The following is a 69,213-nucleotide window of genomic DNA, read 5'->3' as shown; positions in this document are numbered from 1 at the left end:
TGCGCTACATGCCGGGCCCCGCCGCCGCCGTCAGCAGCAGCGTGGCCCGCTCCGGCCCAGCCGCCGCGGCCCCCGGCGTCGGCGCGGTGGCGGAGGAGGAGGTGGAGGTGGGGGAGGAGGAGGCGGAGGGGAAGAGGAAGAAGAAGAAGAAGGGTGACGGGGTGGTGCTGTTCAACTTCGGCGACTCGAACAGCGACACGGGTGGGGTGGCGGCGGTGATGGGGATCCGCATCGCGCCGCCGGAGGGGAGGGCCTACTTCCACTACCCCACGGGGAGGCTCTCCGACGGCCGCGTCATCCTCGACTTCATCTGTGAGTGCTTGCTCCCTGCCCCCAATCCAATCCCTCCCGCCCCGTCTTCCTTCCTCCTCCCAATCCCTCCACTCTCCTCTGCTCCCTGCCGATGCGAACATTCCTCTCCCACTACCGGGGGGAAAAAAATGGAAACCCCAACATTCTTCTGGCCGGGCGGCGACTAACCTAGGAATTAGTGCCGGTAATGGAGGATTAGCAGGTTAATTGCCCGGCAGAATGCACCAAGTTTTTGGCGCGGTAATTTTAAGGTGGGGAGAAAAGTGTTGGAGTAAACTGACGGAGGGCCATGTTTGGCCTCTGCCTCTCTGGCGCGAATGAGTTGGAGGAAAATTGAAGCCACAATGTCACAGTGAATTGCTCGAGTCCGTTTAGATCTAGGACAAACAAACCCCCGCACACTCGGGATGAACAAGTGTGCTGTGTGGGGGATGGTATGTACTCCTATGTTTACCAGTTTATAATGCGACGTGGACCATGTGGATAGATTATAGATTATTAGGGGAACATAGGTCACGGCACGGTCGCACGGAACACGAACACTTTGACTCGGGAAGCAGAGGCGGAGCGCGTTCTCGAGGTTGAACCCAATAAAACATTGGCGGCATGGCGCACACAAGCAGGGGCGGGCGGCGGACGCGGCGGCTGCCCCCCCGTGCCTTTGCTGCCTTGCAGGGGCGGGCGGGGCGGCGACAACGGCAGCAGCCCTGGGACGGGCCGGAAGAGGACAGGATCCGATGATGTTCTGATATTCTCCGTTTCGCAAGCATCGCCACGCCACCGTTGGTGATCTCGGTGGCTGGCGCGACCCGGCGGGAGCGGGAGCGGCACTCGAAAAGGGAAATTTGATTGGCTTTGGTGTTAAGCAAAGCAGGGGAGTCGGGTGTGGATGGGTGGTTGTGGCTGCGGAGGGTGGGTGGACGGGGATGGTGATGGATGGAATGGGAACGCGCTGGATCGCACGACGCGGACAGCGCGCCTGCCTGCCTCTCCCCTCGGCTCTGCCCGCTTGGTTACCGTCTGGGCGTCTGGCCTGCGCGTGCGCGTCACTCGGCTCGGGCGTTCGGCACCCCTTCCGTTGGTTGCCGTGTCGCTGCTCCGACGCGGGCGTGTCCGTTTGGCGGCGTTGTCCGCCCGCGTCGTCATCCAATCCAACTCGCTCCCGGCCAAGATCGATCCAGGGTGGTGGGTTTCTAGGATCCCGCGACGAACATTTGCCAGGCTGCTGGCATTGGCAAAGCTTTGGAGCGGGGCGCAGTCGCGTGCGCGCGCAGCAAGTTGCGCAACAAGCCTCGGCGCCCAGCGAGCGAGCGGCTCTCGCGGCCTCACCTGCTCCTCGTCTTGTGGTCACAGCCGGATGAGTCGTTGGTTTTCGTTGGCCGTCCGCTTTGCTTAGCCGTCACTGCTGATGGCGATGGTTTCCCTCTCTCTTTCGCCACGTCCTGCACGTGGGGCGATTTGCGAATACCATATTGCGAAGCCTCCGCGCCCCCAGCCAGGCTGGCTTGGAGGTGCTCGCTGGGCCTGGGCCTGGCCCACACCACGAGCCAGACAGATTTGGTAGGCACAAATGGTGGTACTTCCATTTCAACTCACTCTTCCTCCATGTCAGGTTCTTCATTCATTCAACTCCCCATCATCTTTAAGCACGGGCGGAGGGGAGTCAAAATGTTGGGCGCGTCCGTCCTCCCTCCTGAGTCCTGATGACCACACCACACATTTCTAACGCAACAACCGGAGATACCGGACACGGCCAACCTACTACGGCTCATATCGCGGAGGCAATGACATCACCACAAGCAGCCATCCCCGTTTTCCTTGGGTTCGGATGGCTGGCTCCTTCAATCTTTGGCTTCTGTCTGCGCAATCATTTCTGGGCCACCTCCCGTTCAATGCAACCTGCCTGCTTGCCCCCGCCTGTGCATCTGTTTTGGCTCCAAATCTTATATTAGTTATCTTGCGCATTGGCATTTATGAGTCCACAAACGCAAGGATCTCGCCCAATTTGTAACCACCAACCAGCTAAGTAGCACTAACATGTTCAGTACAGTGTCGTACTTGCACTGTACTCTACTCTTCAGCCAAGAGTCCTCTCCAGCGAAATGCCTTATTGCAGACACCACTGCATGGTCACAGCTCGCAAATGCATCTTACTCAAGTGCAGTTTGTACATATAATCTCTGTGGTCGCTTCTTTTGTTTTTGTTACAAAAGGACGACAGCTTCGTATTTTTAAGCACAAGTGTTAGTGTAAAGCAACTTCGGAATATGATTCAATACAGTTGGGCAACCATGTGCAAGGGGGTGTTGTTGTTCCGTTGTCTAAAAAAAAGCCCCACGCATGTGCTGTCTCGCTTTTCAGTCTTTTACTGGTGCTGCCAAAGCATTGCAAACTAGCCTTTCCGGATGACTGGAAATTTTTTCTGACCCAAGCTTTTTGCTCTGACGTTTTTGACTCAGGTGAAAGCCTGGGCACGCACCATCTCAGCCCGTTCATGAAGCCGCTGGGCTCCGACTTCACCAACGGCGTCAACTTCGCCATCGCAGGGTCCACGGCCATGCCGGGGGTCACCACATTCTCGCTGGACGTGCAGGTGGACCAGTTCATCTTCTTCAAGGAGAGATGCCTCGACTTGATTGAGAGAGGTTTGCTCATCGCTTCTGGTTTCATCAAATACATTTTTTTTTCTTTTATGAACCATACAACTTTTATTTGAATCGGTGAATCAAAATCTGTCCATCTTCACCCAGGTGAGAGTGCCCCGGTTGATGAGCTGGGTTTCCAAACTGCTCTATACACCATGGACATTGGGCACAATGATATCAATGGCATTCTCCACATGCCCTATGATGAAATGCTTGCCAATCTCCCCCCTGTAATTGTTGAAATCAAGAAAGCCATTGAGGTAAAGGTTACTCATAAATCTTATGTACATTACTTCTACATCTGATGATCTGAAAAAACAAAACAGAGAGAACACTGCCTGTAAGATTCGGTAAAATGATTTATTCGGTACTATTTTTGAGAGTCTTCTCAGGCACTACTTATTCGGTAAAATGATTATCAAGTCCTTTCGAAACTGCAGAGGTTGCATAAGAATGGGGCCAGGAAGTTCTGGATACATGGGACGGGCGCGCTGGGTTGCATGCCTCAGAAGCTTGCTATGCCGAGGGATGATGACAGTGGTCTAGATGAGCATGGATGCATCGCAAGCATCAACAATGTTTGCAAGAAGTTCAATTCTTTGCTGAGTGAAGCCTTGGACGAGCTGCGCTTGACCCTTAAAAAGTCGGCAATCGTCTTCGTGGATATGTTTGCTATCAAGTATGATCTTGTTGTCAACCACAAAAAATACGGTAAGTTTATCTGTCAGTTTTTGTTCCTTTTGTCAGTACCTAACAGTAGCTCATTCTGTAACCCGGGAACTATCCACCAAACACAGGAACTCTGTCATGCTACAAAGTTGTTGTTTTTTAACCATGCTGAAAACTACTAGTTGTGAAATCAGAGACAAACTAGATAATGTTGTTCATCGATTTTAGCTCTAAGATCAAACTTGTATGCCATTATCATCGATGCATCCTAACGCTGTTCTCTTATGCTGTTTCCCAGGGATTGAGAAGCCGTTGATGACTTGCTGTGGCCATGGAGGCCCTCCTTACAACTATGACCCCAAGAAGAGCTGCATGACTTCGGATGAAGACCTGTGTAAGCTTGGTGAAAAGTTCATAAGCTGGGATGGTGTTCACTTCACTGATGCTGCAAACGGCATTGTGGCTTCCAAAGTGCTCAGTGGCGAGTACTCCATTCCCAGGGTCAAGCTGGCCAGCCTCGTCAGCACTGCAAAATCCGACGATTAATGGTGACACAGCATCCTAATTGGCCCTTCGTTTGGTTTCTCGCAAGGATGATGGAAGATGGAACCACTAACAAAACTGACACCCCCCCACCAAAAAAATAATTATTTCGAGGTTTTTATGTTACAGCCATCATCAACAAAGATTTTCTTTTCTTTTTCTTCCCCTTTTTGTATAATTGGGTCGAATGTATAGCCTAGGGGTTAATACATGGACATGCTGGTGTCTGTACCATGTATTATTTTTCTTCTTTCTGAATTTTGGATCAATAAATAGAGATGAATATTTAACATGCTTTTGTCAATTTGTTGGATAGATATAAAGATTGATATCTGACATGTTGACATATGTATGTTTTTATCAATGTCACACTAATAGAATATCTAATAGAATATCTGACATGCTTTCACGCTTTGCCAATCTGTCATTGCCTCATCGGCTCGATACATCCAAAAGGGGAAAACAGAAGGACAAAAGGCAAAAAGAAAATGGGAAGCAAATATACATTCAAAGGACTACAAATGCTTAAAGGGCTCTCTTGCTGCTTTGGCAGTTTGTACAGTTTCCTTTTTTAGTTCTTTTGGTTTCAATAAAATCCTACACAGCGGGGGGGCCTCCCTTGCTGTATTTATGTAAAAAAATAACAAATGCTTAAAGGGGAGGTCTTCCCGAACACCAATCCATACAGACAATTACTAGATGTAGTAGTGACCAAAAGTAGGAAGATGCATCAAAATGTGAGGTTTTTGTGCAGGTTGGCAGTACTTTTGGTGAACTTTGTTAGTGGTCAAGTACAGAACTCAACATTTCTCTTAAATTCCTTAAATTTCAGGATTTGTCACTGGTAATAGTGTCTCTTCAGAATTGTCCACCCTGAAGCACCAGTTTTTACGAGTGGTATATTCTAAAACCCTCCCCGCAGTTCGTGGTGTCAAACATTGCTACACTTTTGAACCGAAGGGTTAATTGAACTTCTTCCCACTCGGCTGAAATCTGAATACAGCAGTATGGAATTCCAGATCAGGACATGGTCAGATGACATGAGGTCTGAAGCTTGTAAATCCGTTGAACCTTAACAGCGCTGGCGTCTCACATGCAAATTCAAAGAGGAGCATTTTGCATCACATCAGTTGAGGAGGGTGTTTTGCATCAGCCGAGTCAGGCAGAGGAGAACGTTTTGCATGACAGCATATCAGTTGAGCCGGTCCTCGTTATGAATTTTGGATCAACCAATATGGAGATGAGTATTTAATGTCACAGGATAAATTTCAGCTTTCTAGTTTTTATGCTTTTCCTTTGCAACTCTCACAAGTGTGACTCCCAAAAGGGAAAGACAAAAAAAGGGGACAAAGATAAAAGAGAGCGTACTGAAAATGTACTTAGTACTGTACATTCAAAGAATTAAAGATAGTACCTCTATTAGGGATAGTGAACAACCATAATGGAGACTTGCAATTGCTAAGGTGTAGTGACCAAACAACACAAAGGAAGATGCATCCAAGCATAAGGGTATCATACATTCATACCATCATGTATGCCGTTTTGGGAGTCTGAACCTGGCCTGGCCATGTCTGGCCACGTTTGCTGTGAAGAACTCTCTGGCTCCTCCTCCATGATCATTGATCAGAATAAAGCCAAGTGGGTACCAGCCTACTAGGTACTGAACAAATTGCAACCTTTCCAAGGTACAGAACACATAATCATCAAACCTTTATCTTGGCATGACTTCTTTCTGAACTTTGTTTAGGGTCAAAGCACTCTGCATCTCTCCACCGCGGCCAAATTTCAGCATCTGCCACCAGTAAAAGTGGCGCTGCAGAATTTTCACACCGTGAAGGGCAAATTATTACATGAGTTGGTGTGAAACGTTGCTACGGTTTGGACAAGAAGGGTAAGTTGGGGTTATTAATCTGAACACAGCAACCTGGTACTCACAGAGCAGGACGTGGTCAGATGACACGAGCTCTGAAGCTTCTAAACCTGTTCAAGCTTAACAGCTGGTCTCATATTACATCAGTCACTATCATGCTTGTAGCTGTCGCATACAATGATGCCATACACTTCTTCAATTTGGTTGGCGCACTGCAACTTCACACAATAGACCGACAGTGGAAATTTATGCCTGTCGTTTCTTTAATTTTATTTTTTATTTATTTAAGATAAAAATATATTTGCATTTTCTGTCCCAGCAGGGAAGGGAACCATCATGGTCTAGTTGGAAACACAAACAAATCGCCAAAACCATCACTGAAAATTTGGACCATACAGAAAACGAAAACATGCAAGTTCATATGTCACAGTACATTAAAAAAAAATGAAGTCCAGATGAGTCTATCCATGTTATGTATGTGTGACATGGCAAGGAGAAAATTGGAACCAGATGACATGGCCACTCTGTCTCCTCCTCTGAACAAGTCTAGATCCAAGCCATACCGCCGTCACTCCGGCTTTGTCAACACCATCCCCTCGGCCTCGTCCAATAATTTTGTTTACAGCTAATACACGATCTCAACAACTATTATCACATTATTAACATAACAAAAAATATGGCTAAAATAGTATAGCATAGTTGACATTTAGCTAAGGGCCACAGTCAAATTTCAAAAAAAAAAACTGCAAAATAGGTGAACTTCCGTCCTTACTGAACTTTGCAAAACCTTTGGTACATGGGGAAATTTACCAAAATTTGAGAATTAAACCGTTTCATGTGAAATTCCTATAAATTTCACATTCAAACAGTCTTTAAATTGTTTACTTTATTTTGAATCAAACATACCTTCACACATTCTTTGAAAATACATTTCATCAATCATCTCCATACCATGGCCATATCCCATATCGAACTGTTAAACTCCACATCCACTCGCTAATCACTACCTACACCAACCTCTAACACGCAATTACAACTATGCCCTGAAACAAGACCATCTCTCCAGTTCAAATTAACAATAAAAAATAGCAGGAAGAAATTTGGAATCTTGCAAACTATATATATGTTAACACGTCTACTTTTCCACCGTCGTTGAACTGAATCGTGCGAGAGACAAATATCCACCGAGGAGGCGAGAGCTCGAAGGGGAAGCGAGACGACCGCCATGGTAGGCGCCACCAACGGCGCCAACGGCGGCGGGAAGGTGATCAGCCTGCCGCTGCAGTACTTCTGCGTGCTGGCGGCGGCGGTGGTGGCCGTCATGGTGCTGTCACTGGCCTTCATGTCGCCGGCGGCCATGGTGGCCGTCCGCCAGAACCTCGGCTCAGTGGCCGCCGGCGCCTCCGCCGGGAGCAGCAGCAACAGCAGCAGCGGCGCGGAGCTGGCGGCGCCCGCGCCACCGGCCGCCGCTGTGAAGGGGAAGGAGCAGGAGCGGCAGCGCCCGCCGGTGGTGCTGTTCAACTTCGGCGACTCGAACTCGGACACCGGCGGCGTGGCGGCGGCCGGCGGCATCCGGATCATGCCGCCGGAGGGCCGCACCTACTTCCGCCGCCCCACCGGGCGGCTCTCCGACGGCCGCGTCATCATCGACTTCATCTGTGAGTTCAATTGATTTGACCGCTTCCTCCCGTAAATTAATCATTCCCACCGCTCTGTCACCTTCCTCTTTTCTCAATTTGCCAATAAGGCGAGGACTTAATTGCATAGAAAAGTGGACAGCTTGGCAAGTTCTTGCCATTTGCCAATTTGGAAATGCTTGCATGCTCATTGCGAAGTCCCATTTCCAAGGCGAGGATTTTCATATGGAATTATAGTATGTTTCCACTTTCCTGTGAAATTCTTTCGAAAATTACTCTTCTCCGGGAAATTCATGCGCTCGAAGCACGCTCTATTTTGGTTGGTTAAATGGATTTGTTTAAGTTGCAAGATGGTTGGTAGATCGTGGCTAACAGGTTCCACGAGGTCAAGCCCATGTTGCCGCCGATGTGGAAGAGTGATAAAAAATTGGCACTATTTAGTGGTTGAAGCAGTAGCCTCATGTGATGTGCCTAACAATGCCATTTCAGTCTTTGGTTCTTTCCTCAGCCAATTGCCCAGTTTCCAAGCTTGACTAGCTAGGTGTAGCTGAGCATTGCTGGCTTGTTAAATAGTGTTAGCTTCAGGGTTGAGAGTGAAAAATTGCCCTTGCTTGTCTAACCAAACTTGGTCTATGGGGGGCATTGGGGAGACTGGGTCTTGTGCTTTCCTCCCTCTTTCTGTGTGCAGACAACTTGGTGATGGGAGAAATAAGCAAAGAATGGGAAAGTGCAGGGATTGTCGGACCAGTTTGTTTTGATGCTTTCGTCTACAAAAAAAAGTATGTCTTGGTAAATTCAAGCGTGACATGTCTTGTTTTCCGGCACCCGGATGGGTGCGAATCGTAGTACCAAACACATTACAAACGCAATGTCCTTAGGTTATAGTTGGATTGTACGTCAAAAGAGATTGGACTTGAATAGTAGACCTGACCAAACGAAAAAGATAATGTCAGTGCAGAAGGGGTACTCCAATCGCAGCACGCGGATTGGTGCAGATCGTAGTACCAAACACATTACAAACGCAATGTCCTTAGGTTATAGTTGGATTGTACGTCAAAAGAGATTGGACTTAGAATAGTAGACCTGACCAAACGAAAAAGATAATGTCAGTGCAGAAGGGGTACTCCAATCGCAGCACGAGATGATGATTACCTGTTCAGAGTTTTTTACTCCTGTGCTGTCCGATGAGCTCGTTGCTAATGCTTGGTCAACAGTTAACACCCGAACACCGCAACTAACGCCGTGACCCGAACAACATGGCAATGGCAGGTGGAGCGATAAACCTACCAAATAGATGGTTTTCTTGTCTGATCTGTGAACGACAGTCCTTGTACAAAATATTAGTTCAGGGTGCAGAGAATCACTCAGTGACATATATTAGTATTTTAGTTGTATTTGCCTGGTCAAACTTTGCTTATCTAGAATGTAACAGACATGGATAGTTTTGCAAGCTTATTTTACTCGTTTTTATTGCTTCCTTGCTGTCATAAGAAAAGGTCAATTCTTCATATTGCTGTGATGTTTTAAATTTAAAGAAGTTTTATTTCTTAAAAATTAAACAAGTCACCCACTCACTGACAGTACACAAACTCATTTGATTATTTTGTTTATTTTACTTCAAAAAATAATAGTCTGCATACCATGGGTCCAATCACATATATGCCACCATGTGATAGTTCATGGTTGTCACATTGCATCACGTTTATATTATCCGTGTGCACATGCGACCCATCAATGATGCTCATTTACACAAACTTGTCGTTCTGCAAAAAACAGTTCTTTATTTTGGAAAAAATGGCACAATTTTTATTTACCTCAGTTAGTGTAAACTGGGAGAACAAAGCTGTTTTTATAATGTTCCACAGATGCTTCATCAGGACAGGCTACATCTGTACTTTCAGTATGTAGCCATGAAAGCTTTAATCTTCAACTGGTCTTCTCAAGCACAAACATCGCATCCGCATATATGGTTGAGATCTGGGATGCACATGGTGGGGCACTAGTGCATTATCTGTTCATGATCTGAAATGTAGCTGTGGCACCACTCTGCACACCTATTATTCCTTGTGAAAAGGCTCAAATTAGTGTAGCAGATCATTGTCATGGTTATGTCTCGGCCAAGGTCTGGTCGTTAAGCCGTCTATACAGTACATGGTAAATTAAAAAAAACATTTCTAGTTATGGTATAGATAGAGATAAATATAGTGACTAGTAGATATCTGGGGTCTGAACAGTAGTGTAACATTTTCAAGCAAGAGCATTTGTCAGTGACAGAAGATTAACACATACCAGAGCATTTGTCAGTGGCAGAAGATTAACGCATAGCAATCTACTATTACCAAGTTACCATATTGTTGGAAGTTGAAACTTTTTTAGCATCTCTTAATTTTGCTCATGGCTTAAGGTCATCTTTTCAGGTGAGAGCCTGGGCACCCATGAGCTGAATCCATACCTCAAGGGAATTGGTTCAGACTACAGCAACGGCGCCAACTTCGCCATGGCTGGCTCCACAGTGAGTCACGGTGTCTCTCCCTACTCCCTGAACGTCCAAGTCGACCAGTTCGTCTACTTCAGGCACAGATCCCTTGAGATGTTCGAACGAGGTTCGTCACAGGTTTAACTACTGTTGTTCGCATAACAGGAAGACAAACCTGAATTCTGAACCTGAATGATGATGGAAGGCCTGAATTTTCAATTCTGAACCTGACCGTGCTTTCAGGATTGAAAGGCCCGGTGAGCAAGGAAGGGTTTGAGAACGCTCTGTACATGATGGACATTGGTCACAATGACATGGTTGGTGTGGCGCATACACCATCTGATCAGTGGGACAAGAAGATCACCGAGATCGTCGGCGAGGTCAGGAAGGCGATTTCGGTAAGTCATGTCGTCACTTTCAAAAACCTCAGTTTTACAACTTTCAGTCAGTACACACTGAACGAAGCATTTCTTGGCGAAGTTCAGATTCTGTACGACAATGGTGCGAGGAAGTTCTGGATCCACGGCACCGGCGCCCTGGGATGCCTGCCGGCATTAGTGGTGCAGGAGAAAGGCGAGCACGACGCGCACGGCTGCCTCGCCAGCGTCAACCGGGCCGCCAAGGCGTACAACAAGAAGCTGAGCCAGCTCTGCGACGACATGCGGTTCCACCTCAAGGACGCTACCATCGTGTACACAGACATGTTCGCCATCAAGTACGACTTCGTCGCCAACCACACCAAATACGGTATGAAAACGGGAACAATGGAAAAACTTCAGAACCAGAAATTCTGTTGATTCAGGAAATTCAGAAGAGCCGTTTCATTTCTTGATATTGTGTCAGAGTTCACTTATGCTCCAGTTGTTCTTCAGGGATTGAGTGGCCGTTCATGGTATGCTGCGGCAACGGCGGGCCTCCGTACAACTTCAAGCCGGGGAAGTTCGGCTGCGGTGACCTTTGTCCGCCGGAGGCGAAGGTGGTCAGCTGGGACGGCGTGCACTTCACAGATTTCGGCAGCGGGCTTGCGGCCAAGCTTGCAATGAGTGGCGAGTACTCCAAGCCCAGAGTGAAGCTAGCAAGCTTGATCCATGGCGGTTCCAAGAAAGCGTCAGACTCTTGATGCGGATCAGCTCGTCATGACCTTCGGATTCATCTATGGATAATGGATTATGGGGTGGCGAAGAACTGAAGAGGAAGGCTGTTGTGGATGGAGATATTGCTTTAGAGTTCAGACTGTTTCTTGACGTCGATTGACTCCTTGTACGCAGAAGGCAAAGTAGCAATGGAGATGCTCAGCTACAAGCAAAACTCAGGAGCTTTTTTTTGGATTTTGTGGTACAGTCGTGCAGAGTATAAAGACTTTGTACCTTGATGTATGTGTATAGACTATTTATGATAGTTACTACAAAGGTCCCATAGTTCCCAAAGGAAATCTGACATATTGACATGTTTATCATTTCCTTTTTAATTTGAAAAGAAATAGGAAGCAATGGAGCATGTTTGGCCCCTCATCACTATCTTCAGTGCATGTTGTACATTGATTAGGCCTCTCATCACACTACCTTCATAGGCGCCGCTGACTATGAGAAGAGGAAAAAAAATGCATGATACCATATTATGACAAGTTTGAGCAACAAAGCACTTCTGCGTTGGACACCAGGTTCGGACAAATAGAATGCTCACTACAGTAATAATTTTCGTATCCATTGCAAAAGAAGTAAAGATTGATGCAGAGAATGCTCTTCAGTACAGGAGACAAGTATATGAAAGCTTCATGGACGAATGACCCAAAGAGCTGTAACCAAAGTTGTTTGCTGGTACTCACATCAAAATCGACCTATTTGTTGTATGAGTAAAAAAAAATGTCTGAAAACAGGACAGTACAATGTGCTATCTACGCCGGTGGAGTTGCATCCTTGCAAGGTCGCCCTTTTGAGTTTTGACAAATTGTAGACTCCATATGGGATTTCAGATGACCCCAAATGCTGATTGCAGCGATGATGTGACGCGGGAAGCGAGCGCATTTTGAGCGAAAGCCTGGATGTTCTTCTTGGCATCTGCAAAACAACAATAGCAATGGCGCCTGTTAGATTTTGCTTGGTGCAAGTCATGCTCTGCACCAAGTTGTGGCAAGCTCAATAAAGCAGGGTTCTAAAATCTAAATCTTTTATTAGAAATAACAGGAATAACAGGATACTCCGTAAAACAGAATAGCTATAGTGAAGGTTCAAAGAGGTGATCTAGAACAAGCATAATAGTTGATGAAACTCTGCTCCCGTAACATGCCAGTCTTGCACATTATTGAACAAAATGAAATCATGTAAAGTTGAAAATCATCTTCGGAACTATTATACTTAGTTTTGAAACAAAACACTAACACTGTCCTGAGAGGTCAATCAGTTCAGAGAAAATTAACTCAACCAAGAAATCTTCACTACAAAGTTAACTTCTCAATTAAGAGATACCTTTGTTGCACTTGGTGAAGCCAACAATGTTTGCGATGCTTAAACTCAAGCAAACTCCGACAACAAGAAGGTAATCAGCCTCAAGTCTGATGAGCGAAAAAATACCGAGAACAATCCATGCAGCAGCCTGAAATATGGAGAGGTTTGTTTATATACACTCTTAAGACATATCAATTATTGCAGTAGTTAGTAAACATAGGAAAGGTAATAAAAGTTCTCTGAAGGACCGCCCTCAAGTATGGGGTGAGACATTTCACTGCTATCATCTAAAGTGTTAAGACTTAAGATAAGACTTCCATCTTCTCCAGAGAGCAAACTGATCAGCCAGAACTGTTGAAAGATAAGGGATACTATCACAGAAACCCTAACTAAGTGCACATCATGGTATATTGGTAGCATTGTGTGTGTGTGTGTGTGTGGGGGGGGGGGGGGGGGGGGGGGGGGAGGAACAGTCAAAAGAGGTGATAGCTAGTGCAAAAGCTGTATGCATGCGGACCAAATTTGTCATAGGTCCTAAATATGTGTGGCAACAGACAAGCAGATACTGCTTTAAGTGAGAAGCCAGAATCCACTGTAAGTGCAACTTCTTACCCATGTATGATGGACATACCAAGGTTCAAGTTTCTAGCCAATGAAAAACGTAAGAAGAATAAAGTTTAAGAAGCTGAGAACAATACAGCCTCCACATGTATGACGATCAAACATAAAACGTCACATTTCTATTAAGTTGTTAACCAGAATTATTCAATTCCTCGATGGTTAGGTATTTTTGTTAACCTTTGTCAAATAAAATCTGAAACTAGGACTATCTTAAACATGACTGATTGGATAATGGACATACATAGCTAAAGAACAAAGAAAAATAAAATAACCAAGCACATATATAGCAGAAAAGTAAGTATCATAGCCTTTCAATTTCCTATTTAAGTAATCCTCAAGTCTTAACCGATTGGTTCGCAAAATGATTACAAACAGCAATTTCTAATTAAGAAACAGCAGACATCATGATATCTATCGAATCAAAATGTGGGTAGTCTACCATCTATGCCATGAGAATCTCTATAACAGATAACATCACTTACAGTCAAGTAAAGAGTCCACCAGAATAGCCATGAATCCTTCTTGTTCATCCTAGCGAGAGACTGCAAGGAACACTCAAGTTACAGTTCACAATAATTTCAAACACAAAAAGTAGGAATTCACAGACAAAAGCAAGTACGGACCTCCCCATCGAGGCACTCAAACTTCCAGATGCTGTTTCCCTCATCGTCAATCTCATTCCACCACCGCAGCCCAACCAAAATCCTGCCGCTCACGTTCTTCACCACCCAGAAGTCGAGCGCCGCAAGGAGCACGGTGATCACAAAGATGATAACGAAGCTCTTCACAAAGAGCGAGAACAGGATGTAGAAGGCTAGTGCCGCCGCCTTGGAACCAACATAAGAGTTAACAAGGGTTAAAACCCATGTCATGATTCAGCATACCACAATGTAAGATGTATGAGACGGCAAGCAGGTTACCTTGAAAAGCACATGGAAGAAGCATGTAATGGGATTGGCATAATTCTCGCTAACCACCTGAAACAACGTTCATTTCATTATTTGTTTGGACATATCAGATCTCAACTGGGCAGAAGTTCGAGCACCGACAGACCAATCCGTTCCATCAAACTTGGTTGACTAACTCAGATCCCATGCCGCACCAATCCCCTTGCATAACCTAATTGAGATTCACACACCGTCCCAAGAAGAAAACCTCTAAATGGACCCGAAATTGCGAATCCGAACCAGAACTCGGGAGCCGCAATCCAAGAGCCAACCCAGATCCGAGGCAAAGTTCCCAGGCGAGATCAAATCCCAGAAACAACGGGAGCGCATGAGATAGCTCGGATCCCAAACTCGCAAGCGGATGGAGATAGAGAACACGGGGGGAACGGAATGGGGCTACTACCTGGCGCTGATCCATGGGTGCTTGACGCTCCCCTTCCGCGGCCACCGCCTCGCGCTCCCCACTCCGTCGGAAGCCACGAACGCGCGAGCTTGGGAGAGGATGCTGGTCTCGTGCTCCCGCAGTCGCGCCCTGTCTGGGGCTTGGGATGTCTCTCTCCCGAGATCCAAGCGGCAAGAGAAGAACTCAACTGCAAATGGTCAAAATTGGAAAAAGGCAAAAGCTGGACTGTTTTTCAAGCTTCATAACCTTCAACAAGGAGCCAAGCCAAGAATTATTTGTAGGAAAACCTTTTCTTTTTTGAAGTTATATAAACCATTTCACATATTGATAAGAAAATTTAAGGGTGCATTTTAATTGTGAATTGTGTGTTAATTAAACATGTAATGTAGTTTATTAAATGTGTGCTAGCATGCACTCAAGTGCAAGGGTGATTTAGCCTAACAATTTTAAGGATCAAGCTAAAATACTATATATTTTTGAACTAAAATTAATTAGAAATATGTTGGATTGTGAAGGAGACATAAATCTATTACCACCCCTACCTATAGATATACGTAAGTGCGGTGGCATGAAAAAAAATATTATTTTAAGAGAAATTGATGATCGAAGTACTCACGTGCTAACTATGTGGATTTATAAATTTAAATATAGTATCTGTCTATGATAAGTAAGAATAGTGTTTAGGACTTGTTTTCTTTTCATCATAGGCAACACGCATGTACACTACTGGATCCAACTCCAAGGCTAGTACACTGGTGACGAGTGTAAAGGCATCCTCTGTTTGGGAACACATCAGGCTAACAGAGAGACAGACTAATACAGTTTATATAAAAACCATCATTTTAATTGAAATTATGCCTTTCGTTTTGCTTATCTCTTTGTTGGGGTTGGTAACAATGGACGAATGTGAAAAATTAAAATGCCATCGAGAAGGTAGGAATCCACTCATGCTTCTTTAACGACCAGACTGTAGCCTGAGAAATTCTTTACCAGCCTGACGATCTGCTGCTGCCTAATCCACCGGTGACTAGCACCACCACCACAACGTACGACGCCACGCCTAGCCATACTCACCCATGAGGCCATGAACTTGGCAAGACGAAGCAAAATTTCCTCACGAATAGCACATAATCTAACCGGCTGGAAACTGCTAAATTTTATTAACCATGTATCTTACCAAAAAGGATGCAACCACCCAGCTTTCAGACCATTATTTGCTTGTGTGAATATGTAATTATGACTACTATTAAGTCCGTTCCAATTGATAGGCTTCCTCTGTAATTTGCACAAATTCAATTCTCCGTTCCTATTCCTTCACAACAAATATCATGCAAGGTGTTGTGCTACGGAGAACTGGAGAAGGGGCACGGCTGGATCTTCATAGATGCCGTTTTGTTGCTGGAAAATAGGATTCCCTGCCCAGTTGACTTTACGAACCGACAGGCATACTTTATCCCTACACAAACCGCAGGAGCACTTGTACTGTACCACTGCCACTTGTTACAAACCAGCATGATGGATGGGAGTTTCTGTATAAATACATATGTACATGTTCATGGCTGATCAAACAGCATCTGCCTATTTTGTGTTGGAGCCTAGTTAGCAGCCAGCTACTGCAACCTCCCTCCAGTCATCCACCTCTCCTCCGAGAAACAACTGCCTTTTTTCCTTTTATGGGGCTTCCAATGGGGCCGCTTGGTTGGTGCTTTGGCCCTGGGTACCTTCAAGCTGTTCTCTAGCGACTATCTACACTGCACAATATTGAATCCCAATCTGTGATCAACTAAGATCAAAGCCAGCTTCTGAATTTATTGCGTACAACAGCTTGGTTTGCAACTGCTCCTTGCTGATCAAGAACCAAAGCAGCGATTAGTCACGAGCCACCAAGATGTACTAGTGGGGTTAATGTAAATACTAACGTTTTATAGGGGGGGAGCTTCAGAAGGTTCATGCAAGTAGCCGAAGTAGGCAAGCGGTCAGCATGCTCCTCCATGCCAGGAACACCAGCTCTGCATACAGTGGAAGAAAAAAAATGAAGTTAGGAGAGCATTTTGCACACTGGGAGAAAAAATGAAGTTACATCTGAAAGGATGGAACATAAACAGATAGATGTAACAAACCTATGAATGCAAAATTTTGGTTCGAGGTACTGGAATCCAAGGAGTGGGCCACGAGAACATCCGGTCACAAACCTGTGCATTTATTGGCATCAACCATCAACATTTTTAAGGATGGCACTGATTTTAAATAAATATTTCATTAGTATACTTCCACAAGTCAACTTTCAACAGCTCATGGCATGCAAGTCATAGTGAATGTCTACAGCGTTCAAAGAGATGTCTACAGAAAACAGAGGCACAAGGGAAACAAACAGATGCTAATGCACAAGTGAACATAACAACATAAGTAGAATGCATTAGCATAAAGAACCACAACTAGAACAATCGCTAACATCTCCAGATTCTGATATCTATGCTCCCATTAACTAAATTTAGAAAGGGCACTTTCTTAAAAAAGAGGAAAAGGAAGGATAACCATCACAGGGAGGAAAAATTAAACCAAGTAGAAGAGGCACCAACTTGAGAAACTTTTTCTGGTTGTCTGAACTGAAGCTCTTCATGACCTCCCAAAACATCTCAATAACCTCATGGTCCTGAAAGAATGTCAGACAGGAATAAAAAAACAATCTGACCTTCGTATATGAACCTCAAGAAAAAGGTATGTATGAAAAAAAAAAACTCCACCATGTATTCATGTCCCACCCACCTAGCAGTACAAAGTTAAAAATCACCCTGGACCACGCTATTACAGTCCTGCAGCGGGTAGACCCAACAGGGGGGCCCATTAAGGCCCGCAGTACTGTCCATGCACACTGTAGTACTGCCCACGCACCCTGTAGCCCATTATGTAGAGTCTGGAGTCTTACAATAGGATTTTGCAGTCATATGTTGCCCATAACACATGCTGTCAGCTAGTTTGAAGCTAAACTGGGCTCTGTTTGTGGTGATATTTGCTGAAACTTTGCCATTTATCTAGACGGCCAAAACTTTCTTTTTTTGCTAGCTTTAATTGGAAAGACATCTTGCTAGAAGTTGCTGATAAGATAGCTAGGTTTAGAAACCGAGAATATTCTTCCTTTTTATATTTGAAAGAACTGTGTAGTTCATCAGGGACAGGAGCTTATATTTGCAGCCAGATTTTTGCACTGCTACTATTCACAACATTTTGGTCCTTCCAAAGTTAATAGGGGTAAAACCACGTAACTGAGCCTATTGATATAGCATTACATAAATTATGCAGATTCACATGTCATGTTTTGAATAAGGTTGCTAGGCTACATTTGAGTAACAAAAAGATGGCCCTTGTTACATAAGAAAGCATCACGTACCGGATGATATCCTGCAGAATAGTTGGTGTTTGACCGCAAGTCATCAATATCCAAGCTTTCTAAAGAGCCAGATATGAGAACCTGCAGGAGACAAGACAGTATCATAAATAAGGAAACGAGGTAGGAATGTGCCATGATAATGTCAGAACCATCTATCATTTTCTCAAAGAAAAAAAAAGGAATTTTGAATCCAAAACAATTCAGCAACCACCACCACCCCGGCAGGGAAATGTACTTAGCACATTACACCAAGTATCACCAGAGGAAGTGGTAAGGTTACCGTTGAATTACCTGAATTTCATGTTCATTGAACATATCGATCCAGTCTTTCGGTATAAGCTGTTGAAAACCTCGCAAGAAGTGTGTACTTTGCGCACGGATCTATGATCGAAGTCAAAGCAAGTTATTTAACAAAGGATTCCCATGCAAGCAAATAACATAACAATAATCTTTTTACCTGGTAGTTTAACCGATGATTGGCAACAAGATGGATAAAAGTAATAACATTATCATTAGTAACACGCATGTCCCTTCCACCGGGGAGAAGTTCTTCTTCTGACTGTTCACCATATTCATTATTTACAATAACAAAATACAGTTCCAGTTCTGAGATATCACCGTTGTAATGCTGAGCAGGGAAAAAGGACAAATTAGAAGGGGGGGGGGCAAATTTGAACATTAGATAAGAAATTATGTAAATGGACTTTGTATGCTCTTATACATAACCCAACAACCTACACATAATGGGATGGCAGTATCATGCATCGAGTTTGCTTTTTTTAATGGTAAAGTCCATTTTACTCCCCTCACCCATTTACTTTGTCTACTTAACCCCCTAAGCAAAATTTAGGCTCACTTTGCTCCCTAAACTATTTCGTTTGGTCCAATCTACCCCCTAATTATATTTATCTTTTTTGGTTCTTCGCGCACAAGTTGAGTTTTAATTTCAGATTTTTGCTAGTTGACTTATAACATGACGCCCTACGTTATAAAAATACATTAGCAATTTTTCATGATTACCTTTCATACAGTTTTGTATATCTAAGATCAATTTCATATTAAATATTCCTAACCTATGAAAATAATCATGAAAAATTCTTAGTATAGTTTTTTAACATAAGGCATTATATTTTGTATCTGCTCACAAAATTTGAACTCAAAATTCAACTCATACACGGAGAAACAAAAAAGAAAAATCTAATTAGGGGTAGATTGGACCAAATGAAATAGTTTAGGGGAGTCAAGTGAGCCTAAATTTTGTTCAGGGGGTTAAGCGGACAAAGTGGATAGGTGAGGGGAGTAAAATGGACTTTTCCCTTTTTTAATTAATTGGTAACTAGAAAATTGTAATGCCTCAAGAAGAAAGTTGCTATAGTAGCTACAAAGCTAGATAGGCTCATGATTTGTGCCACGTAACCACGCCCCAATCGCACATCTAGAAAAGATTGCCCTTCCTAACCTCCAGAGAGTTTTCTGCTTTACCAATTAATGGAAATAGGGCCCAAACCTTTAAAAATAGGAGATGCCGATATAATTCTGGATCCAATGAAGGAAGATCATTTAAAAAATTGTACCTGATAGATGAGTAGAAGATCAGACACACAAGCGAACATCAACAAAAGATGTATAACACAAACAGCATAATAGAATAACAACATATGATGAGGGAGGAAGGGAGTACTTTTGTTTCAACTTGCTCAAGAAGAACGTTGCAAATGGCAAATCAACAAGTATGCCCTCATACATTGCCTGGAAAAACATGAATCAGACATAGATCATAGCCCAAAGCCCCAAATCATGAGAACTAATTGAAGAAGATGTGTAACAGTCAAATGTGATGCCATTGGAGAAATTTGGAGCAAATATTGAGAACTATATAATAGATAGCATCATGCAGCACCCAAAAGACTAATAGATACTCCCACTTCATTATACAAAACATATCCTAGACAACTTAGGATATGAGCTCAGAAATTCTGGAGCACCATTGAAGCAATCAAATAATACTTTGGATGCCAACATAAGTCGTAGGGAACACTTGGGATCCCTAGCTCCATGAATTCTATGAGATGGAGCTAGGGATACAATTGGGAAGCTAAGGAATCTCGATTCCACTTTAGACAAAAAATAAATACTCAAACCACTTCTTTTAGCCCACAAACTCAATTCTGCATGAATCTAGGAACTAGGTCTAGCACCAGCTTAGTAATGGGAAAAGGGGGACATGACCAAAATACCTTCCCAAGGAGACTTCCAAGAAAATGGAAATATTGCAGGTGTAGTTCATGAACCAATCCTGATGCAGGGTTTGGGTACAGAAGATGATCAGCGGTCTCCTACAAAAGGAAAATCAAATATTCCAAAAGAAGCTTGTGAGGCCTTGTCCAAACTGTAAACCAACACATGTATATCATAGCTATTCCATCAGAGCAATTGTGTTTGGTGAAGAAAAAATAAATATATTTGTGAACCAGGACTCTACTAACTTAATAACATGCAACAGGTCCCAGCACAGATTATGAGTGTTACTGTAGCAATGATTCCATCACATTAGACAAACGAAACCAACTAAAAGAGCAGATACCTTGAAGAGACCGTATTGTACATCAAAAGCAGCTCGAGTGATATTTTCCATAAAATCTTTGAAAATTCCACCGCCATCAATTCCAGCCTCTTCCTCACCATGCTCATTAATAAATGACACTCGAATCTACATACATCAAGAAGATTGAAGTATCATTGGGAAACCACAACCATTTCATATGTTAAACCATGAGGAAAGATAAGAGAGTATCATCATACCGGTCCTTTGAGATCTTCTTCAGAAAGCAAACTTAGCTGATCAAAAGCATCTTCCAAAAGTCGATTTCTTCTTATTTTGAACCGATGTCTAGTAAATGCAGAATGTGATGCCGATTGTCTAGAACTCGTCAATTGAGACTGCACATAGAAAAAAACAATATTTTAATACATTATCCTAAAAGATGTAGAGTCTTATTCAGCATTGTTTACACAGTAAATTAGCAATAACTCACAGTGAAGATTTTGACTCTACTAGTAAATGGCGCCAAGAAAGGAGCAAGCTTTATAATCTCTGACGCTCGAGTATTGCCAAGTATCGCCTGGGGAAAACATATGTGCACAGTCTTAGTAGAACACTTGAAAGACATTTCAGTTAATCAAACAGCATAGGCGTTCGCTACCTGAGAGACAAAATTTTCACTTGTTGCTTCTTGAGAATAGAAATCACTTGCAGAAGTGAATGGGAGTCGGCTGTTCCAGTCTTGCAACTGCAATTAGGTTGCAATTTAATTAACCTATGAAACTACAGTATCGTTGGCATTTTCTCAAGACTCAAAATAAGAAGTATAATTCATAGTACAACAATAAAAAGAAACACAACCTGCCAAAAAATGAGAGTTCAAAAAATCCTATAAAAAGAAACAAGATGGTATACAGACAAGAGTACCAACCTGTGTGAGTAGTTCAGATAGCCCAACCCTAGCTCTGGTCTTGACATTCTCCACTGACAATTTTTTAAGGCCTGAAGGGTTGGGTGACACTTTCAGAGTAGAAGAGGAAGGAATAACCCACAGAAGTTGCCATAATGCCTGCAGATTGATGTAGAATTCAATTGATGACACCAACAACACAAAAGGTGCAATGTAAGTATGTAACATATGAAGTCAAATGTCACCAATATAACGAAACAGCAAATTACGCACAGTGGAATTAATAGCTTGGATTCACGCATTCTTTTTTGACAGTTCGAAAATGTAATACTATTATTGTTCATATATTGATAAGCTTAGTTAAACAGAACATGCCAGGACTTTAAGGTGGAATCCCTGCCAGCATACTACAGGATTGCATGCTTGAAAATAAGGTGCAGCCAGAAAGATAACGGCCAATAACAGAGCTTCCAAAACCAAGAGTGAGTAATAACCAAACAGAAAGCATGAGAGGACCTCAGTGACTAGTTTGCAACAGCTATGATGTTAAAAAAGATACTGTATTCAACCCAGAAGTGAATGCATCGTGATAACACAATGGTAGCAATAGTATTGCCTTACTATACCTGCTTTAAAATGAGAACAAGGGACTTCAAATCTTTAAGTGAAAGAGGTTTCTCTTGTTCATAGAACTCCCCATTATCAATTATCTTCAACATGTGCCTGGTACAGGGTTCAATGACAAAGCATCATAAGCATATAAGGAAATACAATGCAATTTTACTACATTTCAATAGCTTGACAATATAAGATGGTAGAAAAGAATGAGAGCAAGAGTTTTCAATAAAAGGGAAAACTGCCTTACTTGTATATGGGACAAAATACAGACATGGGCAGGAGCCAACCAGGTGCATCTGCAGGTAATGAAGATGCAAACTTGGAAAAACATGGCCATGTTCGGTTTTCATGGCATCGTTTTATAAAATTCCATAGTGCGGGAACAATTTCAGTCCGGTAGGCCAGTACAGTCATAATCCGCTCTAGCGGGAATGTATTGAATGTGACATGAAGAAAAGCACAAATAGATCCTACAGCATCCACCTCAGCATCTGATGGTCCAGAAAGATCAGAATGGTATGTGCTTAATGTACCTCTGAAGAGTGCATTCACCTATGCATTATACAACCTATGGTCAAACATGATAAAAGAATACAGAGCCCAATGACGATTAAGGGCACGAAAATCCGGGTTGTTTAGGATTCATACCAAATGTTGAAGTAGCTTTGAATCAATTGCTGTAGTTATCTGTCTTTCCAAATCAACATCAAGACCATTTTTGACATCGACATCCATAGGCATCTCGTCATCGTCATCTGCCCCTGTACGTATTTTAAGAGAACACATATTAGAGTTTACTTAGACCCCACTTAACCTATTAATCTGATCGTTTTGCAATAACCATATCCCGCAGGGAGCCTAGTCCTAGTAAATAGCCTAGTAATTGGCTTAACTGGGATGATTTTTTAAAAGTAAAAATACATGTTATATGCAGATGAAAAGGAGTTAGGGCCTGTTTAGAAAAGGATTTTTACTTTTGGGTTTCAATCTAATTCTAAGAATTTGAATCCCAATCCATCATCCAAATAAGCCCCAAGAAACTTTGAATAGTTACCATTTCCTCTCAGACAGTTGAATAGCTGCTCAAACTGAATCCTTGGTATTTGAATTCTAGAGCTGTGGTCATGTGGGATAAGTACTCTCTCACTTCTTCCTTTGCTAGTTTACTAGGTTCAAGCTACGGCTGATTTCTCCTAATCAAGAATTCATATATATATAATTTGGCCAGTAATATGAATGATCCACAAAACGTTCATCACAAAACCTATGTTTCATGTAAAATGAACTGCATTTGCATGTTATTTCCCAACCACAGCTCACAAGGACCTCCAATAAAACTGAATGATACCAAAACAATGTTACATAAACACATAGACTACTAAACTAGTAAACTATGACACCAACAGACCAAAGGTTCTTATAATTCGATGGCATGTAACTTACTTTCAGTAGGTGATGTGACTGCTGGTAACGTGTCCAACAACGATGTAGAAACAGCGATGATGTCAGCTGCCTGGTTTGGAAAGAGTATACATGGAACATATTTATAAACCAAAACATTACAGATGTGGACAACAAACCAGCACCCATGCGTTTACCATCACAAGAATAAGAGTTTTTCTATTAGGAGCCATTAAGAAGGGAGGAAAGTAGACCCTGCTAATTGCTAAAAACAGTATAACTCAAATAACCAACATAGGAAATGAAAAGGTGTCATTGAATATGTAACCAAATTAGATTATATAGTTTCCGATATATTTTTTGCTGCCCTTAGAGCCGTGCATCTGAAACTAAAATTAACTATGTTATGAAAAAAATTTAGAAGCACTCTTCCTCACATCCATAAGAGCTTAGACCAAATACGCAAGAAAATGAATATTATTTAAAAACCATGACAGTGCGACAAGAATGTTGAATGCTAAAGAGATCAGACCTGCAAAGAGGCTAACACGGCAGCCTATACTCTGAATGGGCAAAAGTGAAGCAAGTATTGAACTCAGATTTATAATCTTCTTATATACATAAGAAAAGAACAAAAGAAACATTTACAGTTTGCAAGTAACATAATATGATCATGCAGCCTATGTGGTGAAAACAAAAGCAGCAGTAACAAATAACCTGCTATTTGACTTAGATAATTGATCAATCAAGATAATAAATTAATATAGGGATAGACCAAAAAAATAATTATCTTCAATGAGGCCTTAAAAGCTAAGTTTGGGATAGGGATCTAAATGCTCATTTTCCCCCAAAAAATAGCTGCTTTTGGTGCATTTTCACCTTAAACAAAATGCAGAAGAAAACCCAAAAGGTAAGAAGTAAAACACCTACTGTGTCAGAAGCAAACTTTGCATCGGACAAAATCCAGGTTGCAGCTTCAAGAACATTTGCAAGGACACACGCATATCCTGGATGATTAGCTGATATATCATTTGGAAGAACATCACGAAGACTGGGCAAAAAGCTGGCTATTTGATGGATATAGTATTTGCTGAGTCCATTAACTGAGAAAACCTGGAGTATGAAAGGCAAGCATGTGAGATATATTGCCATTGTAAATGGTCAAGGCACTTAATTCCTCAGACACAAAATTCATAGAGATATAGTTTATATAAGATAATAATACTACAGTATGACTTTAGACTCCATAACAGCACACACACACATATAATATGGGTTCGATGATACTGAGCAAAATGTATTGCAATTTCTATGTTTGTGGGTCATATTGGGAATGTTCCAGTAAGGAATGGCCAAACAAGAAACTAAGGGAAATGCTGACCTTCTTGAGTTGCGGCAAACGATGCCGTAGAAAAGGGATGGACAGAAGCTGAGAGGAGAAACTCCATCTTGGATCCACCACCGGACAACAACAAGGATGGTGGCCAACATGTGAAGCAACAAGCATGAGAACTTGCTCCAGAGCAGACGCACTATCAAAATGTCCAAAACTTCTGTCCTTTTGCTGAATCATGATCATATCCATCAGAAAAAAAATCATAGAACAAATCGTTTAAGTATAGTATGCTCATTACAGCCAACTTCATGTATCTTCCACTAGACAAATGATGTTCTTCCCGCAAACCTACCATACAAATGAATGGCAGAATAAGGTTTGCCTACAAAGGTAAACCTGGTTGGTACGCATGGTTCGATTGGTTTCTCATGGTTACACAAGGGTCACTGTCACATGTCTAAGGTGTTACAGAACAAAACATCACAGCTTCATGTTACAGAAAGGGAGTTGTTTCTTAAAAGGAGTTGAAACCAGCAGTTATATATCAATCAAGTGAAGGAACTCGAGGCATTTACCCTTGAATAAGTGCAATTATCACTTGTTTCTGAATTAATAAATCTTGATCAACTCAGCTAAAATCCAAACAACGGCAGAGGAGAAATAGAAGACTAAGCACAGAAACAGAGACAGAACTTACCGGTATAGATATAATAATGCCCCGGAATAAGCAATAGATCTTTCTGCGCTGAAGATACCCAACTACTTTGCAGTTCCATGGAAGCTTAGGATTTATCAAGCAAGCTACAGTTTCTAATAATGAGACAGAAGGCACTGATGCACTTCCAGGTGTTGTCAAAAGTTGGCTGCCCCAATCATGCCTGCCAAAACATAAAACAAGTCACATGTGATGATGTTAATTTTTGCTGCAGACAAGCTTGCATATGTACAGTGGGGGAGTCTCCCATCAAAGACAAAAGATGATACTTTTAAACATGTGGTCAGAAACAATTGAAGAATAAAGAAGAATGTCCCAAAAACCAGCTTTGCATAACTTACCTCTTTTGATAGACTGCTTGTACACAGATGAGTGCAAGTTTTTTTACTCTGTGAGCAACAAGAGGTTGCAGTGAGGAGTCATTTACACCAGCAAAGAGAGTTACAGTATCTCCTGCATAAAATGGAGAAAATACCGTTACAGCCGATGCTATAGAAACAAGGAAAACAAACACAGAATATCATAATGAGAAGATTATGCACAGATTAAATGGAAATCATAACAAATATTATAATAACTAGAAAGCTCCAGTGTCCAAAGAGTTCAAAAATGCAATAAAATAATCAAATATCAAAGTTTAGAGAGATTAGCTTTGACATGTTACTTAAAAACACAAACAGAAGATCATTTTACTTATGGAACAAAGAGACACTAACCATCCCAGTATCGAATAGGGATAAAAAGAATAAGCAAATGAGATAACTAAAACCAATATATAGAGTCAATACCTAGCTAATGAGGGTATAAGAGGGAAGGGCATAATCTTTTCTGTTAAGTACGAACATTATTAGCTAGTAAAATTTAAACGGAGTGCATATTTGCTGTCATGGCTTGGTAGAAAATTAACCCAGAACAACATAATGGGGCAAATTCATACCATATTACCTAGTTGTCATTCAATGTATCTATTCAAATTAGCTCTTCCAAATTAATATTTGGACTATCCATCATGGAAATCAACACAAATTTTGATGTATCCTCTTCCAAATTAGCATTCATTGTACTATCTCTCGTGATTTGTGACGAGCAGGATTAAGGAGTAAATCGAAATCAGAACAAGAGCACACCTGAATGCCTTAATTCTATTTTCCTTTTGTGGTTCTTAATTAAAACCTTACACCAAAAGTAATTGGCCTACTTAAATTTGTTAGGTTATAGTATAAACCAGATACAACTCAAAAATTTCAATTTTGGCACAGGGCAATCTAGGCTCTAAGAAATAACAATGAGATATCTGCATGCGGTGGCAAAAAGGGGGAACATTGTTAAATAATATTATGATACTTACCACCACGTTTAACATATTGCAGCAGCAAATTGCAGACTTGACAAAGTATAGCAATATCATTGTCTTCATTTGCATTGAAGAAAAACAGCAATTGACGAAGAAAGTCAGAATTAGTGCCAAAGTTTTTCCTGTTTCAGTAGCAAGGTAATCAGAGAGCTTGACAACGAAAGGGATATGATGTATCTTTAGGATTAGACGATGCATACCAGTCTATCCTCTCACAATGCTCCCCGAAAGTAGAGCAAAAGTTCTTCCGAATTTCTGAACGTGCCAATTCCAAAGCCTTCTTACTTCTGAAGAATTTCTGCAGCTTATAATTAGTCAAGTTCCATATTTTGTGAACTCAAGTATGTGTACTTAAGCAGAATGTAATCATCATTTCAAGGGGCATATAAGGAAAATGTAGCAGAGCGGCTCTTCTCTTAAAGACAGTCAATGATGGTTCAACATGATATTGGGATCTGGTATACCATAAGGGCAAGTAAAATGCAAAGATGCTTGCATAGACACTTAAAGAGAGAATACTGGCTACATCATGATGAAGTGCCTACAAAAGAGCCCTAACTTCCAACAGGAGATGTTTAATAGGTGAGCTTAGATGGTTTAACAAAATAAGAGGCTGTTTAAGCATCAGTTGCTTGCACACAATCTTCTCTTATAATTTTCTTTTATGCTGATTAGTAGCACCCAACTCCACAGGACCCTCAAAGTACGAAACACCTTCTCGAGCGGTGATGTCACTCAAGAGCACCCCCCATGCTCTCCCATGACAATGTCCACCATTGTAAACAAAAACAGGTGATTGACGATAATCGCCATGTCAACTCGTGGCGTTGCACATAGCCTAACCTACAAAGGCAAAGAAGAGGAGTTTCCCTCACATTGTAAAGCTCGACAAACCAGAAGGGGGGCATACCATTAACCGACACAAAATGACAAGGCGAACACAGCATGAACCTCCTCCACTCTCCACTTGCCTCATCACACCCAGCAAACCAATAGGAAATTGCCAGAATTTGTCGAGTAGGCACCGCACCCCCTGATTCCCATACTTTCCCGCATAATCATTCAAAAGTAGATAAAATTTCTTCAAACGCAATGTCATCAGCTATCCATATCTTGCGTTGACAGGCAGTATGGACACATTAATTCATTCCCCTCGGGCCATCTCATCAGATAAACAGAAAAGGAGATGAGCCAATGTATATCACATAATCGCTACAACTGCTCAAGCTAGAGGTCCTCCTTAATGCCCAATTGCCCATAAGCCTACAGCTCTATCCTAACACAGAACCTGTATCCACCAAAACTAAACCAGCCGAACCATCACCATTCATCAACGCTGAAAAGGCCATAGCTGGATCTCAATGCCCATCACACTGAGCTAGCTAGCTAAACCCCCGCCCGATCCCTCTGCTGCAACACCTACTCCCCAGGCACCCCACGGGCACAGGCGCGAGTCGTGAACAGACCTGGATCTTCGTGGCGGATGAGTTCTGGAGGCGGAGGCCCTGCCGCCGGCGCCGCTCCTCGCGCGTCTGCTCGAGCAGCACCTTGCGGTCGCGCTCCTTGCTGCTCCGCCCGCCGAGGTCCACCCGCCTCCGCGCCGACGGGTCACCGGAGAAGAACATCGCCGCCTCCCCCGCTGCACCCACGCCCCCACCGAACCACCAAGGGGGGGAAATTTAAGCCAAAAAAATCGCGGAAAATCAAACGAAGTTCGCGGAAAAGAGGAACGCAAGGCCGATCGGATCGTACCGGAATGGGGCTCGGGGCGCGATCGGGGAGGGCGCTAGGGTTTGGGGAGCAGGGAGACTTCGAGAGGGGGGGGCAAAGCGAGGGGTTCGGGCGGCGACGAGACGAGCCGAGCACGGACTCGGGGAGGGGAAAGAGGAGTCGAGAGACTCGAGACGGTGGGGGCGGGTGCGGGTGCGGGTGGACACAGATTCAGCGCTTTGCTTCTTAAAGCACGGCGTACCTTCTCTGCTTATCAAGTCAGTACCGATATATGCCTTCAGTGTTAGGGGGTGTTTGGTTCGTAGGACCTTGTCACATCAAATATTCGGATGTTAATTAGAAGAACTAAATATGAGCTAATTATAAAACTTGTCACATCAAATATTCGAATATTAATTAGAAAAACTAAATATGAGCTAATTATAAAACTAATTACACAGATGGAAGCTAATTTATGAGACGAATCTATTAATTCTAATTAATCCATCATTAGCACATGTTTACTGTAGCATCATATTGTGAAATCATGGACTAATTAGGTTTAATAGATTCGTCTCGCAAATTAATCTCCATCTATGCAATTGGTTTTATAATTAGTCTATGTTTAATACTCCTAATTAGTATCTAAATATTCGATGTGATAGGAATTTTAGAAGGTGCTAAAGAAACAAACACCCCCTTAGTTTCATGACTAAGAGTTTCAATCCAGGTCACATCAAATGTTTATACTAATTAGAAGTATTAAATATAAATTAATTATAAAATTGATTGCATAAATGAAGGCTAACTCACGAGCCGAATATATTACGCCTAATTAATCCATAACTAGCACATATTAAGTCTAATCAACGTCCATGATTGCTCCTTTGTTGTTGCCGTCATTCTCCACTTCCTTTGGAGGCTGTACACCATCATTTTATTTTCGTTTCTGCCAACAAAAGTATCACTAATTAGCTATGAATGGTAACAATATATAGAAATTCTATATTGCAAGTTGAGAACATACCTATGGTTTTTTCTTTTTTCGGCTATGGTTTTTTCTTTTTTCGGTTCAGCAGATTTAGTTAGCTTACTACGGTTACCTAGCTTTACAGTCAATTCTCATATTATTTGTTTTCCTTTTTCTTCGATAACCCTCATTAGAACAAACAAATCTGTATGAAGTTACCTTACCATCATAGCTGCTTATATTTGCATACCTTTTCCTCACATCAAAGTCTCTGCAACCCCATACACAGTCCAAAACTTCCAAACCTCATCCGGATTTCTAAATCTTAAACCAACCTAAAGTGTTCCCTTCTCAAATTTTACTATTGCCTTCACAGCACTCATAGTTACATAAATATGGCCCAAAAAAGCATATGATTTTCCTACCATGAAATTGAGCAAATTAACTTTTTATAGTCACGGGATCTCAGATTGATACAAATGTGAGGTGAATTAGTTGTATTCTGCACATGCTTAGGTCACGAGAAGGAAAATAGCTTACTAATGTAGCTGACAATGGCGTCCTGTCGGTGCTCACATCCCTCTCCTCCACGGCAAACTCGCGGGAACCTCCTATCCAACGGTAGCACACGAGCCCACAGGAGAGCAGCGCGGTGCGTGGGAGGTGGTGTAACGCGCGGGAGAGCAGCACCCCCCATCTGCTGACGAACTCCCCTGGTGAAAAAGCTCGGATGGATAAGATTTGAGGCTGCAGTTCATTTTAGCCTTTGGATGCGTGATTCACAGTAGATTTGGCAGGAGAAGTTACGACGTGCCTTCAAGAAGCGACGATACTGAATCCGCATCCGGTGTGGGTGCGAGTCGAAGAGGCTTGGGATTCGGGAAGACGGGGAGAAGGGTGGAATAAATTGATGGGTTTGCCCTTGTCTTGTGTTTTGCCAGGGCGTATGGGTGCAGGCAGTGACGTCGGCTTTACGTGGGGGATGGTACGCACTGAGTCGCTGATGTGGCTGGGCTTGCGACCATCCCTGTGAGCAAGAATGAGATCTGGAACAGACGGGTCCAGCCCAGGTCAACAGTCAATCGTTGCTATGAGTAGGTTCGGAACGGTCCACCCACCAGCGTGGCTTTGTTTCCCACTTACTTTTTTTTCAATCCACGCTCATAACATATGCTAACTTCTTATTGTAATACCGTGTTGCAACCTTGTACTAATTTGCTTTTGAAAAAATATTGTACTAATTTAAACCTCAGTTCTAACACTTCCCTCAACTGTAATATTAGTTTAGTTAAACCTCTTGTACCGATTATATTTTATCCCTATAGTCTTTTAAGTGTTCAGTATTACTTCCTGTAATTCTTGCATCAAAATTTTTGCATATTTTAAGCAACTTGATCTAACATGATGTGGAAGTACCCTCCATTTTTTTTAATTGATCCTCCCATATACTCTCTCTATCTCAAATCTCTGCTTGAACATTGCTAGCATCTTTGGGTACGAGGTGTACAGCCGCCAAAGAAAACCACCTACATCACTTTCAAAAAAATCACCATCGTCACCATCTCCTGTACTCCGCATGTCTATCTTAGCACCATTACAATTAGGATGCGAAGGTGGAATTAGGGTATGAATAATTGAAAATTGAGTATTGTAACTGTAATTAACATGTGAATGGTGGTAGTTTAGGGTGTGCAGGGCAAGGTGTTAGGACCTCATGTCTGGGCTGTCTGCTGCATGGTCCATGGGCCGTGAAGAGTGAAGTCTTCGTAAGGGTCTTGTTTTTAAATTGATTATGGAAGTTTGCCCCCATATGCCTCATGCAACATGTATTCTTCAAGTCTGAACACTACGCCACCCTGAAACGCTCCACACTGCTATTTTGTAGGTCTTCGATTGCTTGTAGAATGCCTTTGTGCTAATCATGAATTAGACAAACACCCTCCACGTCCTTCACAATTATCTGCTTCACCCTCTCCAGGCACCAATACCAACTATCTCCAGACTCTTTCTCCACAAAGGCGATTGTCAGTGGCAGCACTTGATTGTTACCGTCGGATCCAATAGTTATCAAGATTGTGACTTTATACCTTCTAGTCAAAAATGTACCATCAATGCAAATGACTAGGCGACATCGCTAAAAAGCCTCAATGCAATGACCCAAGGCCAAGAATGACCGCTGTAGGACATGTTTTCCTGGAAACTGAGCACATGGATAGACTTTCAGGTCATAGTAGCTTCCCGGGTTTGTTTGTCATATGGTGTGCAACAGGACAGGGAGATTATCATACGATATTTCATACGTACCCCACTTCATCTCCAATGCCTTCTGCTTGGCTCGGTAAGCTTTGTGGTAGCTAATCTTATACTTGAACTTCTCTATGTCACAAACAATCAACTTGAGCTCGTAGCTAGAATTCTCCACTATCTGAGGATACATGTATTGAGCAACAAAATCAGTAGTGAGGTGTGGTGTTGTCCAACCAATTCATCCAGCAAACATTGGTGCTCCACCACTCTAGTCACCTCCCAGTAATCCTTCCACGTCCCCTTGTATGCGTGCACCCTAAATGGGCAATTGCTTCTGACACAACACACATCATACACTATTGGGTTGCTCTTCACCACCCCTGAACGGCGTTGCAAAGATAAAGTGGACCATCACTTCACAGCTGCCTTCACCTCATCCCTACTAGGGTACAAAGCACCCACACAAACCTCATTCTCCCTGTACTATCAAGGGATATTTTGTCCCTACATTGACCTGTAGGGCGGAATGGTCACAAGTTGACCAGTTCCGCGGAATAGGATTAGCATCATCCTTATCCAACGAGTCATCATCCCATTGGCCTCTTCTCCTTTTCTCTCCACCTGCTCAACTAATCCAGGGATGTCTTCCCCCTCATCAGCCTCGCCATTTAGCTCACAAGTTGCATCTTCATCCTCTGCATCTCCTTCTTCTGTCCCATCTTCATTATCTTCTTCATTTTTCCCATTACTACTCTCCACACCTTCCTCGGCTTTAACTTCAGCACCTCCCACTTCTTCTTACATTTGACTGCTAGATCCAATTTTCTTGAACACTTCAACAAACAATATGAGCGGTAAACTGCGCTTAGTACAACCATTTACATAGACCCTCCAGTTCTGGGTTCCTTCAAGCGGCATCAACTCCCAAAAGTTTATGTCAGGCCGTAAACCCTAACAGACAGCTCCACTTGATCTTTATCAAGATCGAAAGTCTTAAATAACCAGTTACATATTGAAGCCCAAGTCCTCTCTCTTACTCTTGGTAATTACTTGTAGAACGACTGAAATTCAGACAAATCTACCCCTTCTGGACCATATCTAACCTCCCCCCGACTATAGAACACTTGGAAAAATAAACTTTCCGATATGCCTGTCAATATACACGATACGAAGAGATATTATTACTCTCATATACTTAATTTACCTAACCCCAACATCACCTACATTTCAACATACATTACAAACATCTAACTCGAGCATTGTCAATAATAACAATTTTAGAGTTATCTAAATATATAAACAATTCATTTTATTTTACCCGGTCAATATACACAACATTAACTGAGACCATTACTAAATATTACCAAACTTAACTAACCCTAAACACCCCTATGTTCCGAAAGTATATATAAAGATATGCACGGCATGAACAAAAATTATAACTAAATGTAGTAATTTCAACTAACCCCTAAAACACCTACATTCTAAATACCTATACAAAATATAACTCTTGCATTGCGAATAATATTCATCTTAAATTTATCTAAATAAATCAACAAACTAATTTTACTAGAACATAAATACCTAAGCTAAATCCACTATACCGACTAACTTATATTTTTCTATATATCATATGAACACCTAGATTTCATCTACTAATTAACATTACACCCTTTGTATAGCTACTACATCAACTATTGCATCTACCTATTACGAGTTAAGCTAAACTAGGGGATTAGTAAAAATACCTCAAATGAAATGAAGATCTGGGCTTCAATCTCAACCCTACTCCCCTCCCCTCCCTTCCTCTCCTCCCTCCCTCCCTTCCTTTCTTCTTCTCTCCTGGACCTTCTCTCTCTTCCTATTCTATCGTGACCGCTCGCTCTCTCGCTCAGTTCTACGCGTGGGCAGGCGAACTGGCATGGTGCGTGCGCTCAGGGGCGGCCGCCCATGGCTTTTAAAGATGTGGGGGAGCGCCCGCTAGTTGATTTGGCGATATCTTTCCCGCTCCCGCCGTTTGAATTGGCAAGGCCTGTTACCGCCCGCTGATCCAGCGGAAAGCGGATGCCACCGGATGGAACAGCGGTAACAACCTCGTCCCACGCACCACTGCAAACCGTGTGCCGCCCGCTAGATCAGAGGGCGGTAAGCGAATTTGTACGCTGACGTGGCGGACGCGAGAAGCTACTGTTGTTTCACCCGATGGTATCTTCTCCTACCACCGGTTGAGACGGCGGTAGCCCTTTACTGCTGTTTGGTCCGACGGCAGAGGTCTATTTCTGCAATTTTTTGGATCGCCTATTTATTTCTGCAATTTTTTGGATCACCTATTTATTTCTGCAAAATTGTAAAATAAAAATATAAAAATAAAAAATTTGCATGAAGTGCACAGGAGAGGACATCAATGAATTATTCAGAATCATAACCAACTGTTCATTCTGTTCCTCTTCCTCATTCTCTCGGACTCTTCCTCCTCCTCTAGATTATCTTCTACTTTCTTATGTACCTCTGATCCTTCTTCGATCCCTTGTTTTGCTGCCCTATCCCGAACTCTATTCCTCTCATATTTGTATCCTATAAACTCAGCTACCTATTGTATCAAACTACCACCGGTGTTCTATTGGATTAAGGAAGGTGTTGCTAACACAAGGTTCATGAACAAGAATAGCATGCAGCTGAGCAGCTCTAATACCAGGGAATTTGAGATCTATAACGTTTGGATGAATGAGAGATATAAAGATTGATTTGAGTCAACGTTGATCTATTAGTAGCATAGCCAAATCGGCAAAACTGCTGTCGAAGAGAATGGAATTGGAGGAACTAATAGTTAAACAGTTTTCATAAAAAACGAAAGAAATGAGTTTATTTTCGGAGGCAAAAAGCATCAGAGTTTTTAGTAATGTCTAATTATTTGTTTGTAATTAACGGGCCAAAACTCGGAGGGCCGTTGCCCTCAATGTTTGGTTTGGGCTTTTGAGTGAAGGATTCGGCCCAATTCGCACGAGTCGTCGTCATCTTCGGTTCTTCACCATTCCACAGGTTGGCCGGTGGCCGGTGGCCGCATGCGACGGCGGATCTCTCAAAATAAAAAGAAAAGGGAAAAAAAACGACGGCGGAAGCGGCCAGAGAGGAGGTCCGGGTGCTGCTTCGATTGGCGCCATGGGTTTCTGCGGCGGCGGCGTAGTTGGTGAGTTCGTAAAGGTATTGACCTGCAACCAGTTGTTCGCTCGGCGTGGGTTTTGTGCCCCCGCCGGTGGCGTCCTTGCCACTCTGGGACTGGGAGTCTGAGAGTGCGGCGTCTTCAGGAACATCGTCATCCGCATCGTGCGGGCCTGCAGTTGCAAAATGAAGTAAGTACATGGAGTTGCCGCTTTTGTCTTAGTTATGCACGTGCGACGAATTCTTGGGAGCAAACTCTATGTCTCCGGACTCCGGTTTGTGTTCATTTTAGTGGGTCTACTAATTGTTCCCTCAAAGCTTTGACTATTGACTAATATGAGGTTGGGTTAGAATTTATAGAAAATCCTGTTCTTTCAGGTGTAGAATGTTTTGCTGGTTTTCTGATTGATCCCTGGAATGTGGTTTTCTGCGTGCTGTCCGAACTCAGAAGACCAGATTTTTTCTTGATACTGTCAGAAGACCAGATTGCAGTTCAAGTTCAACTATCCATCTGAAGAACGTGATATCCATGTGCTACACAACCATCTGCCCATGTACATATTGTATAGAACACAAGAATGGAGTTGAACAATTTAGGCTCTAGTAGATACTGAAGTGTGTTCTGGTTCAGAAGCTATTTTGGCCAATCAAGTACACATCAAACCGAGCATCGCAAGTACAGTCATACTCTTACTGAATGAGCCGATCATGTAGGCATGCCTTGGTATATTGAATTTCCTGCTTCGATCCTCTTTCAGGGACGCTGTAACATCTATCCTGAAAATGAAATTATTGAGGCTAGAGGACATAACTCAATTATAATAATAGAGCATGAATACTAGTGTTCTGCCCACTTAGTTCTGATAGAGTTTGTATTTACGGGCTTGAGCATAACTGCAAATATTCCGAGCAGTTCTGCTGATATTTTTTATGCTTTATTTTAATAATTACTGGAGCTTGAAATATCCAAGGATTCTTTTAATTGCAGATGCTAAGAACAAATTCTGTTTCTTCTATAGTTTATACTGTGCAGCAGAGATATTGGCTATGCACCACTTAATTGCTAGCACTTCATAACATAAATAATTAAATTGTCATTTTTTTTACCATTTGAAGTAGATTACTCGTTCCTAAAGCATGGTTTAGGAGATATAGTACCAAACTTTTGTTGAGTACTTGAGTGGTGATTGTATTTGTTCTATCCCTTCAGTGGGCTTTTCCACTGCAGCTATGCAGGCAACAGGTGCTGTTAATATTTTTATTTTGAGATCTTTTGTCATCCTTTTGGTAGCTTATGCATACCTTTGTTCCATAGCTATATTTTATCTTCCAAGTATTATGCATTTTCCAAAATTTGCACAGAAGACAGAATATGTCTTTTTCAAACAATAGCTATTTTTTCAATGCAGCATAAACTTGTGTCGTATGGTGGATCTCTCCATTGTTACAGGTGTATGCTGATAAAATAGCTTTCAAGTTTTCTTTCACTAATCACTATACATTATTTTTCTAAATATTTTGCCAGTAAATACCCTGATTGACTGCAATAATGACTTCTGAGTCTAAGACTATGGCACCCTGTGTGGAGAATTAAACAAGAATCTTTACGTATCAGGCATGTGCTCTTTTTTTCTGACCTCCAGGAGACCAATATGCTGTAGGAAAACTCAAGGTTGCCTGCATTCTAGTAGCTTGCAACTTGCAAGTAGGAGCTTGAGGTGCCTGAAGACTGCATACCACCTCTCTTGAAAGAATTTTCAACACATATGCACGCCATGCAGCTAAATTTGACATCTTTGTTAGGTAAAATCACTGAGTTTCTTTTAGTTGCCATCATATATAATGTAGTACAGTATTAATTTATGATTTATCAATCAGAGAGATTCACACTGTAGAAGTGTAAACAACTGTAGGTGCGTGACTATATCGGAGGGGCCAATACACCGAATTTATCAAATCATGCTCATGTTTTGCTGTCATAAAGTAGTACGGGCTGTTGAGGACAGCAAACCAACTTGGATTGAGATATCATTGAGAAAAGCACTTGCTTTTGTAAATTCACCACCGAAATCCCATTTTAGGATGTACTGCGATATATACGCCCATTTCTATTAAGCTCTACACGTTGGCTTATTCTTTTGTCTGAATCTACATTTCGTGATTTGTTTTGATTTCTGATGCCTTGATAGAAATAGAATGCTAAAGATAGAGAATTTTATCTAATTATTTTTATATTTTGTAACGATTGCATATCTTGTAATTATGTCCATTCTGTTAAATAATGTACTCATTATTCATAGCAAATAATAATAGGATTAAGTTTGATAATATTTGCAAGTGGGGACTAATTTGTGATGGCATGGGTTTACGGAATTAATTATAGTCAATATCTACTAGAACATTTTTTGCAGTGCCCCAAACTGAACTTGCTTGTAGTTTGTGGGAACTTTTAAAGTCTTTTCAGCCTGAAAGTTTTTGATCTTGTCACCTGGAGTCTGAGTTAGATCTCACTTTCATGCAAAGAAAAGGTTTCTTTAAGCAAAGGCAACACTAGAAAGGAGGGACGGAGAGTACAATAAAAGTTAAGGGGGACAACAAACTGCCGAAGCAGGCAACGATACATCAGTACCATACAACCCAGGACTTCTGTACAATGCTAACTACTATTACACACTGGCAGACTCTCAACCCTACACCATCATAGCCTGAGATGTCTAGCAATGGAAGCCAGAGAGCCAAAATTTTGGGGACAATTCTACCTACCTAGTCCCCACCACACACCTCCTGCAGTTCAGTAAGTGCTCCCTATTCTTGTTCTCCTTTGCCGACATTGCTGTTATCATCATCGCCGACGTGGAAGAGATCAAGACGGCTGTGGCTCAGGCGGAGCGAGTACATTGTCTTCTTGTACTCGGCCCAGGTGAAGGACCGGTACTGGCGTGGTGAGGCAGCTGTGATAGTCTCTGGGAGGGCCGAAATTTGTGCATGCAGCGGTGGCGCTGCAAAGTAGATCGTGGACAGCCTTGGCCTGCAGGCGCTTGCAATTACCCTGTGCCGGACACTTACCAGCTTCCCATTTGTTAGAGCCTGGGAACAAGAAAGGCAAAGGAGAGGTGAGTTCAAAGCAAGTTTCAGAGGGACAGTATTGTATTGCTGCACCATGGGCTAGTAGTTGTTGTTAGGTTCAGATGTAGTAACAAGATGAAAGCAGAAACTCTTGTCAGCTGGTAAGATGTACTTGATGCAGTCCAATGTGTCCAGAAATATCAGTGTCGGGGCATCTTTTCATAAAAGAGGCAATAGCTGGTGTCTAATCGGAACCCGAACCAAATAAAGGTGGATTTATTTTTCCTGTTTTCAGTAAGTAAAGAATCTATTTTTTGAAACACTGAAATGGAAGGTGCATAGTGCGAATGGTTGGGTGCTGAGTAGTGCTTATCTCTTTGCTTGTTTTAGTGCCTGCTAATTTTATTCCTAAGTAGTTCATAAAAGCAATTTTCTTTAAGTTAATCCATCTAGTACTGTTTGTTTTTAGGTAAGTTCGTGCCTTTACCTGGAGGAGGTCACCAACATTGACGAAGAATGCTGACGGGTCGGCCGGCACCTTAATCCAGACCTCCTTGCCGTCACTGTTCGGCAGAAGCACCTGCAGGCCATTGACGTCGTTTGCTCGGAGCAAGCTAATGATCTGTGGGTCAGAGTGCTCACCGAACCCGATCCGTGCACCTGCCGACGGGTTCACGCCATTGCCATTCTTGGTCCTGACAATGCTCTTCATCTTGCACTGGCCGTCATGGTCAAGCTTGTGAATGGTACACGCTGGAGGGTAGTGGTTAATCCTCAAGAGTGAGTCACTGTCAGTGTCTGTGATAAGCTTGCTGAAGGATCTGGGGTCCTTGAGCCCTAGCCCCTCTCCTAACAAGTCCAGGATCTCACATGCAAGCTGCCTCACTGCTCCCACATACTCGTTTACCACAGTACTGAAACAACAACATCAGCATGTGAGTTAAAATGCGCACATGATTAATTTGATCAAAAGATTGCAGAGATCGATTGAATGTGTGCCATGGCATGACAGAGAAAGGAGACTGAAGAAAGATGAGAAGATTTTGACTGATTGATGTGTGAAGATGCAGCAACTCAAAAGCTGCAGCCTCGAAAAGACGATAGCTTGATGCTATGGATGCATCTGGGCTGTGCAGCAGAACCAGAATCCAGTCACATGCTATACATATTCGGGTCTTGTGATGCATGGATAGCTCTGGATCAGACGTACATGAAACTTTGGACCAATTTTCCAATGGGCAAATGGGTTTTCGACAGGATTGGGCATGCTTTTTTCCACTGCTCCATCGATAGACCCATCAGTGCTTGGTATCACACATCACTGCCCTGACACTACACACCCCCTGGGACATCTCATTCATCTTACCATAAAGAGGACCCTTTGCATGTGTGCCTCCTTTCCTTTGCTTGGCTTTATATGGATAGCATGGATATGCTCTTAGGAGGGGGGGGGGGGGGGGGGGGGGGTCTGGGGATCATTTTTATTCCTATCAGGCTTTTGTACTTCTCTACTATGGGGCCCTACTTGCTATTACCTGTATTCCACGCTAGATGGTTACTGCAAAGATTCTGATGCCATTTCTATTTTATTCTTGCAGCTAGCATTCTTGCTTTAGTTCATGAAGTTAATTCTCATGGAATCAATTCAAATAGCATCCTACAATAATTGTATGTTTCCCAACTGCTTTGCCTAAGCTTAGATTCTGATGTGATAATGCAGTTAAAATCTTACTCCTTTCTAGCTGCCATACTATGAATTTTAGAACATTGACAATATATTAATGACACATGGCTAGCTGATAGAGAACAAAGGGAATTTCATTTCAATATTTATATATGATGTATATCCCGTGGCCATCTAAACACATCATTTTCTACTTGAAACTTAGTGTAGTTTGCTGAATAAGCTGTTTGAGTTATCCAATGGCTGTGGGTGCTTCAAGTACTCATTCTGTTGCTAGCTGCATCAGTTGGTGGTTGGGTATTGCCATTAATTGAAGACCACTGCACTGCATATATTTGAGGACTGATTGACATGCAAATACACATAGTTTGTTGGAGAGGGACCTGACACTGAGAGGGGTCTTCTAACTACCTTAGAGGGAGGGTTTTCTTGTCCCTTTCATCTTATTTGCTCTCAACCAACTCTGATGAATTAGGCCACTGCCTGGCCTGTGTGCTCTCTATCCCCTAGTGTCGTGTAGATGAGATCTTTCTCATTCAGAATGCACAAAAATAGTTAAAGATATCTCATCTGTTATGTTCAGTCAATTGTTAGGCATTTAAGAGTTCTCCCAGCATAGGCAAGGGCTCTCCCTATCACAAGCAAAATGTACAACTGATTTTTCAGCGTTCAATGAAAGCAGTTGATTGTACGCTGTTCTGTTTTCGAATGTTCTTCTGGCAAGACACTTATACCTAACTTTCATCAGAAAATCTTTTAAGCCCATTCTGTGGAGCTGTCAAGTTTGTTATGTCCCATCAATTTGTGCCTTTCCTTTTGCTTTAGAAACTAGCTATGTATGCTCTTGAATTGTTGGAACTAACATATCATTGCTCTGCCTATTGCGGCATCAATTGTGCCATTATTGCGATAATAATTGTTTTGAAAACTATGTAGTCATGCATTTGCACAATTTATTTGATGGGGGCCTTTCTGACAATGACAACATAGGATATTAGTTCTACCATGAACCAGATAGGAACATCCCCTAAGTGCTAACAGTCACATGGATAGAATCATATAACTAAAATTCAGAACAGGTAAAAGTAACATGGAACAGTCTCTTTTGTTAAACGTCTTCCTTTCTTGAACAGCAGTCAGATATTCGAACTAAGTTTTGATTTTGAATGCCCACATTGTTGTGAAACTACTTGTCTGTTGGAGAAGTTTGCACTCTCAACTATCAAATGATGCTTTATAGGGAAACCAAATAGTGTACACATAAATATATATACACTTCAAAATCCAAGGTACACCAATAAACTACACAAACATTTTTTATGATATCTTTTAACATTTGAAAGAATCTATGTTGACATGTAATGCATATATACTATTAGAGATAGGCAAATAAAAAGCATGGCTAGTTGGAAGCTAGAGTAAATAATTGCATACGTGACACCCCCCAAGTTCTCTTGACTCTTGAACGCGAAGTACCAATATTGTAAACGAGCAGAAAGCTCCTTTTTGCTCAAACCAAACCTATTATTTATGCACGGACGCATCATGTCTAGCTCCCTTAACTATAATATGCATCAAAGGTTAACATCAAATACTCCTCGCAAGGCACAAGATTAATTAAAGATAAGAAATTAAACCGTACCAATAAACCTACCCATACTAACTATACTCTGCTGCTGAGAACTTAGCATATCATGTGAGACATTCCGACAGGTGTAGGACTATGATATGCAAACCACATCATACTGTCATCGGAATAGCCTGTTGGTTAAGGAGCACTGCAGTCACAGTGCAGGGGAGCATGTCACTCCAGGTGCCATCAACATTAACACCTCACGACACCTGTTTGTTCCTTATCGTACGCCGTTAACAGCTTAAGCTTTTAATATAAAACCACGAGTCCTAGCATAAATCACCGATGAACCAAGCTGTCATGCATATACGTTATTTTTTTTATAAATGTTTGTATTTATAATAAGAAGAACAAATCGATGAAAATGACAACGTTGTGCGTCTAAAGGTAGCTCTAAATATAACATGCGTAAGTCGAATCAGCTTTGAGATTCGTGTTGGAGCTTAGTAAAGGATTTCACTCTAGCTACCATAGCATGGATCTCTAAATGTGGTTTCGCATTTATTTATTAGCAATAGTTATTTCACGAGTAAGCTCGTCTCTAAACTTTAGAGAATATTGCTCAATATTTTTCACAAATGTGTACGCCACGTGTATGCGCATGCACAGCGGAGGAGAGCATACGTGGGTGGGGTATCGTGTACCTGAAGCGCGAGGGGTCGTCGGCGTCGATGGACCTGGCCCTGTGCGCGACGGCGGCCGGGTTGGCGTGGAGGAGCAGGTACTCGAGCTCGCCAGCGTCTCCGTTGAAGCCGATGCTGCGGCAGCCGTAGCCGAGCGGGCTCGGCGGGCCGGCGCGCTGCTTGTCGCGCGGCGCCAGCGCGAAGAACGCCGCCGTGGCGGCGTCCAGCCGCGCGGCGGCGCCCGGCGCCACGCCGTGGTTCACGGCCCGGAAGAAGCCGTGCTCGGCGCACGCGCGCGCCACCTGCCGCGACAGCGCGCCGCGGCCGCCCGGCGCGGACATGTCCACCGTCGGTATGCCGCCGCCGTGGGACGACAGCGGCGGCGGCTGCGGCGCCACCGTCTCTTGGCGCACCGGCGTCGTCGAAGGCACCACCATGGCGCGGCCTGGGGTTGGTACGGCGTGCTGTCTTGTGAGAGCGTACGTGCAAGCTTGGACGGTGCAATGCGCGAAATGTGACAGGCGAGAGGAGAGGGACGGATGCACACTAGCTATGAGTGAGATGTGTGTAGTGTAGGGGCCTTGGGAGTGAGGGGAGGGTGGTGCTGCTTATATGGACGTCTGGGTAGAGAGAGAGAGAGAGAGAGAGAGAGAGAGAGAGAGAGAGAGAGAGAGAGAGAGAGAGAATCCTATTGAAATGCTGACCCCTGGGCCTGGCCTGTTGATCTTCTTGACTTGAACTGGTGTGTGCCTGACCATAAAGTGTAGGTTAATCTCTCTCAACGTGCGAAAGACCAGCGCCATCTCTGCTGCTCTCTCTACATGTCGCCGTTATTTCTCTCCCTAAGCTGTAACAGGTTCTTAAATAATCGAGGCCATTCAAATGGCTGCAGCGTGCGGGCGCAGGGGAGCACACCATTGACCCGACTGCGGCTGACCGTCGAAATCTTGTTAAACCTTCCAACCCCTTTCACATTTGAGTCTTGGGACTGCTTGCACACATCATCTCATTTGATCTAATGCATTATGCATTTCAGAGTCTAATTCAAAGGTAAATTGGTGTGGGGCTAGAAAAAGATCTTGTGTGGACACGACAGAAAATTAAGGATCGCAGCCGGCCTATCACTATCGGTTCATTTAAAACCATCAGTAATAATGCATTGCCACCGATTCATAAAAGGAAAGACCAAGAACTGGAATTATTAGACGAACCTTGATCTATTCTAAGCCTGATCTCACCCACCCATTCTTATCTCTCCCTCTATCATTTTCGAAATCCTCTCCCTCTCCCCTACCTCCACTGCAAAATAATCCACATGAACATATGATTATTGGAGGCACTCATCGGGGGCATTCATGCCCGTGCTCACCATCATATATGCGAGCTCCTCCATGGCCATGAGATCATCCACAATGGCAAACTCCTTCAAAATGTCAGCGTTTTTGGCTTTCCCATGACCAAATCCGTCGAGACGTAGCACCTCTAAATTGCACCCCTCCATGCCCGTACTCTAGATCCACTTGTTCTTCCATCTCCTCATCATCAGCTATGTTCACTCGGAATGCATCTTCAAAACCAAGTGCAATCCATCTCCTTTGGTGCCAATTCATACCATGCCTCATGTCTCTTGCTTGTTTTCATCCGGGTTCTCAAATGATGAACACGATGAATCCTTTTTAAAAAAAAAATCATCCTCAAGTGGAGATCTTGATTCCTACTTCAAGTGTAAATTGAGCTTGGGACCTTTTTCTTTAAAATTTCAATCATTTATTCCCGGTTGATAACCTTAACCAGCAGTGCTAATTGGATTTATTACCACTTCTAGAACCGGCAGTAATAATTGCCCCACTGCCAGCTGTTCTAAGATCATTAGCACACTGATGGTACAGTTTGGAGCCGACAAGTGATGATCGAGGATGTTTATAGCAGTGTTCTAAGTTGTAACCATTGAAACAAAAGAAATCACCTCCACACATACATCTCGTAGTGCCATAGTTTCACATGCAGACTATCTAATATATATGAATACAATTTTGTATTGCCATACATTTTTTAATTGTAACACACTAATACACCCACGAGTATGCCCCTCCGATTCCACACTTACAAGTAAACCAAAAAGAAAGTGTATCTTCTTATGCACATGACTTTGCTTCCCTTCTTTGAAGGATGTGGGATGTTCTCGTTAAGTAAACCGATTATAAAGTACTCCTCTCCATTTTTTTTTTGAAACGAGCCAGCAGGAAAGCTGCTGCTATATTAAAAGAGAGGAAAAGCCCGACGGGCCGTATACAAACGTACTATACAAGCTGTACACTCGCATCCCCGAAACGGGGAGGCAGAACTCCGCTATGACAACTAGTACAAAACAGGACACTCAACCTGAGAGAAAGTCCCCCAAGTGTTTAGCTCCCGCAGCAACCCACATCACAGCTTGGTTCTTGATGCTGTCGGTTATCTGGGTAACTGTCTTGTGTTTGTGTTGGAAGACCCTCCGATTTCTCTCTAGCCAGATTTCCCAAAGAACGAGTATAATTAGGGTTCGCAACCCTTTCCCCCCGTTCCCCTCGGCCACCGGGCTAGCCAGCGTAGCTATCCACCAATTATGTATGGAGTCGTGCCTATCCCAACAGCTTGGATCAACGTTAGGGCATTGCGTCCATGTGTTAATTTCCGTCCAAATTAGCCGTGTGAAACTGCAGTCGGCGAAAAGGTGATACCCTGTCTCCTGCGCTGTGCTGCAAAGGGCGCAGGTTGGGTTACTGGTCCATCCCCAACGCTGGAGTCTATCCGCTGTCCAAATTCTATCTTGCACGGCTAACCAGCTGAAGAATTTGCACTTTGATGGTGCCCATGTTTTCCAGATTAGGTTCTCGAGATTAGTTGTCATGGATCCTATGAATTGTACTCCGTATGCCGATTGTGTGCTATATTTCCCATTCGGCGTGAATTTCCATGTGATGGTGTCCGGGACACCTGGCGTAAGGTGTAGGTGGTTGGTCTCAACCCATAGTCGGTAGTACTCAGTGAAATATGTGGCAGTAAATCCTTGATGAAGAAGGTTTAAATCTCTTATCCATGTGTGATTTGCGATTGCATCATGTAGTGTCCTGTTCTTCCTTCTGGAGATATGATATAGATTTGGCGCAATGTCCCTTGGCCTTTGTCCATTTACCCAGCCACTGTCCCAGAAGGAAGTCTTGTTGCCGTCTCCCACTGTAATCTTGGTTGCCGCCGCAAAGAGTTTGCGGTCCGTTTGGGAGCAAGGGATGTCCTAGCTTTCCCAGGAAGGACCATCATTCATCCAGTCCTGCCAGAGCCATCGTAACCGCAAGGCCCTGGAGAATTTTCCGAGGTGTAACACACCTAGCCCTCCTCCCCTTTTAGGCCTTGCAGATCAGATCGTGTCCAATTCACTTTGCATTTCCCGCCTGTGAGCGGCTCCGTCCCCGCCCATAGGAATTTCCTTCGCTTAGCATCAATAATCTTCAGTATCTCTTTGGGCGCTTTGAGGGCCGATAGTAAGTAAACCGGCTGAGCAGTTAATACCGATTTGACCAAAGTGAGTCTGCCAGCTGTCGTCATGTTTCTGCCACTCCAACTATTTAACTTGGCCACGATCACTCCTCTCCATTTTAAATATATAATGTTTAGAAAGCTAAACTAATTAACTAGCTTGTCATATATACTTCGTATATTTAAAAACAAATGTAGTAACTAAAAAAATGAGAAAATGTCAGTTTTTATGGCTTAAGAAAATACTACAGGAAAATAAGTTAAGGGCACAAAAACAAGCACTGGGTACAAAGGCAAAAAACATATATACTTCATCGGCACATTATTAATAAGGCTTGACTCAACACCATTTCGATGTCATATTCAATAATCTATTCGCCCACTAAGGAGACCATTTAAATATCCAATTAATTCCCCACTGTCAATGTCTAACCCCATGATCGTTCGGATAGCAGTCACCGTTCACCAGCCCTTTGGGGTCCAACGCAATAGAATGATAGAGCAACCTATGAAACCAACAGGTCATGGCTTGACGAGAATTCAGCATCCTTCACTCCTTTGTCGACGGCAAACAGTCAATTCACAATATCAATGTTGATAGATGACGTGCACTCAAAACAATTAAGTACGGAGTATCACTCACTATGTTATTCACACTAGCTGGTTGGTACAATAATAAACCATACACCCTCACATTCTCTTCCCATTCGGGCGATAGTTGAGGGATGAAAATGACTATTTTGCCTCTATTATCAAGAAAAATACTTGCATAGTATATAATTCTCTTCATTTGAAACAACACATTTTTAAATAATTTGTAGTCAAGTATATCAACCTATAGACATCATGCCAGTGTCCTAATAAATTGGTTAAGATCTGATTGTAAGGAAAGCACTTCCTCTGTTAAAAAACATAATGTGTATTTTGTTTTGGAGAAGTCAAACTGTGTACATATATTTTGACTAACAAATTATGAATATGTTTAGCTGAAATTATCAAAAAAATGTTTAGTGTATAGAAATTACCATACATTATGCTACAATTACTAGATTTATATTCTAAAAAGTAAAAGTGTGTCTTACCATTTTGACACGTTCTATATTAATGTTTAAGCTAGCTATAAATGATATACATTACTGAGAAAACAATGGTTAAAATCTAACTTTGAAGATGGACTGGTGGTGTGAGTTGATATGCATGTGTTGAGTGAGCGTGTGTTTGTTCAAAATGTTCTCCCGGGAAAAAAGTGAGTGTGTGCTTGGTCACATACGTGGCACACCTACACTTGGCCAATTGTGCGCCTACTTGCTTAAAAGCCATTAATACGCACACATAAGTGATAACCAAAGATCTAGCAGAGTTATTTAGTGTTGGTGTTTTCTGAGACACAATAATGCATTGACAGATATTTTGCTTCATTTCCGGCCAGCTATACATGGGCAGATCTGTCGTAGCCTCGTAGCTCAGGTTATTGATCCACACAAACATAGAACATGTTCGAGTGTTTGACGCTTCGAAAAGGATCGATTTGCCAGAGTATGCACGCAAACGGAGAGAGAGCCATAGACGTCGTTGTAGAGGATCCGAGCTTCAGTGGGCGAAAAAATACATGATGGTCTCACAAATTTTCTTTTTCCCACGCCTTAAGAGCAACTCCAGCAGTACTAAAAATCATATAGCGTGCTTGATTTCTGTTCAAATGTATTTGAACTATTTCCTATATATCCGTTATTTTTCAATAAATCGTGTTTGTTTTTTCGACTTACCCGTAAAGTGAACCCTGCATGGACTGGGCGCACTGCCATGTCAACTCGATCACGAATAGGCTTGCAAGGCCTTGTTAACGGATCGAGCATCAAATTGAGAAAATTAATCAAAGTGGATGCACACAGTTCCTCAAAGAAAACTGGATAGAGCAGACAGAAAGGCCGGAAGCATCCGCCTTTTGCTGTAGAAGAGCTACAACGACATCTAGTGTACCCTACATGTTAGAAATATAGAGAAGAACACACACATGCACCAACAGATTCCCAAACAGTCTTTAGTGTGATCAAGTACTCTAATGCAAGCACATCACTAGCTAGGTGACAACATATTATACTCCATCAGCTACTGCCTAATAGCCTAACTAACAAAACAAACTCAATTAGATATATAATTGGGGCTGGTCTTGAGACATTGATGTTGTGCAGGTGCAATGCTCCATGCATGAACAAAGTGAACAACCGTCAATAATGCATCCATGCATGCTTGCTTCATGCTGTACAGTGTCTCTGATTGTACCTACGTGCATGAATCAGTATTAGCATATGGTTTGATCAAGCTTTTGAGCATCTGATGCTGCAGCTTAGTTATACCGTAATGATATTTAACCAGCTGGGCTTATCCTCTTAATTATATCGTCATGATAGGTGCAATGTTTCTCAACATACATAATTTGCCGTCCACTTCATCACTTGCTCACTCGCCACCTGATCTTTATAAACTACCAGTACAGGTGATGGTCAAATGAAATTCAATTCGTCAGTGTACGTAACGTAATAAGAGAGAGTACCGAATTATTGGCAGACAGGACCCAGTTCCGTTCGGCGCCGTGCATGATTGAATCATGTCACAGATTAAGTAGTGTGCTAGCTAGTTTAATTTAATTTAATTTAATCCAAAGACACATAAGATCAAAGTGTTAGCTTAATAGATATAGTAGAACACGTACACACAGTGCTGCATAATTTATCTCTTAGATTCTTGGAACAAATGTCAGATGATAAGAACATCACGGCAGGATGATGCCTTTTTCTGTTGCACGTACGCATGCATGGACGGCGGAGGAGGTTTAGAGAAGCTGATTAATGTAAGGTCAGAGGACACCAACTTTACTAGACAAGAAGGATTTGTGAAATGATATCGTAGTTTAGCCTCTCTTTTTGTCTCTTGTCTCACTGTCTTTATAAAAGCTGTTCCTGATGCTCTTAATTCCTGTGACGTTCCTATGTCATTAACTAACCTTATTAGCTTCCAATCTTTTGTACTCCCTTAGTTCCATATTGTAAGTCGTTTTAGCTTTTTTTAGTTATGCATCTAGATATAATGTATATCTAGGTGCATAATAATATCTATGAACCTAGAAAAATTAAAATGACTTACAATTTGGAACGGAGGGAGTAGCAAATAGGGAATTTGGAACGGAGGAGTAGCAAATAGGGGCAAAGTAAAATAAAACCCTAGACATAGTAGACTTTTCTGAATTCTGAGTGTGTTCGTGCGGTTACTGTGGTCTTGGTTTCTGGTTTCCACGGCAACATATCTATGCATCTAATTAACCTAGCTATCGTTTGGGGATATAATTGGAGTGCACACTAGCTAGTTAGAGCTAGCAAAAAGCTGCCATGGCCCCCATGGCCCTATCACTTGTGCACTTAAGCTCACTAATTTTTATTCAGTTTATTAAGTGATGCATGATCGCTAAACGTGGCACTTACCACATCCATCCAATTTACCTTGATGCAAAACATGAAAAACTCAGTTTTATTTGAACATTTGATGATTAAGTATATTTCTGGCATTAATTGTTGAAACTGCAGGCACAACAAAATGATTTGATAAAAAATATTTTCAATATATCTGAAAATGTTTTTAACCACTATATATATATATATATATATATATATGATATTTGTAGGCACGAAGTCTCTTGTCCCTCTTCAAACAAAATTAAGGAGAGGCCGGCAGGCGGCAGCATTTTCAATTAATTAACAGGCAAAGTTTATAACACTTTTGCTTAAAAGTGTATTGCTGATGTGTAGATGCTCATCAAATTAAGGTGTAAATTAAACATGAATGAGAAGAGATGTTATTGCATAATTGTCCTTGATTTATTTTGTCTATCTTTCCTTCTTTTCTTATCAATTGTCGATATAATACACACTGTGAGAGGAGGAGACCCCGCAGAAAAGAGAAATGAGAACGCATACACACTGCTTTAGTCTACACTTGTAACATGCATACGTGTACCAGCTGCCTCGTCGCCTTTTTGGAACATGGCCATCAAATACGCTTATCCTACGTAGAAGACGCCTTTTTTTAAAAAATCTCTTTCCCCTCTAGAAAGCGAACCGCCGATGAGGAGAGAACGTGAGCGATAGCGACGACATCGCGCAGCGCCGTCTAATTAGGAGAAGAATAAGATTAGATCAAGACAGAGTTGCTCGATTATTCGCTTCGCATGCATGCATTAGGCCGCAAACACGCTCAGTACCTATACGTATGCATGTCGTCGAGGCATAATGTGGTCGTCAGATATAATAGACGCACCGGCGACATGTCAGTTTCATGGTCAGTTTATGATATGATTGCCTCTTTTTTAGGAGGCCCACAATTATTTTAGATGCATGAGCATCCTAACCCAAGAAAGCACAAAGAAATCAATGCTCAAGACCTCGTGTTTTTTCGTTTTGAACACCGTCAGCGAGACAGAGTGGCAACAACACGGGCTGACGGGCATCACCACCTGTGTCATGCACACGAACCTCTTGCGCATATGGGCCTTAATAGCTCCCATGGGCTAATGATTTGGGTCGACCACGCTCAAGCCCACGACAAACAATTACTACTGTGTGAGCCGACGGCGTACGTCTTATCTTCCTCTCTTGCTGCTGCTTGCTTTGACGATGATACTGACAGAGAGACACGACACATAATTGGAGGCTTGTAAGCACGCCACGTCAGTTGGTAAAAAGTTTGAAGTGATGTGGTAGATTAGCATAGTGAAAATTGGAGGCCACGGTGGGTTACGTTTGTCCATCCACTCTACCGTGGACCTCTTTGCACGAAAATAGGCATTATTGTAGACGCAACCATTTTCAAAGGAATAATAAATGTGCCAAGTCTAATTGCGTCTACCTCAGGTTTGTGCTACGGTCAAAGGAGTGATTTCTGATAATGCCGTTCGTTTCAACACGTGACAACGTTGATACGAACAGGCCAAATTGCATGATGAAGAATGTCTCTTTTACATGGACATTTCAGTACCTATTAAAAATGATTATACCGCTTCCTCTCTCTCTGCTTAATTTTCTTGACACATCAGTAGAAAAACTCTACGTGACAGATATTTAACGTGCATGATACTCCTATTGGGTGTAGTCTTAACATCACCCCTTTACGCTCAAGAAAATAAGGTGTCAAGTGACTCAAGTGTAAAAGGATATAATATAACCAAACTTTTTTCAATTTTGACTCGGACGGATTTAAATAAAATTGGAAATTATGAAGCAAGAGAAATTTAGCAAACACCTGAAATTGTCAAGAGAAAGTTGCCAACAATTCATCATTAAACTCTAGCCAGTGTGCCATTTAACAGGCCATAAACTCTGCCTTTTGCAACGGAAGAAGGGTGGGTGTACAAATTGCGGCTGGGCAGAGGAAGACCAAGAGGCCCAACCCCTGACCTGAACTCCAGTTGCGCATTCCGAGGTGCCCAAACCATCTCCTCCCACCAGGCCACCACCCGTGGCGATGGCAGCTGCAGGTCTCGGCCTCCGCCTCGTCTCCGCTCTCGCCTTGCTCGCCTTCTCTTCCTGCTCGCGGGACGCCGACAGGGTGGCGCGCCTCCCCGGCCAGCCGGAGACCCCGAGCGTGTCGCAGTTCGCCGGCTACGTCACGGTGAACGAGCGGCACGGGAGGGCGCTCTTCTACTGGTTCTTCGAGGCGCAGACGGCGCCGGAGGAGAAGCCGCTCCTCCTCTGGCTCAACGGAGGTCTCCCTTGTACTACCTTTAGAAGTTAAAACTTCAACTAGCTTTTCATCTCCATTGGTCGTTGGAAACTAGTGATCTTTTACTACTCCTTGAGATTCTGACTGTACTGCTGCTACCACTGTTCTTGGCTTCTTTAGTTGTTGAGCAGTGATGGCCTGCCAATTGGTTAATGGTACATTTGCTCTTGCTCTGTCCTTCTGTGTGTCGATTCATGTTCTTGGTATTTGCGATCATTTGTATTTATATTTATTACTGACAATTTTGCTGAATTTTTCTTTGTCTCATGTTAGCACTTCTGTTCTTACTCCTTTCGTGCTTTTGTTATCGAGCAGCTTTAACTTTTATTACCACTTAGGACCTGGTTGCTCGTCGATTGGCTATGGAGCTGCATCTGAGCTGGGGCCTCTCAGAGTTGTCAGACAAGGAGCAGGCCTCATGTTCAATGAATACGCATGGAACAAAGGTGCTCTCTTTTCATGCTCAAAGTCAGTTACATTTGTTTGAAGCGCGATGCTAAGTCTTTTTTTGTGATTGCCAGAGGCTAACCTGCTGTTCTTGGAGTCTCCTGTCGGGGTTGGCTTCTCCTACACCAACAAATCCTCTGACCTTGACAAACTGAATGATGACTTTGTAGGTAAATTGATCGTAAAACAATTTTTTGCCTGACCCTTTATTACTATAAAAATAACCCTAAAACAACATTTCTTCTAAAGATTAAATTTTGCGTTTCTATTGAATTTCGGTTGTTATGTGGTTGCTGATCAAGAAATGGATTTTGTGTAACCTTTTTTTTAGCTGAAGATGCTTATAGCTTCCTATTGAACTGGCTAGAGAGGTTTCCGGAGTACAAGGACAGAGGGTTCTACATCGCAGGAGAGAGCTATGCAGGTATTTTATACCTGAAACCATGAAAGGTTTCAGCCTTGGTTTGCTCTTTTGGAATTCTGGACACATGGTTCGCAGGAGAGAGCTATGCAGGTATTTTATGCAGCCTTGCATTGGTTTGGAATTCTGGACTTCTGTTGAGAAATGTAGAAGATGTGCTAGAAGGAATCCAGAACACACAAAATCTGGTGTGAAGCATGTGAGTGTAGCTTTATATGCCTTCTTTTCCACATTCCAAAAGGAAGGCAGCAGCTCAGACTTTCACCAACCTTCTATTCTTCCTTGGATTTCTCAATATGCCAAGTGTTTCTGTTCTTGCTTGGGTTTCTCAATATGCCAAGTATGCCTGAGCCTGACAAGATAGTGTCACCATCTTATCAGAAACTAGAACTTCCACTCAGAAAAACCATCGGTTACTTTCTAGAACGGGTTGACAGCTTGGCTTTCCACTGGGTTGGCGATTGCGACAACCCATAGTTCACCATCTCCTAAGAGAATAATAGATCACACAAGCTAGAGAAAATGCCAGATCAGAAAGCAGCACTTTGAAAGAATCTAGGCATCATTTTCAGCCTTTGCTTTCATGTCGCACAATATGCTGACTGTCATCCAATTCTTCAGAACAGAGAAGACAGGCCAATTTTTATTTTTTATTTTTGCTTGGATTTTTGAATTTGAGAACACAAAGGGTACCCATACTGAATTAGTTTTTCTACTTTTCTTGAAACCAAGTACAAAAATTCATTTTGGTGTATGAGCATATCATTTAGTTTTTTGGTTTTTGAGTGGTTCGTTGGATCTCCAGACATATGTTCCTATAAAGAGTGGTCAAAGAACTAGTGTGGTAGGTTCATGGGTCACATTGGTTGGCAACAGCATGTGTGGAGAAATGCCTGCAAAACGTCGTCTGTACATCACTGAAGAAGAAACCTGGACTTCGGTGTGCTGCAGGTCATTATGTGCCACAACTTGCTGAACTTGTTTATGAGAGGAACATGGACAAGAAGGGCAAAGCATATATCAACCTCAAGGGGTTCATTGTAAGGGTTTAAATTAGATTTTATGATGCATGAAAATTTATTCTAAATAAGTTGTTTCATGATAGAAAAAGATACAGAACTTGAATAGGATGTTTTCTGGTGGTCTGAAATCTGAATGTTTAGTGCATAATATTTCAAAAACATTGCATTTTGATTAGAAGTTTTCTCAATCATGAAAGGAATGAAATATTATGCGAACTAAAACATCCAATGATCCAGAAGAACACACACACACACTTAAAGTTTCTTTGGGATACTAGATAAGTTTTCTACTTGTTGCAGATACATATTTTCAGAATTTAAAATGGGCACGTGAACCATGAAAGAATGGAAACAAGAATTAGATTCACGTTTTGGGCTTAAGAAATCAATTCTTGCACGACCATAACATTCAGAATGGACTCAATGCAGGCTGGCAACCCTATCACTAACGATTACTATGACTCGAAAGGGCTAGCTGAGTATGCCTGGAGCCATGCAGTTGTATCGGATGAAGTGTACGACCGCATCAAAAAGTACTGCAACTTCAAGAACTCCAATTGGTCTGATGATTGCAGTGCCGCCATGGACATCGTCTATAGTCAGTACCGAGAGATCGACATATACAACATCTATGCCCCCAAGTGCCTTCTAAATCAGACTTCACCATCTTCTGCTGCTCAAGCATTCTTCGAGAATGATCAGGTAAAGAAATATAGACATTAATTCTGGCAGTTCCGGGTCAGAGATCCTTCTGAAAGTGATGCTCATCTGTGGAATGCCAGGAGCACTTCAGGAGAAGGATACACATGTTCTCTGGCTATGATCCATGCTACTCATCCTATGCTGAGGACTACTTCAACAAGCAGGAAGTGCAGAAAGCTTTCCATGCAAATATCAGTGGGTTGCTTCCAGGGAAATGGCATGTCTGCAGGTAGATTGCCTTAAAACTGCCCACGATTCTTCCACACAAAATATAACATAAGCTCGTTTCTTATGCAGTGACTCTATCCTGAATTCCTACAATTTCTCGGTATTTTCGGTCCTACCAATATATTCGAAGCTCATCAAAGCAGGGCTCAGAGTTTGGCTCTACAGGTGTGAATGTGTGATCCTTTCTGTACTCACAGAAGGCACAATTGTATACATGCTCTAAAAGACTGAAAATCTGCAATCTTACAGCAAGTATTCACCAAGATGCTTAACACCCATCCATCACTCTCCATCTCCGTAGTCTAAATCTCTGTATTTATCATGCAGTGGTGACGCGGATGGAAGGGTTCCTGTCATTGGCTCCCGGTACTGTGTGGAAGCACTCGGTCTGCCGACCAAGACCCAGTGGCAACCCTGGTACCTTGACAAACAGGTCTGAACTGAACTTCTTGCACACTGAACGTTTCTGCGATCAGTGATAGCTGAAAAGCCTGAAATGAGGAGCGAATCATGGAATGCAGGTTGCCGGGAGGTTCGTGGAGTACCAGGGCATGAGCATGGTGACGGTCAGGGGTGCAGGCCACCTGGTGCCCCTCAACAAGCCTGCCGAAGGGTTGACGCTGATCAACACATTCCTTCGCGGTGAGCAGCTTCCGACACACCGGTGATGGATGGTTCGATAGGATAGTGCAAGATTTTGGGTTAAAGCTGCGAAGCCGATTGACTTGAGACCTATTACAGTTAAACTTTTTGTCGAATTCTTCTACTAGTTAGTAGCAAAATCAGCATATTTGCTAGGCGTTTTGATTTGGCGCTTTGCTGATCTAATTGCCTTCCTAAATGCTACTTTGGGCCATACGGGCCGCTTGCTATTTGAGGCCAGATTGCTGCTCAAGTTGTCCTCATGCGGGATAGGAGTTGTGGTAACTGTTTAGGAGTAATAACAGGGAGGGCCAGCTTGGTGGAGCTCCTAGTTCCAATTTCACCAATATGTTATTGTTCATGCACTGTAGTGATACTGTTCACGAGAGCTGATTTCCTCTCTCCTCCTCCCTCTCACAGACCTTGGAGGAGCCGGTGGAGCCATAAATTGTAGCTCCTCTGACTCCGACTCTTTTAATGCAACAGTGAACGTGTCAGGAGGAGCCAGAACCGGCCGGAGCTCCTCCAAACGCGCCCTGATTGTGGCAAGGAATTGAGCCCCATATATGTGGTGTGTGCAGAGCGCAGGAACGATGCACTATCATGCCATGCCATCATCATGGTTATTGCTGTGTCATTTTCCTGTAGTGCCCTTCATGATTCTTGATCAATCGTATAGTTTGAATCAGAGTCCATCGACTCGTGATGAGATCACGGACTAGTAATTTTAGAAGCATATATCTGCCTTTTCAAGATTTAGGATATGTCAAAAAGTAGGAGAAGCAGGTGGATTGCAGGGGAAGGCCTACTGGGCACTGGCCTAGCCGCCTAGCTGCAGCCGCCGCGACCGAACCACGCGGCGGAGGAGCGAGCACCGTGAGCGGAGCGCCAGGGGAGGCGGAGGCAGCGGCCGGGTAGGCAAGTGGGATCCGAAGGCTAGTGCGGGATTTATTGCCGCGGTGCGGCGGAGGTCGCCGCCGGCAGCGCGGGCTCATCGGCTTTCCTGACGCTGCCCCGGAATATTTACATAACACCCCCTGGTTTGGATCGCGCGATCCAAATCAGGGGTCTTTTTGAAAATTATGGATTGGTTTATTTTCATAAAACCCCCCTATTTGGATCGCGATTATTATTCACGATCCAAATTAGGGGTCCTTTTGCAAAATACCTGAACGTATATTTGCATAAAGCACCCTGTCTGGTCGGCTCCGCCTCCGGCACCGACGGCCGCCGCCGCCGCCCGCCCTAGGTTCCGTTCCAGCCGGAAGCGCAAGGCACGTCCTTGGCTCAGGCGCTGCTCTACCACGAGAGCCCCACTCCACTGCTCTGAGCCGCGCGGGCATCGGACCACAACGGCAGAGGAGATCGGAGTACCCGGCGGGGCGGCGGTTCACGGTGAGAGTCCGAGAGCATGATCTATCGGCGGCGTTGGCCACGATCATCTTCGGCTGCGATTAACCTTGCTGCTCCTACCCGTTTCAAAATTCCGGAATTTCGCAGGAGGATCGCGCAGCCCAGAGGCCACAGCCCACATCAGATTCAGGGAGGACCAAGCGAGGAGGCGAGGAGCCTGCGGCGTGCAAGGACAAGCTCATGGAGTTTGTGTACAGTCTGCTGCGAGCTCGAGTAGAGACTCGCCACTTGAGACATGCGAGCTCCTTCTCTGTGATTACGACGATGAACGAAGACCAGCCCGACATGAACCTCTGGAAGTATGATGTGCCTTGTTATTTCTTTTTAGTTTGAAAAGAAATAGAAAGCAGTGAAGCATGTTTGCCTTCTCATCACTATCTTCAGCACAGACCTGTACAGTAGTTAGGCCTATCGTACTATCTTCATTGGCGAATCAAATCAAACTATGAGAAGAAATAAAAAAATTCATGGTTACAAATGATCACTTCTGCATTTCTGCATCAGGTACCAGTTTCAGACAAGTACAGTGCTCACTACAGTAATAATTTTCATCCTTGCAATCAGAGGAAAGCACCTCCATGGCTCCATGTGGGATTTCAGATGACTCCGAATGCTGATTGCAGCGGTGATGTGACACGGGAAGCGAGCGCATTTTGAGCGAACGCCTGAATGTTCTACTTGGCATCTGCAAAATAATAATAGCAATGGAGTATGTTAGATTTTGCTTGGTGCAAGTCGTGCTCTGCACCAAGTTGTGGCAAACTTTCAAGCTAAAAGTTCTATTTCCACAACAATAGAGACATGTACGAGATGAAAAGTAAAGGAGGGCCTAAACCTTTGATAAGAAATAACAGCAGAATGCTATGTAATACAAGATCGCTACAGTGAAGGTTCAAAGAGATGATCTTGAACAAGCATAATAGCTGGTGAAATTCTGTTCCTGTAACATGCCAAACTTCTAAGGTAACAAACAAAGAAGCTGACTGTCTCGCACATTATCGAACGAAATGAAGTCATGTAAAATTGAAAATCATTGTCTTCAGAAGCTACTATACTTAGTTTTGATAGAAAACACTGACATACTGTCTATCTGAATCAATCATCAGTTTCTGAGAGGTCAATCAGTTCAGAGCAAATTAACTCAACCAAGAAATCTTCACTAGAAAGTGAACTGCTCAATAAAGAGATACCTTTGTTATATTTGGTGAAGCCAGCAATGTTTGCAATGCTTAGACTCAAGCAAACTCCGACAAGAAGTAGGTAATCAGCCTCAAGTCTGATGAGTGCAAATTATATTACAAAAAGGAAAATTTTACAAAGAAAGTAAAGCAACAGAAGACATATTGTACTGATAATATTAGTTCACACGATTTAACCTCGTAATGCAAGTGCAAGACTAATCGACCAGTCTGGATTGCTCTGTAGACATGCTCAAACAAGTGATCGTGCAAATTGGAAGATTTTATGTTTTGTGGGGAAAAGGAATGGAGCTGTTCACACGAGGCCTAGAAATTCAGAACCTTACATGTTGGATGCAAAACAAAGGATAAGATCGACTAGGGCTTTGAAATACCTTGTCTCTGGCTAGAGATTATCTGCATCTGCGGTTTGCTCGGATTTCCTTGCGGCTGCGTCTTGTTTGGCCTTCCTTGCTTTTAGTTCCCTGTAGCACTGTTCTCATCCAAAATGCTAGAAATTACAGAATTATCCAAATAGAAATATGGTGCAGCTGAGTGAAAAATGAACAATAATTAGGGGGTCTGCTAGAGACAAATTGCAAAGAGCAGTGAGGGATCGTAGGAGCTGTTAGCTGCTTCTCAAATGATCAATACAGAAACTAATCGCTAATTGGAAACTGAATGACTCTTTCGCCTACACACATGCTTGAATGTTAGACTGAAGAAAAGGGCATTCTTGTTCATGTAAACAGTAAAACCCAGCAGGACTTCGTTCAACGTTCAGTGCTCCTATGGTGCGGTTGGTACACAGCTACTGCTGCATATATAATGACTAGGAGATGAAAATCAAACTAGTTCCTGCCTGCTTTACAAATGTTCAATTCAGTAACTATCAACACTTGGAAAAATTAAAAGACTACTTCAACAATTCTAAATCAAAATAAGGGAATGACAAGATCTGATTGTCTGCATCCTAAACATGCATGCCATAGGAAAAAAAAATCTGATTGTGGCTACCGGTGCATATTTCTGTTTAAGGAACAACGATACTTGTGCGGATAATTAGGGAAGTATACCTGCTTCACAGCCTCGGTGCACTCCACCTCTTGATGAGCATCTACAGTTCCTGGAACGCCATCTACCCTACCCTCAGCATACATCTTGCTCATTCTACAAAAGTAGGACTCCCAGGGAAAGTCATCCTGACGGCTGCGCAGACGATAGATTTCTTCCTTGGTCAGTCCCCAAGATTGTTAGGTGCATGATGGGCACCATGTGGGACTGACGCGTTAGCCTTGTCGGCGTTGATCGCGTTCTGCTTGAATATTTCATACCTCCTAGCCTTCTCCTCCTCATTCTTGTAGGTCTTGTCATACTCCTTCATCCAGTCCTCGAACCTCGCCTTCATCGCTGCCTCGTCGACCCTCACGTCCTCCTGATGCTCCACGATCTTCATCTCCTGATCAGCCACAGCGTATCTCCTTCGAAGCATCTCGTCGATGACCTCCGGATCAGTCATCTCTGGATTACTTCTTCGGAAGTTGATGTAATCGATGTACTCAAGCCAGGCAAAGCTTCCGTCTTTGTTCATGAACTTTGCCTGATGGCTTCATCATTAATGATGACCCCACCACTGCCAGCCCCCTCGTTCCTGGCCTCCTCGCCGGTCACCTCGCGAGGTACAGCCTACAGGTATATGTGAACAGGTCACACATAAAACAGAGCTAAGTCAGCAAACGCTGAGGAATCTAAGAAAGGAGAGTTAAATTCATACCTGTGATTCTGTGACATCTGTATCTTTCTTGAACACCCACACCCACGGCTAGAGCACCCTGAGCACCATTGTCGCCAACAGCGAGATCTCTCTGTATAAGGAGGAGAGACGTGAGCCGCTAGCTGCTAGTGAAATAAGAAAGTAAATTCGAAACAACATCCTAAGATCAGGTCACCTAAACATCCACCGATATAGCAAATGGTACAGTAAAACAAGAAAAAAGTGGGAGAATACCTTCCCAAGAATGTGGGGATCAATTTCCACACCAAAAATCACCGGATTTGGAGGGTTTCGGGGAGGAGGCGACGGGTTGGAGGTGCTGCTCGGGTCTGGCTGGAGGAGGAAGAGAGGAGGAGGAAGGGTGTCGCGCGGCGGTACGAGAGGTGCTACCGCGCCAGGTGGTCTGACGCGTCAAGCGCGCCACCAAGTCAGCGCCACGCTGGCGCGGCTGACATCTACATAATTCTTGATGACACTCATGACTTGATGAGTAACGTCATCAAGAACTTTTGCATTCTGCACCCTTGCACTGGCTTTTTGGGTTACAGTATTTCTTGCACGAGCTTTCTGAGAAAAAAACAATTGGCACATACATCAGCTCCCCGGGAGTAGTATGAAAAATAATCACATTCTTATACAAGCATAGACTCGCTTTGTTTCTAAAGATCTGAGGAGATGAGTCCATGCTCTCTAAATGGATGCTGTCAGCCGACTTGCTATTCTGAAAATAATGAGGACGGTACTGAAATATGCACATGTTACAGAATTTCTTAACCATACATAAATCTTAGTAACATTACCTTCAGGCTAACACGTGACACTTGGTTAGCCGCACACATCAGATCTGCATCCTTGATATGCATACTCCGTGGAAAATCAGTTCGTGGTGCTTTGTCGTGATATTTCACGTAGTCCGCGCATATAAGCTGCATGCAAAGATATACATGACTTTGAACTTACGTGCAGAAGGTGAAGACATCCAGGAACATCTTTAATTTTTTGCTGTTGGTATGCCCTTATACTGTTAATAAGGTAATCGGCAATGAATGAGTACCAGTCCAACTCCTTTATTTTCTCATGATCCATGAGATCTATTAAAAAACTTGTATCCACTTTTTCACTTCTGGAAGGAGCTAAAAACGTGTTCAGTAATGCCAACATGAAAAGGATACAAAAATCCTCATCAGAAGCCTTTCTCACTCTATCCCATAAGTCGGCAATAGAGGTATTAATTAGGTCTTTGAACTTTGTCGTCCTTACATACGCAAGAGCTTCAAACTTGGGATATCCACCATGATCTAGTTTCTTCCCAGTATTGGACATATTATACAGATCCTTCGTACGGGTCTTATTTCTATGAATGCCCCTTCCTCAATTTCTAGAGCTTCCTTATCACAACGAAAACAACGAATCAGAAAATTCATGAGATAAGAGTTCAATGGCATCTTGGTTCCCATGCTAAACACAAAGCCCGCTCCCAACTCATGCACTAGGTAAGTCTGCCTAGGTGAATATCCACTAACGTACTTTCCAATCATCTGGAGGCGGCAATAGTGTTTCACATTTGATATCTGAGATAGACAATATATAGTTAGTTTGCATGCATGCTACGATTGAAGTGACAACCATACACAGTCATATAGACCTTGTGATGCTCTCCACCAGCCATGCTCATCTCTCCATCACCCATGCTCGGATTCTCTCCATCACCCATGCTCGGATTAGCGTTTTTGCAAAAATTCAGCAGAATTTCCCCTGTTTCAGCACATATTTGACCATTTTCAACACATATTTCATGGCAATTGGCAACAGCAAGTCAGCAAACAGCATAGTATTGATTATTGAAGCAAACAGCATAGCAAACTCTGTCCATACTCCATACTCAAAGACCATAGTACTGATTATTGAAGTATTGGCTGCAAAGGTCTAGAAGACTAGAATCAATGAATCATCCATACGAGCAAGCCATTTATACTACAACAGTACAACTCCTTGAATCATGCATACAGCAGCAATGCAGTCTGCACTCTGCAGCACATAGCCACATACTCAATAATCCTTGAAATTGAAATATTGAATCAATGAATCCTTAATTCCTTAAGACCTTAATCCTTATCCTTGATACCTTCACGAAGTTGCAGAGGAGGGGCACTGCTGGTCTAGGAAGGAGGGGCGCCGCCGGTCTGGGGAGGGCCCACGCCGCCGGTCTTGCTAGGAGGCGCGCCGCCGGTCTGGGGAGGAGCAGCGCCGCTGTAGGAACCGTCGGAAAGGAATGTCGAATGGAACCGCTAGGGTACTGCACTACCGCAGGACCTATTGGAGTGCTTGTTCTTTTTTCTCAAAATTTCGTATTTTTTCTGAACTGCTCAAACTTTATGGCCAAAACGGATTTTTGCCATTACTTGCCGCCGATTTAGGGTTTCATTAAGAGCAGAAAAAATTAATACATGTACGCCAAGCAGAGTAGTTATTCACTGAACGTTTGACTCTACTAGGCTCCGTTTAGATGTTTGTAGTGGCAGCCTAGGCATTGCATTTGGAGAAGATGGTTCAGAACTCATCTATAAGCCACGATACGCTGGCCACACTCACTTCAGCTGTCTGGATAAGATGGTTCAGAACTCATCTTCCCAATTTCGTCTGAGTTCTCCATTAGGGACGACCCTTGTTTGGGAAAGAATTTTGCTTATTTATTACTCCAAAATTTACGAGATCATATACCCAGAGTTGATTGTTCATTGGTAAGCGTGGCTTCCCACACTGCTTCCCACATAAAATACGATCTGGCTTAGGTGCTGACGATCGTACGGTTTCCATTCAACCTTCAAAAAATTGTACACAATACTTATTTCATATGTCATTATACATAATAGAGCTTAAAAACTCTGGTGAGCAAATTACCTGGTGCTGCGTGACAACATCCAACTCGTTTGTGTAGGCCCTGTAGCGCCTATCCGGATTGCCACAAACGGGCCGCACATGCTTCCACACATGATAGATGTGGGATGAGCATCGTTTCGATGCCATGGCTGCAATGATACAACATTTTTGATAACATTAAAGCAGAAAAGGGAATTCGCCATTATAACTTACATCGACGCGGAGACGGCAAGATCGACCCACGAGCATTCGCTCCCAAATCCAGATCTGCAGCATATAGGTGCACCCTCCAACATTTGAATCCCTCGCAGTGTGCCTGCAAGCCTCACATAGCTGCCTGTACAGCCAGGCGAGAACCACTGAGCCCCAACTGTACAGTGCTATGTTGTCCCAATCCTGACCCAAAATTAGGAGAACCATCCAATACACCGTGTTCCCGGCTGTATCAAGAAGGAGGAATGTGCTCACAAAGTGCCATAGCCAAACATGAGCGTATCGCTGCACAACCTCGTCATTTCTCCCTGCGGGCAAACGTTGAAGTGCTCCCTCAACCATGCAGAGCTCACACCAAAAGTCTTCTTGGAGTTGGCTCCGTCCTCTGGCTCTGGCGGCCTAATCCCAATATGCATTGCTACCATGTCACGCCAATTCTCGTTCTGTATGATTCCTGTCACTGGATGCCCCTCCAGTGGAAGACCAAGTATCATAGCAATGTCCTGCATCGTGATGGTATCTCTTCGAACGGGAGATGGAAGGTGTGAGTCTCCAGACGCCACCTGTCGACCATAGCGGTCAACAACGGTCCGTCCATTGGAGGGACACCCGCGACAACCTGAACCGCAATATCCAAAAATCCTGCTCTTTGCAGGTACTGCGCGTACCGCTCATTCCACCTAAATGGTGAGTGCACGCTAGCCCTTAGTGGTTTCAAATCCTGCAAAACATTATAAGATTATTACTTACCAACAAGCAAATAGACATTGATGAAAAAGGTGGTTTCAAACAAAAATGAGAAGTCAATGCATTTGAGAATAAAGGGCTCATCAACTATACGAATAAAGGGCTACTAAAGTGCTAAGTAACACAAATATGATATAAATGACATTTTCAGTATGAAATTATTCACATTGTACACAACAAACTGCAATGGTGTTTGTCATCACCGTTTTGAAGTTGAAACTTCATGTCAGTTGAGAATTACACAAGCAAATATTAAGGGACAATCTTAGCATCGATTTACAAGAATTTCGTAACGACAATTTTCAAAATGCAAGTGAAAAGGCATGTTAAGCACTATTGCGACAAATTAGCAAGCATTAATAAGAACAGTTCATATAAAAATCTCGCAATTCTCATCCTAAGGTACACATTCATCAGCATAAATTTTCACATGGAGGCCTATTGAAATGGTACGAACTTGTAATGTGCATGCTTACAAATATTGTTTAACATGTCCAAATATTGTTTAATCAACAAGAATCTATTAACTTTCGTTATAACTGCAGAACTGATGTAGTACCTCCTGTAGGTCGGCGAGGTGGTGGACGCGGTACTGCAAGTCGTACGTGGACTCAAGAAGCGGGTACGCTGGGGCCACCATCCTAAATAAACAACAAACAAAATTCGTTAGTAAAAAGCTGCATTATATGATTAGTACAGTAACAGTGATAATTTACTATCAATAAATGATATAATGATAACCATGCAAAATACGAGCAACGTGTCTACCCTCATGTTGGAAGAACGTAGCCTATTACTGTTCGTCCTAGATTTCGTGGCATTAGAATTTCTATTGAGGCGTGTGGAATTCCTAATGATCTTGTGGCACTTCGAGTAACGATTTTTCGACTTGTCCACATCAAAACCATCAGTCCACAAAGTAGGCGTTGCATTTTTCGAATGAGTATTCAATAATTCCAGAGATGGACCTACTTTGAATGCCTTTGAAAACAACGTTCAGTGATTCCAAGTAGTTCGTGGTCATAATACCCCAACGCATCCCTCCCTCATCGAACACCTGCGCCCATTTATCCTTATCCTCCATTTCACCCTTCAACCATTCTTTTGCGTCATCTTTCAAGTCCTTCACTAGATCTTCTAACTTCTCACTAAATTCTCTCTCCGTATGAACCTTGCATAAAGTCTTCAATTTTCCAATCACGCGGTCGGTCTTCTGCCGACGCGACATGTTGGCAGCAAAGTGCCTCGTGCACCACCTATACACAAGCGGTGGAAAACCATCCATGTGGTCCTTCGCACAATTTAGGAGCCCATTATGCCTATCAAATATCATACACACTTGCCGTGAAGGTATAAGTACATGTCACCGAACAAGTTTCATCAACCATGACCAACTCTCATTATTCTCACTCTCAGTCAAGGCAAAAGCAAGAGGCACAAGCTGCTGTTCTGGATCTACACCAACTGCCATCATTAGTGTACCCTTATACTTTTCAGTCAAGAATGTACCGTCCACAAGTATCACAGGATGACAATGTTAAAATGCCTCACTACATTGAGGGAAGCACCAAAATACCCTTTGCAATATATCCTTCAAAACTCCATTGTCAGGATGCATCATGCCACATGAGTCAATGAACCAATTAACCTCGGGATTGTAGTAGGCTATAGCTGTGAGTACCCTATGAACCATGCCATACGACTCCTTCCAGTCCCCCCAAAGCAAATACCCTTTGGAATATATCCTTCAAAACTTCATTGTCAGGATACATCATGCCACATGAGTCAATGAACCATTTAACCCCGGGATTGTAGTAGGATATAGTTGTGAGTATCCTAGGAACCATGCCATACGACTCCTTCCAGTCCCCCCAAAGCAGGGCAACGGCGTATTGCTTCGCCGGCCAAGCCTTTAAATACTTGAACACGGTACCCACTAAAGGCGAAAATGGGACTCCACAAGGGATGGGCACTGATGTCTCGCTGTCTTTACGGATAATGCCTAGGATACGCTACCCAAGGTACTTTGCTGTACACTGAACGTGCACTCGCTTCGGCTGTGACGAACGACAAGTATTCGGTTGCACAACATTTGAAAGTTTTCATTATCCGGTGCTTGATATTAGCCAAGACCATACACGCCAATGGCATCCTTGCTTGCACATCACATTGTATTTTAAGTTTTTGTTAGAGTGAACTACGCTAAAAGGTCTATACAACATTTGGACCACACATACGAACAATTTCAACAATAACCTCCAAACATGCAACATTTTCTTCGTGAACTACATACTTATAGTGCTTCCAATTTGAATCGGATGCCAAGTTCATGAGAACATAATGAGCTCTAGCTTTCCCACAATCAAAATAACCTCAAACTCATCTCATTTACTCTACATCCATCCTTCCCCATTGCACGGCCAACTAAATCAGTAAAACTTGGAGGAACCTCGAAGAATTCAATTGACTCATTCATATTCTCTAACTCACTATTTTGTTTCACAATACCACCATCGAAAAATCAAACTAAACGATCCATCTAAAAAATACAAACATTTCACCATGTCATATACACTACACATTGCACATATTCAACATATCAATTCGACATATTCCACATATTGGACATATTGCAAATAAAAAATACACATGTCATTTACACTACACAATTGGATGAATATATATACCTAAATCGAAACATTCAATAAGTTCTACACGTCAATATCGCGAGCAAAGGCTCAATTGCATCTGAACTACGCATCATCTAACACAAAACACCATTGCATTTCATTCAAAATTGAAATCATCAACCTAACCCTAAGTCACCTAAACATCCTCCGATCTACCAAATGCAACGGTAAAACACGAGAAAAACTAGGGGGACACCTTCCACAAGAAGCAGGGATCGATATCCTCAACTTTCCTCCACCGAAATCGCCGGATTTTGGGTGGATTTGGGGGTGGGGCGGCGGGCGCCGACGGCAAGAAGCTCAGGTGCAGGTGTGCTGGAGGAAGAAGAAAGGAGGGAGGGAGGAAGGAATGAGCCGTTGCGCGTGTCTAGGTAAGGCGCTTCCGCGCCAGGCGAGCTGGCGCGTCAGCACTGTTGCGTCAGGAGGGCTCGCGTGTCAAGCGCCCGCCCACGTCAGCGCTCACCTGACTCGGCGTCGTGCCGCGCCAGCGTGGCAGGAGTCCGCCGCGCCAGTGCATGTGGCGCGGCAGAGACTCCTTGCCGCACTTGGCGGTCTGGCGTAGGCAAAAGGGTTACCTACCGCAAATAAACTTCGACTGAGATTATTTTTAAAAATAAATTTAAAAAAGGGTAAAAATAAAAAAAATTCACCATATCTAACCTTCCCGACCCATAGAACACTTGAAAATTTAAACTATCCGACATGCCTGCCAACATGCATGAAACGGGCAGTCCAAATTAATCTCAGCAATATATATCAGTTAACTACAATGACGACTTCAATTCAATAAAAAAACAACTATGTAACACTAAACCAAGCTTCCTAACTAAATTTGAATTTTTTTTATTTTTAACTTTTTTTAATTTATTTTTAAAAATAACCTCAGTGGAACTATATTTGCGGCAGATAGCCCTTTTGGCCACGCCAGACCGCCTGGCGCGGCAGGCAGCCTCTGCCGCGCTGCATGCACTGGCGCGGCGGGCCCCTACCACGCTGGCACGACGACTCGCCGCGCCAGGTGGGCACTGACGTGGGCGTGCGCTAGCCGCGCCAGCCCGTCTGGCGCGACAGAGCCTCCACCACATCCGCGTCCCGGCTCCTTCCTCCTCCCTCCCTCCTTTCTTCCTCCTGACTAGCGCCCTTGGCTTCTTGCGCCGCCCCCCGCCACCCCACCCCCAAATCCACCCAAAATCCAGCGATTTCGGTGGGGGAAAGTTGTGGAAATTGATCCCTGCTTTGTGTGGAAGGTATCCCCATACTTTTTCTCGTATTTTTACCGTTGCATTTGGTAGATCGGAGGATGTTTAGGTGACTTAGGTTTAGGTTGATGATTTCAATTTTGAATGAAATGCAATGGTGTTTTGTGTTAGATGATATGTAGTTCAGACCCAATTGAGGCTCTGCCCGCTATATTGACGTGTAGAACTTGTTGAATGCTTCGATTTAGGTATATATTCATCCAATTGTGTGGTTTACATGACATGTATTTTTTTTATATGTTCAATTAATTAGTCTCATATTTTTGTTCCTTAATATAGTTGCTATAGTTGATAGGTTTCAGTGTTTGTATTTTGTAGATGGAGTGTTTACATTTTATCGAAATGATGTATATAGCTCGTATGGATTATGTGTGTAAAGTTTATTTGTGTATTAATTTTGTGGCACTTGATGTCTAGGTAAGATGACGTCGTTTGGTTGTGAATACAAGCGGCGTAGGTGGTATGTGCGTTATGTGGGCGAGTCCAATGGTGCTGGTCCCGTACCTCCTGACTTTCCGGTACCTCTTTGTAGATGTGGCGTGCAAGCAGAGGTGAAACAATCAAGGCATCCAAAGACAGCCGGAAGAGCCTTCTATGTATGCAAGTGGACTTTTGATCCAATGCCTGCCGCACCTTGTGATTTCTTTCAGTGGATCGATGGACCCGACAAATATGATCCTACAATCCGTCTATTCCCATATCATAGCACAGAGCTTAAACCATACCATTAGTTTAGGCGTTGGGTTACTCCTCCACCAAACCCACCAAGGATGACCGAGGAGGAGAAGCAGGAGGCTGCTTGTAGGCGTGTGAGGGATCCTCCCATGTGCAAGTGTGGTGTTCCAGCTAAGCTTATGCGTCCTAACTTAGGGGATCCACCTAAGTTTACTCCATTCTTTCGATGCTCGCTAAAGACTCATGTAAGTTTATTATGAGAATATTACTATATCGTGTAGCTAGCAGTTATAATTTTGCAGTATATTGTTCATACTTTTACTTGATGTTATTGTTTGGAAGTTGGAGCAGCGTTTTCTAGTTACTTTACGTATGAGTAGTTCACGTCACCGTTTTTTTGCAGGATGGGTGGCCGTTGTGTGATTTCAATGAATATATATACGGCCCAATGGCAATGTGGCCAACGGAGGAGCAAGTGCGGTAGTTCGAGAGTGGAAAGGCACCGTGGCCATGTGTGTCCTCTCCTAATGATAGATGCAAGTGTGGTATATTGGCAACACAAGGTGTGATACCTTCTGAACTTGGATATGGTTCGTTCTGTGGAAATGCACATGGCGATTACTAGGTTAGTAAGTACTCGTCTCTTGTGTGTTATTAAGGTTGGAACTTGTTTCAAATTTGTAAGAATATGAAATTGTTGTTGCAGGAGGGAAGGACATGTGATTGGGAAGATTTTTCTAGTCATTGTGATTTGTTATTAAAGTTGGGTAATACATCGAAACTATGGAAGTCAAGAAAACAACAAGAACTTAAAGAAAATATTAGGAAGGAGTATGATGTGCCTATCCCTGACAACGACTTGCTTTGGGGGAAAATATATCAAGATATGGTGCATGAGACTGGAGTGGAGCCTGAAGGACTTTATGCGAGGGAAACTATTATTAAGTATTGGAGGCAGAATAGATCCAAGTATCCACGACCTCTAACTGAAATGAGAAGAGAGAAAATAGGAGGAAGTTGCAAGAGGAGAGAGAGTTGGAGAAACAAAGGTTGAGGGAGGAAAGAGATCGCTTAGGTTATGTGGTTGATCCGAATGCGAAATACCCTAAGGGTTCATGGGAAGAATATTTGCAGCAGGTTTGGGCAAGAAAGAGAAGGATTGAAATGGAAGAGTTATAACAAAAAGCGGAAGAGGCACAGATGAAGACGATGAAGGCTCTTGTTGCCAATTTACTTGTTGGTAAGGTTAATGTCGATAAGAAAGGGAAGGGAATTATTGTTGCCGGGGATAATGATGATGATGATGATGATGACGAGTTACTATATGAAGGTGACTCGGACTAGATGAACATGTTGATTTTGCTTGATCATGTTTGTCTTTAGTTGTGAAAAGTATGTTCATTTATGAGAAAACTATGTTTATGTTTATTCTGAGAACTACGGTTAGTTGTCAAAAATAATTTTCATTTATGAGAGAACTATGTCCAAACGCATCAAAGTTTCCTCTCCGAGCTAGAAGTTAGCACTAGAGTGTGAAAGAAACAGTAGTAGCTTCGATCAAAATTTCTAGCATACTCGCAAGTCACGTGAGAACAAAAATATACCATCATTCAAAATTTAAGATTGAACAAAAACTTGTGAAGAAGTACTGTAATATTTAAAAAAAAGACAATACTCTTTCTATAATTACTGGTAGGGTCCGATCCAGCGT

At 42.9% G+C, this 69,213-nt stretch overlaps 6 protein-coding genes, 1 long non-coding RNA gene and 1 other non-coding gene across 14 annotated transcripts in view; 4 read left to right on the top strand and 4 right to left on the bottom strand.

Annotated features, from left to right (window-relative positions):
• LOC101762645 (GDSL esterase/lipase At1g09390) overlaps positions 1–4,561 on the top strand; it is a 4,777-nt gene extending 216 nt beyond the window's left edge. Inside the window, exons 1-5 of the mRNA XM_004977042.4 lie at positions 1–312; positions 2,772–2,957; positions 3,063–3,217; positions 3,398–3,668; positions 3,925–4,561. The exon at positions 1–312 is cut by the window's left edge and continues 216 nt beyond it. Of these exons, the coding sequence (XP_004977099.1) occupies positions 1–312; positions 2,772–2,957; positions 3,063–3,217; positions 3,398–3,668; positions 3,925–4,172 (1,172 nt within the window). The 3' untranslated portion in view covers positions 4,173–4,561. The remainder of the gene's footprint in view (positions 313–2,771; positions 2,958–3,062; positions 3,218–3,397; positions 3,669–3,924) is intronic.
• Positions 4,562–6,937: 2,376 nt separating this feature from the next.
• On the top strand, positions 6,938–11,663 carry LOC101762245 (GDSL esterase/lipase At1g09390). The gene is made up of 5 exons (XM_004977041.3): positions 6,938–7,697; positions 10,094–10,279; positions 10,396–10,550; positions 10,638–10,899; positions 11,025–11,663. The coding sequence occupies exons 1-5, from the start codon at positions 7,265–7,267 to the stop codon at positions 11,270–11,272; spliced, it is 1,284 nt and encodes a 427-aa protein (XP_004977098.1). The 5' UTR covers positions 6,938–7,264; the 3' UTR covers positions 11,273–11,663.
• Positions 11,664–11,817: 154 nt separating this feature from the next.
• On the bottom strand, positions 11,818–14,780 carry LOC101761826 (Golgi apparatus membrane protein-like protein ECHIDNA). The gene is made up of 6 exons (XM_004977040.3): positions 14,568–14,780; positions 14,138–14,194; positions 13,841–14,044; positions 13,700–13,759; positions 12,618–12,744; positions 11,818–12,209 (listed from the first exon to the last, which is right to left on the bottom strand). Exons 1-6 carry the CDS (start codon positions 14,580–14,582, stop codon positions 12,121–12,123), a joined length of 552 nt encoding a protein of 183 aa, XP_004977097.1. The 5' UTR covers positions 14,583–14,780; the 3' UTR covers positions 11,818–12,120.
• A 921-nt stretch (positions 14,781–15,701) lies between these two features.
• Positions 15,702–28,721, bottom strand: LOC101760896 (E3 ubiquitin-protein ligase UPL6). The gene is made up of 27 exons (XM_004977037.3): positions 28,584–28,721; positions 28,298–28,470; positions 27,032–27,129; positions 26,826–26,953; positions 25,819–25,930; positions 25,460–25,640; positions 24,808–24,990; positions 24,357–24,539; positions 23,469–23,538; positions 22,674–22,786; positions 22,273–22,577; positions 22,034–22,130; positions 21,429–21,566; positions 21,159–21,245; positions 20,991–21,077; positions 20,758–20,895; positions 20,540–20,665; positions 20,193–20,291; positions 19,637–19,704; positions 19,463–19,529; positions 18,413–18,583; positions 18,247–18,336; positions 17,956–18,036; positions 17,147–17,220; positions 16,688–16,759; positions 16,487–16,576; positions 15,702–16,413 (listed from the first exon to the last, which is right to left on the bottom strand). The coding sequence occupies exons 2-27, from the start codon at positions 28,454–28,456 to the stop codon at positions 16,347–16,349; spliced, it is 3,084 nt and encodes a 1,027-aa protein (XP_004977094.1). The 5' UTR covers positions 28,457–28,470; positions 28,584–28,721; the 3' UTR covers positions 15,702–16,346.
• Positions 28,722–34,815: 6,094 nt separating this feature from the next.
• Positions 34,816–38,588, top strand: LOC111257843. Its single transcript, XR_002678406.1, has 3 exons — positions 34,816–35,108; positions 35,296–36,720; positions 38,453–38,588. It is a non-coding gene; the product is annotated as an uncharacterized LOC111257843 (long non-coding RNA).
• Positions 37,469–42,517, bottom strand: LOC101760479 (gibberellin 2-beta-dioxygenase 6). The gene is made up of 3 exons (XM_004977036.3): positions 41,945–42,517; positions 38,471–38,897; positions 37,469–38,004 (listed from the first exon to the last, which is right to left on the bottom strand). Exons 1-3 carry the CDS (start codon positions 42,358–42,360, stop codon positions 37,723–37,725), a joined length of 1,125 nt encoding a protein of 374 aa, XP_004977093.1. The 5' UTR covers positions 42,361–42,517; the 3' UTR covers positions 37,469–37,722.
• Positions 42,518–50,828: 8,311 nt separating this feature from the next.
• On the top strand, positions 50,829–56,986 carry LOC101759815 (serine carboxypeptidase-like 26). 6 transcript variants are annotated; one of them, XM_022828646.1, is made up of 12 exons: positions 50,829–51,194; positions 51,550–51,657; positions 51,733–51,828; positions 51,990–52,082; positions 53,031–53,119; positions 53,531–53,803; positions 53,884–54,032; positions 54,101–54,196; positions 54,359–54,464; positions 54,553–54,673; positions 56,174–56,385; positions 56,591–56,986. In XM_022828646.1, exons 1-12 carry the CDS (start codon positions 50,954–50,956, stop codon positions 56,741–56,743), a joined length of 1,737 nt encoding a protein of 578 aa, XP_022684381.1. In that variant the 5' UTR covers positions 50,829–50,953; the 3' UTR covers positions 56,744–56,986. The 6 variants fall into 6 exon arrangements, with proteins under 6 accessions (XP_022684381.1, XP_022684384.1, XP_022684382.1 ...); XM_022828651.1 differs by having other exon boundaries at positions 51,063–51,203; positions 56,591–56,981; XM_022828648.1 differs by lacking the exon at positions 50,829–51,194 and adding an exon at positions 51,213–51,366 and having other exon boundaries at positions 56,591–56,985.
• On the bottom strand, positions 56,512–63,032 carry LOC105914793. 2 transcript variants are annotated; one of them, XR_002678617.1, is made up of 10 exons: positions 62,132–63,032; positions 61,940–62,067; positions 60,684–61,860; positions 59,839–60,609; positions 59,273–59,605; positions 59,039–59,129; positions 58,341–58,950; positions 57,660–57,757; positions 57,277–57,362; positions 56,512–56,771 (listed from the first exon to the last, which is right to left on the bottom strand). It is a non-coding gene; the product is annotated as an uncharacterized LOC105914793 (transcript). The 2 variants fall into 2 exon arrangements; XR_002678616.1 differs by having other exon boundaries at positions 59,839–61,860.
• Positions 63,033–69,213: the final 6,181 nt, after the last annotated feature.

The sequence above is a fragment of the Setaria italica genome, chromosome VII (assembly GCF_000263155.2).
Source record: "Setaria italica strain Yugu1 chromosome VII, Setaria_italica_v2.0, whole genome shotgun sequence".
Classification (NCBI taxonomy): Eukaryota; Viridiplantae; Streptophyta; class Magnoliopsida; order Poales; family Poaceae; genus Setaria; species Setaria italica.
Note: the sequence above shows the minus strand (reverse complement) of the source record. Positions and strands in the feature narration are given on the sequence as shown.

What these genes read in the sequence shown, in the direction of transcription:
- LOC101762245 (XM_004977041.3), top strand. Translation starts at nt 7,265, where the DNA reads ATGGTAGGCGCCACCAACGGCGCCAACGGCGGCGGGAAGGTGATCAGC. An exon ending in CGTCATCATCGACTTCATCT is followed by an intron (nt 7,698 to 10,093) that starts GTGAGTTCAATT and finishes TCATCTTTTCAG; the next exon opens with GTGAGAGCCTGGGCACCCAT. An exon ending in CGCCAACCACACCAAATACG is followed by an intron (nt 10,900 to 11,024) that starts GTATGAAAACGG and finishes GTTGTTCTTCAG; the next exon opens with GGATTGAGTGGCCGTTCATG.
- LOC101761826 (XM_004977040.3), bottom strand. An exon ending in TCTTCCATGTGCTTTTCAAG is followed by an intron (nt 14,045 to 14,137) that starts GTAACCTGCTTG and finishes GTTGGTTCCAAG; the next exon opens with GCGGCGGCACTAGCCTTCTA. An exon ending in CTTCACCAAGTGCAACAAAG is followed by an intron (nt 12,210 to 12,617) that starts GTATCTCTTAAT and finishes GTTGTTTTGCAG; the next exon opens with ATGCCAAGAAGAACATCCAG.
- LOC101760896 (XM_004977037.3), bottom strand. Translation starts at nt 28,456, where the DNA reads ATGTTCTTCTCCGGTGACCCGTCGGCGCGGAGGCGGGTGGACCTCGGC. An exon ending in CAAGCAGTCTATCAAAAGAG is followed by an intron (nt 25,641 to 25,818) that starts GTAAGTTATGCA and finishes ATGTTTTGGCAG; the next exon opens with GCATGATTGGGGCAGCCAAC. An exon ending in TTGAGCAAGTTGAAACAAAA is followed by an intron (nt 19,530 to 19,636) that starts GTACTCCCTTCC and finishes CTCATCTATCAG; the next exon opens with GTACAATTTTTTAAATGATC.
- LOC101760479 (XM_004977036.3), bottom strand. Translation starts at nt 42,360, where the DNA reads ATGGTGGTGCCTTCGACGACGCCGGTGCGCCAAGAGACGGTGGCGCCG. An exon ending in GACGACCCCTCGCGCTTCAG is followed by an intron (nt 38,898 to 41,944) that starts GTACACGATACC and finishes TTGTTGTTTCAG; the next exon opens with TACTGTGGTAAACGAGTATG. An exon ending in ATGTTGGTGACCTCCTCCAG is followed by an intron (nt 38,005 to 38,470) that starts GTAAAGGCACGA and finishes TCTTGTTCCCAG; the next exon opens with GCTCTAACAAATGGGAAGCT.
- LOC101759815 (XM_022828646.1), top strand. Translation starts at nt 50,954, where the DNA reads ATGGCAGCTGCAGGTCTCGGCCTCCGCCTCGTCTCCGCTCTCGCCTTG. An exon ending in CTCAGAGTTTGGCTCTACAG is followed by an intron (nt 54,197 to 54,358) that starts GTGTGAATGTGT and finishes TTTATCATGCAG; the next exon opens with TGGTGACGCGGATGGAAGGG. An exon ending in CCTGGTACCTTGACAAACAG is followed by an intron (nt 54,465 to 54,552) that starts GTCTGAACTGAA and finishes CATGGAATGCAG; the next exon opens with GTTGCCGGGAGGTTCGTGGA.